Genomic DNA, 50646 nt, shown 5'->3' with positions numbered 1-50646 from the left:
AAGATGCTCCCTGGCCAAGGTCTCTCCAAGGAGAGGAGGAGGTGGGGGAGAGGTCACAGGACTCAGACCAAAAGAGTCAGAGCACCTACTAAGTGCTGGGCTTCAGACCCTCAGTGCCTGACCTCAAACATCCAGAGACTCCCTACCTGGAGTTCAGGCCCACTTCCTATCCTGCCTGCACATCCAGCTCTGGCTAAAAGGAGCTGCAATGACTGAAGGGGGGGGGGGGGGGCTTAGTCCATGAAAACAACCACCAAGGGAGGGTTTCCAGCTGTAAAACCAAGGGGAAGATTCTAGACCAGTGGTCCAGGAACATCAGTGCCCTGGGGCTCCCCAACACCCTTTCAGGGGTTCGCAAAACCTAGCTACCTTCAAAATAATACGAGGGCACTGTCCTGTCCTCTCTTTCTTTCCCACGGGTATAGCACCATTTTCCAGCAGACACCCGACACAGGACATCACAGCTGGCCAAACATAAAGGCAGATGGGAGAATCCCGTGTCTTCTGCACAATCGGACACACAAGAGATTTGCAAAACTGCACCACGAGGACCCTCTTCTGCCCACGTTTACTCTGTTTGGGAACAATAGTTGTTTCTAATGGGAAAATACGTTGCTCATGTTACCTCGTACTGGCTTGTTCTCTTTAAAATGAACTAACAGATATTTTTTTGAGTGTTGTTTTAATTTCTAGTCTGATGAATGTTAGTAGACATAGTCCACCTAATCTAAAGTTCTTTGGTGTCCTCAATAATTGTGAAGAATACAGAGAAGTCCCAAGACCAGAACCCGTGAGAGTCACTGAACCGCCAGCCCTGTCCAGTAATGATGGAAATGGTTCTTACTGGTGCAGCACAAAATGGTAGCCACTCACCATTGTCACTGTAAGCACTTGGCATGGGCTCGTGGATCTGAGGGAATGGATATGGATTTGGATTTGGATTTCAGTTTAATTGGCTTAAGTTTAAGTACCATCCTGCAACTAGTGGCTACTATTCTGGAGAGCACCTCTAAGCCATGTCTGGTGCTTCTCTGCTACTTGGGATTCTCTATTTTTATTTTCCTGTGTTGAGTTGGTCAGAGGTATCTGTGCGTGGGGGAATGTTCCAGTATTGCACTTGGAGGAGCTGAGTTTTCCCCTGCTTGCCCTCCCAGACCTCTTCAAGCTGGGAAGGGGTCTGCCACGCTCACCAATTCGGACTTTATGCCACTTGGATAGCCTGAAATTGGCCACGGTGGAATTATTTACACCATGGAAATTGGTAATGTTAACACATCAGTGGTTTCTAAAAACTGTTATTTAATTTTTTTCCTCTCTCCCCATATTATTTAATTTTTGTAAGCTCAGCTCTCTTCCCTGGAGAAATGACTTAGGGGCAATGAATCTCCTTGGAAGAAGTAAGGGTAGGCCAAGGGCAAGATGCTTGGGCATCAGATGTTCCTGGCATTAAGAAGCTTGGGAAAGTCAGTAGACCTCTCTGTGCTTTGGCTTTATGCTTTGTAAGATCATCTAATGATCCTCCCCAACCAGGGAGACTGAGTGGATCAAGGCAGGGGGTAGCTACAGAACCACCAGCACAGACAGAAAGGAGCCCCCAGTGGACGCTCCACACAGGGAAGCCCCACCTCCACCGCTTCCTGCTCCTTCCTCTGGGTCCTGCATCGGAAGTGACTGCTGGGGTTTTCACTGGCTCTGGCCCTCAAGGATGCAGTTTCCAGAGCCAGAACGTCAGCATCAGGCTACTGCGGGCCCCACAGGGCAAATTCGACAAGTGCCCAGGGTCCAGCCCTTGGCGCTGCCCGCTCTGAGCAGCTGCGAGATGAAGATGAAGTCAGCATGGGCGCCATTAGCAGCCTGAGGAGCTCCCTCCCTCCCCTCTCAGATCAAAAGCTGGGGCTGGGCACAGCTGTGGGGAGAGGCAGACTGAGGTGAAAGACGTGGGGTTGCTAGAACCCTGAGGTTCCCGGTGTTGGCCCCGCCCTGCTCAGTGTTGGCCCCGCCCTTCTGTGCGAGGCCCTGCCCACAACCAAGGCCCCTTTGCAATTCCCAGCTCCACATCCTCCTCCCAGCTGCCAAGAACTTTCCTAGGTTTCTTTACCCCAACTGAGCCCCCGGGGGTGGACAGAAGCTGGGCCCTGTCACCCCATACCTTCAACTTCCAATCAAGCGGAAGGGCAGCTCTGCCATATTGATTGGAATCCTTCTGGGGTAGCCACAACACTCTGCTCTGGGCCTTACAGGGAAGCCCTCCCAGCCCAGCACCATTCTGGGTGGCTAGAGTTCGCCTGCTGCCCCCTCCTCCTACCTTCACCCCCCCCACCCCGCCTGCCCTGACAATGCCCACAGAGCTTGGGGACAGTCATGCAGTGCTCAGAATACCAGACAGGCCAGTCTGCTGCCCACTGCTTCCCTAGTTCCTTGGAGCATGCCAACAGTTCTGCTGTGTGGCCCTGGGACATGGTGGTCCCGACAATGGACAGGGAGTGCTACATCTGAATTCTCCGTGTGTGCTCTCTGTGCCCCGCACTTCCAGGGCACAGCCTAGGATGCTTCCGAGACAGACAGCCTTACCCACCAGAGGCGCTGGTCAAATGGAATTTCTCTGAACTGTTTGTGATGCATTGTGGGGAGATCCAGAATCTGGCTTGGGTGAAATGGAATCCTGGGAAACTCAATTTCTGAATGATGCTGGGAAGAGAAAGGGTTTATGGGAAGCACGTCCTGAACTGGAGCTAGGGGAGGAAATGTGACCAAGGCCCTTGGAATGCCCTCCAGAGTCCTCACCAGCCTGACCATAGTTGGAAATTCTACCATTAGTGATTCATTTCTTTGGCTGATGCCCGACAGTATCATCTTGTTATCATGGCTTGCCTCTCCCGTGGACAGTTAGCAGAACTAACGAGCACGCAATACTGGGCGTCCTACTTTCCTCATCCTGCCGCATCTTCTAGCAGCACTGTGAGGGGCTGACTTACTACACTCATCTTACAGCTGGGGACACTGAAACTCACAGAGGTCATGGAACTGGCCTAAGTTCTCAAATGGGAATGCCGGACTCGATCCCAAGACCCAGTTCTTCCCTCCAGGAGCAAGAACAAGTAAGTACCTAGATGACGGACAGGTCCCAGAGCGACAGTGTAGGTGAGACAGGGAGGAAGAGGAAGCAGAGTTGGGCTCAGCACTGATGCTTGGGCTGGGCTTTGAAGAATGAGTAGGAGTTGGGTGGCTATGGAGGTGAACAAAGTTCCCTGCAGAGGGACTGGCACCTCAAGAGGGACACACAGGGACAGCTGTTTTGGCAAAATGCACCATCAAGTGCCCAGGAGGCGGAGCACAAAGAGATGCAAGCCCCAGACTGAGTCCACTAGAGAAGCTCCAAGTCCACATCCCAAGGCCCAGCACTACTCCTGGGACCCTGCCTGGTCCCCAGCAGCATCCTGAGGTCGGGTTTTTTTGCTAGCCTGGCATGGTGCCACACTTCAGAAGATTTCCTGCACAGCATCTCAGGATCCGCAGGACCCTTTCCCCAGCCTCGGGCCCAGGCAGAAGTCAGGTCCCAGTGACTCTGACCCCAGGCGGGAGCCAGCCTTGCCCCAGCTGCCCTCCCCTCTGACCGCCAGCCCTGGCCCCAGCTGGTTGGAAACACCTAGTGAGCTCACAGGGACATTCATACCCAGGACACCTGCCAGGGGTCGGAGGGCCTGGGCAGATATGCACTCGCGCACACACGCACACACGGAGCAGACCCAAGCATCCCGGCTCCGAAGCCATCTGTCTGAGGACTGCGTCAGGATTATTTAATACTGGCTTGGACAAATGGGATTCCAGGCCCTGGGGCCCAGAAATGCCCTGGAATGTTCTAGAATGAAGCATAAGGCACCCTGTGTCAGTCCACCTTCATCCACCCCAGTCTGGCTGGGAGCCATAGAATAAGAACCTTCACACTTGAGACAGATGCTTTATCCAGAGGTTCTGCGATGCCAGCTCACTCTTCTCCCATCCCCAGCCAGAGTCAGGTGGCACTGCAGGGAGACTGGCCCAGCCCTGCAGGGTGTGAGGTCAGGCCTGGGGAGGCTGTGGTGTTGGCTGACTGGGCCCTTCAGAGGTTGAGGACCCAGATGCTCTGCACAGTCCATGTCCAGGTGAGGCCGAGGGGCCCAGCCGAGTAGCCTCTAGGAGCCGTTACTTGGCACCAGGAGAAACTCCCAATGTTGGCACCACAAGCCCTAAACACAGGCAAAGGAGCAAGTTTCCGGGGAGCTGCTTGTCCCCTCTGATGAATGAGTGACTCATCATCTCTCTGGACTTTTTGGAATGCGAAGAAATGGCCAAAAAACAGCGTCCACGCCCCAGCCCCTCGGTGCCAGGACCAACTCTGGTTCTTGGAGGCACCAGAGGCTGCCCAGGTGGGGTGCCTCAGACTCCCTCCACTCCCAAAGCTGCCCATTTCAAGAGCTTCCCCACAAGGGGAAAGGAAGAGGGAGTCGAAGGCATTCGTGCCAGGAGACTGTCCCACGCGGTGACTTTCATCTGCTCTGCTCGTGATCCTGGCGGGGAGGTTCCATCAGCGGTGCCGAGTCGATTGGTAGTGGCTGCCCAGGGCACTGAGTGGAAAAGCATTCTGACCCCAGGCACATGCTGTGATTGACTGGTGCTGTCCTCCGAGGTCAAGGTATTCCCCATCCCTCATCTACAAGCTGAGCAACTGCTCCTGAACAGGGGACAAGTTCCCAGCCAGGACTTTGGCAGCAGGGAAGGAGGCCCTGGCAAGTGGGTTCTAAGCCACCCACCAGACGCCTCAGGACCCACAGAGGCCCGCTGTGCCCCTCACTCCCCCTTTGCCCTTTCTGAAGACGTTAATGGTGGTTGTATTAGGAAACACTTGTCTACGGTAGAAACACAGGACAGGATTAGTTTCTCCTTCGTGGAAATGACTAAAAGCTTGCTTTCTTACCAGGGTCTTTGGGGATGGTCTGGCTGTCACCAGAAGGAACCTCAGACCCTGCAAAAACTCAACCCAGGGAAGGGCAGACTGGCCTCAGCGCTGTGATTTAGGTGAGCGTTCACAGATCTCTCCCAGTGATGCTCTGATCCCAAAGCCCAAATGACCGATGGAGGCTGGGCCACCTCATTTGGACACCTTGGTTTGCAGGGTGCTGGGCAGGTAGAGGTACCTCCAGATGGCGTAGTAGTGAGTGCCAGCACCGAATGCCACAAAGAGATGCCAGATGGCGTGGGCAAAGGGGATCCTGCCGTCGCTCTTGAAGAACACCATGCCCAAGCAGTAGAAGACCCCTCCGGTCATCAGCTCCCAGATGCCCTCGGTGTTGGGCTGTCAGCAAGGACAGGGTGGCACAGGTCAGAGGAGCCGCCAGCAGCCCTTACCACCCAAACCAAAAGACAAGTAGGTGTTGAGCCAACCAAGAGTCCCCATGGGAATCTTGATATCACTTAGTGAACAATCCAGTTGCAGAGTGATCCTTTGGGGATCACTCCCCAGGTTGCATAGAGATCCTGCCCACCTGCCCACCAGGGTACTCACCAGTCCTCAAGTGCGTCAGGACTGTTAGGGACACAGTCCGAGTAATTCCCAGCATTTCCCAGCACTTTCTAGGGGCCAAGCAACGTCTTAAGTGCCCATGTGAGCTGTCTAATGTCACCTTCCAGGGGGTCTTATGAGGTGGGTTTTAGGCTGTGAACAGGCACAGGAAATGCCCAGGACATGGTGCAAAGAGAAATGCATGTTTCTGCATCATCCAAGGGATGGTTTCGTTCTTGCACAAGAAAAATGGATACCAGGCATGGGGGTGCAGCCCTGGGATCTCAGCAGCTCGGGAGGCTGGGCGCGTGGGACTTACCATGGAGAGAATGACCAGGGCAGGGAAAAAGCCCATCACCACATAGCACAGCAGCTCCACAAGCTTGTACCTGGCAGAAGGGAAGCCATGTTGGCCTCAGGACAAGCCTCCCCATGGGGAAAGAGCTTCCTGATGCTGGGGAGAGGGGAGGCCCCGCCCAGGAGAGGAAGGAGGAGGGACTCTCTGCAGCACTTCTTGGTTCAGATTCTACCAACTGATCCTCCAAGCAGTTGTGTGGCTTTGGGGAAATCTTCTTCCCCCTCGAGACTCAGTTTCCACACCTATAAAATGACACACTGGAGCTGGACCGGGGACTGCAAACAGTAGGCGCAGCAGGCACACCAGCACTCCCAATGCTCAGTCCATGGCAGACGTGACTATTCGATCCCAGCATCTTTTCCCCAGGGCACACACAGCCACTCTCAATCGAGCTAAGTTTCTGGATCGACTGAAACCTGTCTGTCATCCTGGACTCAGTGACCCCCACAGTTCCCCTCCTTGCTAACACAGTCCAGGCAATGCGGGTTACAGTGACCCAGTTGAAGAGGCCTAGCAACCGATGATGTCTTTTTGAAAAATGATTCAAATCAAACCTGTGGGCTCTGGGGCTCGGCCCAGTCATGAGCCTGAACATTGGGGGTACCAGGCAGAGCTTTGCTCTCATTTTCTGGGGTTATCCTGGGGTCTCACCTGCCCAGGGCACTGAGGAGGCCTCCAGCAGCACCCACCCTGAGACTCCCACCCCTGGCTTACCGCTCATGGAAGAAGAAGACATAGATGGTACCAATAGAGGCCATAATCCAGACCAGCCACCGCATGTGGGAAGCCCAGGGGCCCAGCTCCCGAAGGTTCAGCCTGGGAGAGAGAAGCCAAGGGATGCACATTGAGACCTAGGTCTCCACGGCCAGCCAGCTGCAGGAGGCTGACCCCAGAGAAGCCCTACCCCTGCAGCTGCACAGGTGGGGCAGGGACTCTCTGTGGAGGGGAAGGAGGGGCACCAACTAAACTGAAGTTGCAAACAATCACAGGCTGAGGATCCCTCATCCAAAATGCTTGGGACCCCAAGTGCTTCAGATCTGGGAATGTTTGCATAATGTGACCTCTTGGGGAGATGGGACGCCAGGCTAAACATAGAATTAATTTGTGCCCCAGAAACCCCCATGCACACAGCCTGAAGGCGAGTTTGCAGTGTTTTTAGTGCTCCTGTGTCTGGTGAGGTCACGGCAGTACTCACTGAATTTGGATTTCAGATTTCCAGTTTTCAGATAAGGGGATGCTCAACTTTCATTAGAAGGAAGTTGGCGAAACAAATCATGTCCAAGAGAGAAGGGGAGGAGCACCTCAAAAGAGTGGGTGCATAAGCGGGTGAAGCATGTTCGGGGGCAATTTGGTAGAATCCATCAAACTTTGCAGTTTGCATCCCCAGTATTTCCAGTTCCAGCCAAAAGCCAAGGAAAGAGGTGTGTGTGCACATGAAGACACACGTAGGCCCCAACAGAAGCCTGAAAAACATTCAAGTGGCTACTGAAAGGGGAAGAGAATATAAAGACAGCATCCACCTGTGCTGGTTATCAACCTACTGCCTTGCTGCTCCGCATCTGCTGTTTGCCTGCTCTGGGATAATGCCGCTGGGCCTTGTGAAAATCCTTCCTTCGTAGAGGGCGCAATATCATATTTTGACAGTAGAGGGCGCTTGTGAGACCTTCCTCTGCAGAAGGCTCTTCTGGCTCCCGTAATTCTCCAGCCTGGCTGGGAGAGTGAGCTTATTTTTCTGCATTGCACAGCCCAGTCGTTTCTCCAGTGCGAGATGCATATGAGGCACAGCTTCTTCTAGCACTTGGCTTCAGTGTGACTTAAGTAACCACAGCATAGCCAGGGGCCCCAGACAGAGCAGGCCTGGGCCTCACCCCAAAGAGACTCTCACTTCAGGTCTTCTCAGCCCTGCACACATGCTTGGGGCTCCCACAGCACCTCCCATGCAGCAAGCTGACCGTCTAGCTGCCCAGAGGTGTCTTGCCTGAAGTGCACAGAAATGCTGGAGGTCCCAGCAGCACACAGTGAGCCCCCAGCAGGGAGCAGGCGCTGAGTCAGCACCTCCCTGTGGATGGCCTCCTCTGGCACCATGAGAGCAAAGTGCCAGCAAGTCACATCAATGGGATCTTCACCGCTGTGCCACCTGAGGTATTTAAGCTGAGCCCTCTCAGGAGAGGTGAGGTCTTACCCCTGGGAAGAGGGCTCTTCCTTGGGCAGAGCTCAGCTTAGGTTCCAGAGATAGTTGTTATCTCTTATTACTTCTACTACTGCTGTGCCTTACAATTGTCTTTTTCTGTTGGGGGGGGTCCCAGGGATTGAACTCAGGGGCACCAACCACTGAGCAACATCCCCAGCCCTATTTTGTATTTTGTTTAAAGGCAGGGTCTCACTGAATTGCTTAGTGCCTTGCTGTTGCTGAGGCTGGCTTTGAACTTGCAATCCTCCTGCTTCAGCCTCCAGAGCCACTGGGATTACAGGCATGTGCCACTGCGCCTGGCTTAGAATTGTCTTTAATTGTCATTAGCCAATCCCCTGACACTTCAATCTTCTATTAATGATGCTTAATATTGGAGCTGAGGGTGTGGCTCAGTGGTAGGATTCATGTCAAGCATGCATGAGGCCCTGTGTTCCAGCCCCAACACTCAATTTTTAAAAATCCTGATACTAAGTTTTCCTGGCTGAAGACCTTGACTAATACAACATTCTGTGGAATATTCACTGGGGTTTACAAAACATGAGGACAGTCCATTTGAACCAAGATGCATGGAGGTTGGATCTTCAAAATCCATTGCTAGGTGTCAGGGGAGAGGTTTGGAGTCAAAAATAACATGACTTTGTTATTGTGCATATGAAGAAATATGTGTAGACACACAGAAAATGACCTGAGCCCCTCACATGGTTTTGTCTGGAGAGGGACAGTTTGACGGTGATGGTGGTTGGGGAAGGGGATCCTTTAGCATTTTTTCTGGACTGAATTCCTTGAATGGGAAAGTCTTGTGTCTAACTTCCACAGGGAAAACAGCAGTCTCCCGCTCAGAATCGAATCGCCATTAAAATGGAGTTACGTAGCTGCGGGTGACGCACACCTGTGGTTCTAGTGACACAGGAGCCTGAGGCAGGAGGATCCCAAGTTCAAGGACAGCCTGGGCAACTTAGTAAGACCCCATCTCAATTAAAAAAAAATAGGGCTGGGGATATAGCTCAGTTGGTTGAGTACTTGCCTCAGAAGCACAAGGCCCTGGGTTCAAATCCCCAGTACCGCACAAAAAAAAAAAAGAAAAAAGAAAGAAAGGGCTGGGGAGGTAGCTCAGTGGTAGAGTGTTGTGTGGCAAGGGTGAGGCTCTGGGTGTGATCCCAGCACAGCAAAAAATAAAAAGAAGCTAACAAATCAAAAGGGTTAAAGGTAGAAAAATAATAACCCATCTCATGACGCAAAATAACCAGCATCGTTCTAGATAGCTTTCCAAGCAGAAAAGTGGGCCGGTGGATACCAGGATGGGTATAAAATGGGATGGAGGGAGGGGTAGAGAAACAGATCAAAGGATAGGAAGGGACGAAGAAAAGGAAAACAGTGAAGTCAAATTATACTTGTCATTTTTAATTAAAAGTATGACATTTAGGGCTGAGAGTGTGGCTCAGGGGTAAAGTGCTTGCCTAGCCTGTGTGAGGCACTGGGTTCCATCCTTAGCACCACATAAAAATAAATAAATTAAATAAAGGTATTGTGTCCGTCTACAACTCAAAAAATTTTTTTTAAAGAATCAGATTTATTTATTAATTTATGTTGTATCAGGAATTGGACCCAGGAGCACTTAACCTGGCAGTTAAACAAGAGCCCAAATATGAGATAATAAAACCACTGAGCCACAACCTCAGCCCCTTTTTATATTTTATTTAGAGACAGGGTCTCACTGAGTTGCTTAGGGCCTCGCTAAGTTTCTGAGGCTGGCTTTGAACTCGGATCCTCCTGCCTCAGCCTCCCACGTGCGCCTCCGCGCCCAGTGTCTCACATTTACCTCTAACTTGACTTTGTGTGTGGTGCTGGGGAAGGAGCCCAGCGTCTCCATGGGCTAGGCGAGTGCTCTACCCTGGAACTGCTTCCCAGCCTCTAAACTTGACTTTAACAAAAGAAATTGAAACAGAAAATATTTGAATAAACTTCAAACAAGTGTTTCTCTAACACAAATTTTACTTTGACTCTAAAAACAAGAAGGAAAGTTAGATAAAGCGTGAGGGATTGGGTTCTGAACTGGATGGTCCCACTGTCAATGCTATGGATTGACTCCCTGATGGGAAGATGAGACCCATCAACCTTCCCTGACCCTATTTCCTTAGTAGGAGTTTTACAGTCTCGAGGTTTGTAATGATCACATTTTGTTCTATAACCACAATTCATGCAACTGTGAAATGTCAGTTCTTTTCTTTTTAATGGAGTCAATATTCACCATTCATACTTAAGGTCTTTAAATTTTTTTTTCTCTTAACCAGTCACAGTGGCACATGCCTGTAATCCCAGCAGCTCAGGAGGCCGAGGCAGGAGGATGGCGAGTTCAAATCCAGCCTCAACAACTTAGAGAGGCTCTAAGCAATTCAGTGAGACCCTGTCTCTAAATAAAATACAAAAAAGGGCTGGGGAAGTGGCTCAGTGGTTGAACAACACTGGATTCAATCCCCAGTACCAAAAAAAAAAAAAAAAAAAAAAAAAATTCTCTTAATTGGTTAAATGTTGTTGCAAAGTAGTTTTTCCAAAAACTGGTCCCGAGTGCTGTGGTCCCTGGCTTCTCTCTTATATCAGAATGGCTGCCTATTGCTTCCATGTCCATGTGGCAGCTTCACTAGGTAGGGTTCCCTGAAGTCTACCTTTGGGAAACTGCAGAAGTCTCTCCATTGTGTTTCAGAATTGAATGGTGCTGTGGTCATATTCTGGGCCTGTCCTGATTTTTTTATATGTTGTCATTGATTTATAATTATTTTCAGTCTCTGCCTGAAGAATGGACCTGCCTTTCATTTCTATTACTTTCTCTCTGATTGCTTTACCTCTTGGCTTTTTAAAATTTTGTGTATTCTCCCTGATACCCTCATGCCTTTTCTCTGTGTCCACATGTGATTTTTTGGTAGTTGCTTTACTGGTGTTTTTCTTTGGAATTGAATTTATTATCTCATTCAATGTACAATCCTATCATGATGCGGCTTTGTTCTCCAATTTGTTTCTGTGGGCCTGACGTCACTATTTTCATTTCCAGCGGTTGCCTTATTATCTCGTATTTGGACTCTATTAACTGCGTTCACTTCCTCATTCAGGGCTTGAAGCTGCTGCAGCTCAGAGCAGCAGTCAGAAGTGAGCAGGAACTGACAAGGACAGTCAGTCCTGCGACCTGCGTCTGCCTGCCACCACCTCTAACCTCCAAGACCAAGGAGCATGAAGCAGGGACCAGCAGCAGAAGTTGGGAGACCAGCACCGAGCTGCATATGTGCTTCTCCCAAGACCAAAGAAACCGAAGAGATCGTAGACCGGCAATTAAGGACGATGGGAGCGACCAGCAGTCCTGATACCACACACCAGAGGGCGCTGCTTCCCTTCCACCTTCCAGGAACAATGTGCGTGAGCTGCAGCCCCGGTACCGCACACCAGAGGGCGCTGCTTCCCTTCCACCTTCCAGGAACAATGTGCGTGAGCTGCAGTCCCAGTCCCAAACACCAGAGGGCGCTGCTTCCCCGGAATCAACTCCTCTCACACTTTTCTAAACCTTGTCGTGTCCCCCATCAGTGAAGAGGAAAGAGCCAGATGCCATCTGCAGGTGTGGGCTACTAACCCGGCTTCTCTAAATGGGTGCTGGGGAGTAAAGTGACGCAGCCTGCTGCTGCTGTGCTCTGCCCCTGAACTTTCTTTTTCTGAAATCTCAGTACTGGGCTCTGTTCTTGTCCAGCAGGTGATGGGGGGGACCGTCTTTGCCCTCCAAAATATTTATAACTGTAATTTGGTTTGGTTTGGTGAAAGCACCAGGAAAGATTGCATCACCCATGATTTTTCCACACTTTTCTTTCATCCCAGACATGGTCCTGCTTCCCTAATCCCATGACTGGCTTGGGTGATGGACAGGGTGATCTCATCTCATTTCCCCTCGCTGCCAACAGGGGCGAGGGGGCAGATCATCTGATCTCCACTTTACAGGACAGGAAACTGAGCGTCAGGTTCAGTAAGATGCTGAAGACAAGCAGAGCTAGGACCAGGACTCTCCGGACAGCCTATTCTCTTTGGATTACAACAGAAGTTTTCCACATTCTTTTATTTAAAACAGTCTATGCAGGAATCTTTTTTTTTTTTTTTTTTTTTTTTTTGCGGTACTGGGGATCGAACTCAGGGCCTTGTGCTTGCAAGGCAAGCACTCTACCAGCTGAGCTATCTCCCCAGCCCAGGAATCTTATATGTAAACTCATAATGTGAAAAAGAAAAACAATTTTTTTTTTTTTTCCTGAGGAGGTGGGAATGGGAAATCCAGAATCATTCACGTCTCGTCTCCCCTCCCCTCCGGGTTCCTCTGACGAACCTCCTGGCTCTGCAGAGAAAACCAGAGCCATGCACAGAAAGTCACCCCACCTGGTAATCCCAGGCCACCTCACCCCAGCTTACCCGTGGCCACCTCCTCTGTCTCTCTTGGCCCCACACCAACCCCCACAGTCCTGCTTCTCCCCTAAGAAGCTCTCAGGGGGCACATCTCCCACCTCGGCCCTCAGTGTGCATGGACGGGGTGAGCATCGGCCCACCGTGGCCTGCTGCTGCGGAGGACAGGCAGCCGGTGCTTCTGCGCAGAGCGATCCCTCCCTCGGGCCCCAGCAGAGCCGCACGCAGTCAGTCCTGGCCGGGGACAGAGAACGGAACCCCCGCGCTCCTCCAGCCGGAGACCCCCGAGAGGCGGCGCTGGAGACCCACTCAAGGAGCGGCTGCCGCTGAGCGCAAACGTAGCTCCGCGTTCCCGGAGCCGGGGAGGCTGTCAGCTCCTGATGACGGCAGGTGGCACCCAGAGCCGCTGGGCCCGAGGAGCAGCCTCCAGGAACGCGCTCCCAGAGCCTCTGACCGCTCTGACCTGCTCCCGGAGGCTGCAGCCCTCATCCAGGACCTAGGCCTCCGTCTGACCTCTCGGCAGGCCTGGCGTCAGAAGCGCCCCGGCTTTCAGACCCCCTTCTGTCGCTAAGCCAGCTCCACACAGGGCTGGAAGCCCACCATGCACCAGTCTGACGGCCTCAGACCTGCTCTGCTCCCAACAGACGCTGCCCTCCCCGGGAAACCAGCGTGGACGCCCCACTTGGCTCCTGGGCCCCCCTTCAGGCAGGCACAGTCCCTCAGAGGTTCCTGCTAGACATCTTCTCAGCCCCTCCTCTAGGCCTCCCTGGCCACTGTCCGGCCCAGGCGAGCACGGTCTCCCCCCAGGCAGCTGTGCCAGCCTCCTGAGCCCTGGGCAGCCACCATCACGCAGAAGACAAAACCCCGGAGCCCACTTCAGACTCCCGTCACTGCTAAGCGCAGACCCAGCAGGACCCCATGCTCCTGACCCACGTGCAGGGACCAGAGTGTCCACAGGGCTGTCATCCACGACCCCCCACCTTGCAACCATGCAAACCCCTATCACAGGGAAAGGACCTGTTCACCCTGAATGAATGACAGCCGCCATCTGCCCCAAGCTATGGTGCGATCTGAGCCCTGCGCCCCTCCTGCAGAGGGGACCCTAGGGGTTCCGCCGGACCAGGTGCTGCTGGGGGGAGCAAGTGCTCAGAACAGGGATTCCAGCCGTGGGTCACAGCATGAGGCCCTGCTACCCTGGGACAGCAGGAGTCAGAACTGCAGCTGACTTCAGGACATAGGGCCAGGGGCCCCGTCACATTCTGGGTCTTCCTCCAAGTGCTGGCTACGGTTGGTGGCAATTCAGCAAGGTGTGCATGTGACGGCATGTTCTTGCATGTGTTACACTTTTTTTTTTTTTTTTAAACCGGTGCTGGGGATTGAACCCAGGGACTTGTGCTTGCAAGACAGGCACTCTACCAACTGAGCTACCTCCCCAGCCCAATGCAATGTTTTTAAAAAGCAGTAGCCTGCTGGGCATGGTGGTGCATGCTCATAATCCCAGCAGCTCAGGAGGCTGAGGCAGGAGGATCATGAGTTCAAAGCCAGCCTCAGCAACTTAGCAAGACCCCAAGCAACTCAGTGAGACCCTGTCTCTAAATAAAAAAACAGAAAGGACTGGAGGTGTGGCTCAGTGGTTAAGTGCCCCTGGGTTCAATCCCTAGTACCAAAAAATAATTAAAAATAAAAAGCGATAGTCTTCACGTGCACAGACAACACCTGCGTATTAGGCCATATAAGGAAAGAGAATATTGCACTTGTTAGAAACAAAAGAAGAAATGACCAAAGCAAAAACGTAGGCCTCCTGCTCCTTGGAGGCCCTGGGCAGCTCTCCTGTGGTTCCCACACCAGGTCAGGACCCTGCTGAGCACTATGGCTGCTGTGTGTCACTGACCGTCACAGGCCCCCCTCTACCCACCAGAGCCTCAGCAGCTTAACCCCAGCACAGATGGTCATGGGACACTCATTCCACAATGGTGAGCAAAATCACCGTCCCCCTCTGCAGCCCTGGCTACAGGGCCCACTGGGTCCTTAGGATACAGGTGTTTGTTCAATCCAGAACTGTCTGGATTTGTTCCTAAACCAAGTTCAAAGCCTCCGAGACACTTGCTGAAGGAATTCAAACTCTGTGATTTTTTTTTTCTTTCTGTACCAGGGATTAAACCCAGAGGCGATTTACCACTGAGCCACACCCCCAGTCCTTTATTTTCATTGTTTTTTTGAGATATGGTCCCAATAAGTTGCTGAGGCTGGCCTTGAACTTGCTGTCCTCCTGCCTCAGCCTCCCGAGCCGCTGGGATTACAGGAGTGTGCCACTACACCCAGCTTAAACTGGACAATCTTAGTGGAGGGTAATTTGTACCCAACCCTCTGAGCACCTACCCTCTGAGGCCCAGGAAGAACAATTCTAGAAGTACCCTCAGCAATGAGGCTTAACCACACGAAGTCATTGATTCTGAGGGCCGCAGGTCAGCTATCAGCAACTTCACGTGACTGTAGCCAATACATCCAAGCACATTTGCTAAGTGATCCGCGCAGATACGCACCAACAGGCACTGTCTGTAACCACCAAGGAATGGACACCTCACCAGGGCAGTATCCGCAGATATTTATGGGGTGGCAAGGGAACTCTATGAATCTATTTTAAAAAGGGCTATAATTTTTTTTAAATTTTACATAGAATGGAAATCTTCAATGTGCTAACATGGAAAGATACCCCCAGCTTCATTCCTAAGAGAACCAAAGCAAATTGCAGAAGGGTTTGTATAGCCTTCTTCCTTTTGTCTTAAAATTAGGCAGAGGGGCTGGGGTCGTGGCTCAGTGGTAGAGCGCTCGCCTAGCATGTGTGAGGCACTGGGTTCGATTCTCGGCACCCCATATAAATAAATAAAAATAAAGGTCCATCAACAACCAAAAAAAAAATTTTTTTTTTAAATAGGTGGAAAGTAAGGCCCTGGGTTCCATCCCCAGCACCACAAAAAAAAAAAAAAAAAAAAATTGGGTGGAAAGTAGAACTCTAAATACACACTTTATAAATATCAAATGCATGTATAGGGCTGGGGGTGTAGCAAAGGTACAGCCTTTGCTGAACATGCATGAGACCCTGGGTTTGAGCCTCAACTCTGCAAGCAAGTAAATAACTTTAAAATACATGCATGTGTATACATATGTATATTTCCATAAATATTTATTTATATGTATATATATATTGAAGCATATACATATATGTACCTGTTTGCTCTTCTATGCATGAAATAACTCTAGGCTGTGCAAGAAATGTAATAAATGGCAGATCCTGATGGGAGAAGAGAGCAGAGGGATCTTCTCACCCACACTTTTCTGCGCCAGGTCAACATATTACCCCACTACATATAATCACAGATTTGAAGAGCAGGGAGCCAGCTGTTATGGCGTGGATGTGAGGTGTCCCCCAAAGCTCACGCGTGAGATAATGCAGGAGAGTGGTAAGAGTCTTAACCCCGTCAGCAAATTAATCCCCTAATGGGATTAACGGAGGAAACTGAAGGTGTGGCTGGAGGAGGAGGGATTTGGGTGTGTATTTGTATCTGGCGAGTGGAGTCTCCCTCTGTTTCCTGATCACCACCATGTGAGCTGCTTCCCGCCGCCACCTTCTTCCGCCGTGATGTTCAGCCTCACCCTGAGCCCCGAGGAATGGAGCCGGCCTTCTCTGGACTAAGGCCTCTGAAACCGTGAGCCCTCAAAGAAACTCCTCTTCCTCTATAGTTGTGCTGCTTGGGTCCTTTAGTCACAGCAGCAGAAAAGGTGACTGAAACACCAGCCCACCCAGGGTGGCCCCACACGGTACTCACCAGGGCGCGTAGGAGGCCGCTATGAAGAAATAGATGACCATCCGGTCGATCATGTGCAGACAGTGCTCCACCATCCTAGGGCAGGCAGAGAAGGTGCTGGTCATGACCCTGGGCTCAGTGCTGCCCCAGGACACCAGTGCTTCCCCACCAGGAGGGACTGGGCTGGGGCAGACTGGCCTCCATCCAGCTGGGCCTCCTCAGGCCTCAGTCTCCCTGCCCATAAATGACCAGAGCAACAGTTTTCAAACCCAGCTTCCTGCTGAGGTCAGGGTGTACGAGTCGCCCCGGCGTCCCCTGAGGTGACTCCTGACATGCTCCCTACTTTAATCAGCAGCTCTGCATGTTGGGTTTATACACTGGGATTTTCAAAAGAGGTCAAATAGCGAATCCTGTAACTCGAAAACATGCAACTGCAAACAAACAGAAACCTACAAAACTCTGCACCCCTGGGTTCCAGCAGCCTGCTCGGAAGAGCTCAGAGGCTGGATGCCTGATCTTACCACCCAGGGACCTGGCAGGAGTCAACGACCCTTGCCGTTTCCTCCTCTGTAAAATAGGGAGGCGCCTGCATCCCAACCACAGGTCGCCGTAAGCACTAAGTGAGTTAATACTTGACACAGTGCATAACAAGAAGTGCTCGATTAAAGCTAAATCCTGCCATGACCTCCCCTTGAACACGCTGGTGCTCAGCCTCCAAAATGGCACCATGAGCCTTGCATCCTGGTCGTCTCACCCTGTACGGTCCCACCGACAAAAATCAGGGCAAACTCATGGAACCAACAGGTTCTCACAGAAATGATGGTGTGTGATTTCCTAGGCAAGATCATAAAATATATTACAGCATCTGCCTTGTTTTCTTGGGCCACTAACTTTGGGGGAAAAGAGCCAACAGGTGGTGTGGGGAGGTTCATCTGGGGAGGAAATGAGCATCCCCCAAACACCCAGCACCAACTTGTTAGCCATGGAATTGGGTCCTCCAGCCCCAGTCGGGCCTTCAGATGACACAGCACCAGCCAACAACGGACTACAGGAGGGACCCCAAACCACAGCTGGGAGCCCCTGTTCCTCTGAGGCTTTGAGAGATAATACACATCTCTTATTTTAAGCCACCACATTTGGGGGCGTTTTTGTTATGCAGCAATCAATAACTAATACACACTGTGATTCTGTCCAGTGAACTGTAGCCCTGAACAAATTTGACCAGTGACTCTGCGTGTGGCTCGGCCACACCTGTTCCTAGACATGAAGACAATAACAGTGGCTGCCAGGTGGGGAGCCCCTGCCGCCATCGGCATGCTGTCATAAGCCCCCTACTGGTGCTGACCGGCCATCTTACCCATAAGGCGGGTCCCTCGTTTGTACCTGCCACGTCACAGACGAGGACAGAACAATCATGCCACCGGCTAGTGGGCCCTAAAACCCACTTGCATCTTTAGAGGAGGAAAGAGAGGGAGATGTGGGCACAGAGACACACAGCAGGAAGCAGAGGCAGAGGAAGGGGGAGGCTGAGTCGGGAGTGTTGTGGTCATGTGACAAGGGGCTCCAGGAGCCCCCAGGAGCTGGCAGGGGCAGGGGGCATCCTCCCCTGGGGCCTTGCCCACACCTTGATCGCAGACTCTGGCCTCCAGGACCGTAAGGAAATTGATTTAGGATGCTTAAGCCACCGAGTCTGTGGTCATTTGTCATGGTAGGAAGGGGACAGGGAGGAGGGAGGGACAGGCTTCATCAGGAGCCTGGAGTCCTGGAAACAGCTCTGCTTAGACGGGACCAGTTATGTGACCTTGAGCAAGGCCCTGTCTGTGACGCCAGCATCTATGCCACACGCCACCACCGAGCAGCCTTGAGGACGGACGAGAAGGGAAACAAGCCAGGCCCCCGGGACGAACCCTGCAGGAGTCCACTAGGTGCCGTTCCCAGTGCCCTCGAATTTCCCGAGACTGGAAATGGAAGGCTGGTACCAGAGACCAGGCAGGGTGAGAGGGGAGGGAGCGTCCAGCAGGCGCCGAGCTCCGGTGTGGGAAGACGGAAGGTTCTGGAGGCAAATGGTGGGATGTCCCCAAACAGGGCCAGTGTGCTCAATGCCACTGGACGGTCCACTCATTAAGGACCAAGATGGTGAATTCATATGGAAGTCGTGTTCATTTTATCACAGTTTAAAAAATTAAAAGCAAAGCACATCGAAATCTGAGAACTCAGGGACGCTTGTGCCTGCATTGCAGGGTTGCTGAAAAGATGACAGGCGGCACCCAGGAGGGAAGCACGTGCGTGGGGCTCGTGTGGGTGAGGGGTCTGTCCGGGTGGGCTCAACCCCAGCTGCCCAAGGCCAAGCTTGACCCCCACCCCAAAGACAGCTTAGGGGTCCCCACCCTCAGTGGCTCCTGGCCCAGCTAAGCAGGTCCCTGGCAAATTCGGTTCCCCGCCCCGTCCCTTGGTCCAGGGCCACCCTGTCCTGCTGGCGTCCCCTCCCATGGGCTGGACAGATGCTACCTGAGGTGGCTCTTCTTCCAGGAGACAGTGTGGAATATGGTGGACACCACAAAGAGGCCACAGAGGCCAAGGCCATAGATCCAGGCGGAAATGGTCTCCCAGCTGTCATCGGACAGGAAGTAGAGGTTGGAGCTCCCGAGGATGCTGGGGATGATCCAGAGCTGCAGAGGGGTGACAGGTGCTGCAGGTCAGGGGAACGCGAGCCCAAGGTCCCCACGGCCTCCCTCCCCTTCCTCCAGACCACGCCGTCAGGCGAGGGGTGTCCGGTGCCCCTGGAGAACTGAGTCCTGTTCTTTTATTGCACGTGAACAGATTCAGATGTACATTTCAGTAGCCACACGGGGCAGCAGCTTCCAAGGCGAACCACGGAGATCCAGGTTGTCCATCGGGCTCTCCAGGGGCCTAAGGACCGCTGTCCAGAGAACAGCAGCTCTGCAGCCCTGGTCCGCTCTGAGCCACCGCCAGGGCACCCAGACGGGCCGCATGTCACATCATCACCCCCTTGCAGTTCTCTGAAGGCCGAGCTCAGCCCAGAAGAGCCCAGGTGCCCAGATGCCACTCAGCTTATAAAGGGTTCAAACAGCGGATAATCCATCAGGGATAGACCTTGAAAGCCTCTGCCTTGACAGGTGCATCCGCTGCCCCCTCCGTCCCTGGACTGCACCTCCCTGCTCTTCCTTCTCCTCTGCCCAGGTCAGCTCTCTGACCTGACTCTCCCTTCTTCCAGGGTGACCATCTTTCCTGCCTCAGAGCCTTTCGGCAATGCTGTTCCCTCTTCCTGAACATGCTGTTCCCTCCTCTCCCCAGGTGGCTGGCTACTTGTCACCCTTCAGTGTCCATAAAGATGTCACCCTCACAGAAGCACCTGCTCTGGCCTCCCTGTCTGCCAGGGCCCCTCCTGTCTGCTCTCACAGCCCCCTTTCCCCGGGGGGGGGTCCCACAGTGCCTGTTCCTTCCTGTCCCGCCGCCCTGAGCTCCAGTGTTACTGGAGACCATGAAGAGGAGGCGCCCGGGGCGTGAGGGGCACATGAGGGATGGGTGGATGGATGAGCACTGTAAATGCCTAAAGGGGGTCGGGTAGGAGCATGGAGAACCCAGCTGAAACCAGCGCGCCTTTGGGGATTCGCTTAAGGCAATCAACATGCAAAACCGACCCAAGTAAGTTGCAAAGGGCAGCAGTCCCTGCCGGCCCAGTTGTCAGGACCAGAGAGAGTGATGGACCGGGAAGGATGCACAGCAACATACGATGGGCAGGGGTGGTCCACCCGCACCGCTGCACATGGCACACTGAATATCGGGCAAGACAGGAGCGCAGTGGAGAAGGGATCAGAGTTATAGACATATTAAGGTCATTTTCCTTAATCTTCTTATGTCGCCTTAAAAAATGAACAGCCACCATCTCGTGCTCCTGCGTGAGGCTCTCATCCTCTTGGTGACCCACCCTCCCCTCCCCGAGCTCCAGGGCTTAGTTCCCAGGGCTGGCTAAGCATGAGTCCAGTACGTGCTCACTTAACAGAGGCTGGGACGGTGCCGCTCCACCTCCAGAGGCTGCTGCGCACAGCCAAGTCCACCTGCCGCTTGGGGCGGAGATCAGAGCAGAGGCTGGTCCTCCCCTCACGCCCCGCCCACGCCCCGCCCACACCAGCAGGACCCGCTCAGCACCTCTGCCCCGCACAGGCACATGCACCGTGACTCCGGTGACACTCAAGCCGCCCTTGGGAGCGACTCTCAGGACACCCCCTTCTGCAGATGAAGAAACCGAACTCTATGATGGAGCTGGGATCCAGAGACGGGTCTTCCCTTGCTGGAGGCTGGCTCCTGTGACCTTAGCTTGTGACCTGGGGCAAGTCCAGCTTCAGCTTCCTCCTCTGCAAAGCCCAGATCTCCTGTTCTAAGGGGGGTGACTACGCAGCCCACGCAGGATGGGGCTTCCGTGTGGCGCCAGGCACTCAGCCCGACCACCTGTTCCCTGTTCTCGCACCCGCACCAGCTGTGGGAGCCTGGGTTCAGCTGAACCCCCACAGTCCTGGGCCCTGAGAGAGGCGGGGACGGGACGAGAAGCCATTCAAGTCCCTCCTCTGCCCCAGACGCCAAGGAGCCCCTGCAAGGACTCAGATTACACTGCCATCAAGAGCAGAGCTGGCACCCCCGGGGCACCAGGGACCCCCGGGCACCAGGAGCCGCTTGCAGAGTGGCTGAGCAATGGACCGGCCAGTCCAGCTGGGGACGCTGCGGGGCAGCCAGTGCGCACCTGCTCAGGGCTCCCCAGCAGCGGGGCAGCGGGGAAGGACTTGGGGAGCATTTCAGCAAGGCCACGGAGGACGGGAAGGACTCCTGGGGCGGGGGTGGCAGGTGTTGGTGGCAGTGGGAACAGCATGGGCAAAGTCACGCTGCCCCCTGGCCCCGCCCAGAAGGGCCCCTGGCAGCCCTCAGCCCCCCAGGGCAGACTCACAGCGTGGGTGGCACAGTTGGCAGCGTGCTCGTACTCCGTGGGTTGGTACCTCTTGTGGGCGGGGACCCGGTGGTTCATGAACCTGGAACGAGAGGCAGAATTCCAGGGGGCTCAGCTGGGGAGGCCAGGAGTCCTGACGGCCTCACCCCTACAGCGGGGAAGCGCGCCCTCTCCTCCCTCTGCCATCTGCCCCTCCAGTTCAGATGGGGCTGCGTCCCAGTAAACCCCGCAGAAGTCGAACGTGCGCTTCATACGCGGACAACGCCCATCGTGATGATGGCATCCGGAGCGGAACCCCCGTCAGGGGCTGTCAGCTACAGGATGCGGTGTTCTATTGATTTTTGTTTTTGTTTTTTTTTTTTTTTTTTTTTTTTTTTTTTGTTGTTGTTGTTGTTGTTTGTTTTGTTTTGTTTTGTTTTGTTTTGTTTTTTGTCTTTCTGGTACTGGGGATTGAACTCAGGGGCGCTTAACCACTGAGCCATATCCCCAGCTCGTTTTATTTTTTTTATTTTGAGACAGTATCCTGCTAAATTTCTTAGGGCCTCACTAAATTGTTGAGGCTGGCTTCAAACTTCTGATCCTCCTGCTGCAGCCTCCCAAGCTGCTGAGATTACAGGTGTGCGCCGCCGCACCTGGTTTCTAATTTTTTAAAGTGTAACTTACACACAGCGTAGTTCCCCAGGGGTAGAGAGACCCATGAATCTTTTTTTTTTTTTTTTTTTTTTTTTTGTCAGCAATATTTTTTAAATGGACACAATAGCTTTATTTTGTTTATTTTTTATGTGCTGCTGAGTATCGAACCCAGAGCCTCACACGTGCTAGGCAAGTGCTCTTACCACTGAGCCACAATGCCAGCCCATAAAGCCCACTTAGGACGTGGCCAAATGCCCTTCTGCCCCTCCCCAGTGTGTATCTTTCCCCAAGGAAATCACCTTTAGACATTGTCATTATAGATCACTTTTTCCTGCTCTACAACTTGCTATTGCACACACCCTCTTATTTCTGACTTCTTTCACTCCAGTGATTTTTGTGAGATTCATCCATGTTATTAGACACAGCAACTGGTTGTTTTCATGGCTGTAGAGTATTCCACTGGGTAAATAAGCCATACATGATTCATCCAAACGGCTGCAGGTGGACATTCCAGTTTAGGGCAATAAGGGATAACTGTTCAGGAACATTTTTGTGCACATCTTTTGGTGAACATGTGCATTTGTTCCTGCTGGGTTTGACTCTACCTGCAGAATTGCTAAGTGACTTCATTTTAAAAATAATCATTCCTGATGTTTTGGTGATTGGAAACTTTGAAGTGTTACCACCTCTGGTCCTCCCGGGAGCAACACATGGAGCTGTTATTGGGTTTATGGATGGGGAGACTGCTGTGCAAAGGGGTGAGGAGGTGAGGTCAGCAGGTGACTTGGGACTCTACCTGTCCTGGCTGTCTTCCAAACCTGCCTCCGCCATGATATGGCTGTGCGGGGGCAGAGGTCAGCCTGAGATGGCATGCAAGTGAGGGCCAGGGGTACTTGGCTCTCAGGACAGAGGACAGGATCAGGTGTGGGCAGCATTCAGGTCTGGAGCGCACAGGCTGGGATCAGGTAGGCAACCGGTTCTCCTTGAGTCTCACCAGCATCTTGCTCCAGAGGGGACAGATGCCACCCCGACCCTCCAAAAGCTCTCCCCAAGGTCTCCACCGTTGCTGTAGGGATTCCCACCCCACCCCACACACACACACAAATAAATAAAATAAACTGGAATGAGTTGAGAGCACAGGGCTGCAAGCAGCCTGGTTCACCGAGCATTGACTGAGCACCTTCTGTATGCTGGGACCATGAGGTAAAATCCCCGAGCATGTTGAGGGCCCTCTGTGCCCTGGCTTTGTGTCAGCCTAATTCGCTGGACGTTCGTGGGCACCGTCTGCCCGCTGGCCTTGCGTACACTAGTGTGGCCAGGGCGGGAGCAAAGGCCAGAGGGGGCTCTTCCAGGCGCGGACCTCCCCAGGGGTCCCCAGGGTCTGGTTTCCCTATGCATCAGGCCAGGGGTTCAAGTCTGTCCACCCCCATCTTCTCTGATCGCTGTCCCCTGCCTGCACGGGCACGCAACTCCATGGTCAGCGTCAGGCTGAGCCTATTAGACACGTGGGAAAATAAAACCCCAGTCAGAGTCCCAGGGCTTCTGGGCCGAGCCGCCCAACCCCAAGGTCTGAGGGAGAAGACTAACACCTGGGCCCCGGACCTCAGAGGAGACGGCAGGGACCCCACAGACGGGAGCCCCCAGAGCAGAGCCGCCCTACAGGCCCAGGACAACTGGCCCAGGTGGCCCAGGATGTCAGCAGCAGCCGAGACCAGCTTTTTTTATTTTTAGGTTATTTTTTAGAACTTCATTTTATTTATTTATGTTTACGCGGTGCTGAGGATCCAGCCCGGGTCCTCACACGTGCCGGGCAGGCGCTGCACCACGACCCCAGCCCGAGGGACCAGCTGCTTGGAGAATGGCAGGACCAGGGTCCTGGTTTGAACCTCGTCCTCTCAAAACGCTCGCGCTGAGGTCCCGACCCCCAGGCCCGACAGGTGACCTGATCTGGGAGCAGGATCTTTGCAAATGGCATCTCTTCAGATGAGGCCGGGATTCGACATGGAGAGAAGGCCGTCAGTGAGGACTGGGCCACCAGGGAGAGACGGCCACGCGGCCACACAGGCAGAGAGGAGCCTCCTCCAACTACCGAGCATCCTGGGCGCTGGCAGCCGCCAGGAGCCAGAGAGGGACCCGCAGCCGCCCAGCCTGCCCCCACCTTGATCCTGGACTTCTGTGCCTGGAACCAAGTGAATGCCAATCTGTCCCTGCAGCCCGAGGACACGGTCCCAGGTACACACTGCGGTCACGGCGACCGGCTCTGCCTGAAAGCCCCCGGGGAGGCTGTGCCAATGGCCAATCCACACTGCCACCACCCAGTCGGGGACCACAGCAGTCACCTGTGGAGGGACCACAGGTGGGCACCTGCCCCAGGCGCGGCCTGGCCACCTCTCCTCCCCTGCACTTAAACAAACGCCCGCGCCACCCACAGCGCCAGCCACGCGGGTTCGAGGGTGATGTCACGGTTGCCGTGGCGACCTGGGACAGCCAGTTATTTATTTATTTCTGGGCTCCACAAGACTTCCCTTGTCTCTCACTTACGCTGCAGCTATTGAAGGCCAGCGAGGGAGGGGACGAGAAGCCAGGAGACGGGGCCAGGCCGGGCAGAGGCCCAAGAAACAGTTCCCACCACCCCAAAGACCCGGGGACGTTCCCTTTAACCCTTTGGGGCCCCCTTCCTTCCTAAGCCCCACTCTAAGAAGACAGAGGTTTGTTTTCTTTTTTTCAATTTTACATTATGATTTGCAGCCATAAAGTTTTCTCGACTATCGTTTTATGAACTTGGATCCATGTCTCCATCACAGAAACGTCACGGCTGTCAAGATGAACAACAGTCCCATCAGGTCCCCATGCCCCACCTCCTCTGTCCCCAGTGCCTCTCCAGCCTCAGCCCCCGCTGCCACCGCTCTGAACTCTAAGTTTTGCCTTTCCCAGAATGTCATACACACAGAGTCGTCCCACAGCCGTACAGCCTTAAAAAATGTTCAAAAAGTTGTCATGGTATCAAGTCAAAGGACATTTTTATTTATATTTATTTATTTAGTGCTAGGGACTGAACTCAGGGACACTTAACCACTGAGCCACATCCCCAGCCCTTTTTTGTATTTTATTTAGAGACAGGGTCTCGCTACGTTGCAGAGGGCCTCTAAGTTACTGAGGCTGGCTTTGAACTCCCCATCCTCCTGCCTCGGCCTCCCCAGTTGCTGGGATTACAGGCAGACACCACTGTGTCCAACCAAAGTGCATTTTTAAATGAAAAGGAACTATGTTTTAGATGCCAAGCAGGATTTACTTATTTTCTATTAGGATGAATCGAAGACAGACTTATTTACACTAAAAGCAAACAGACTCTCCTGAAGATAGTCTCACCTTTCTGAGCAATGATCCCCACATCTTCCATCCTATTTCCCTTGTAGAGGCTTCTGAGCCTGGCTTTTCTCATCTAGCATAATACATTTGTGAATCATCCTTGATGTTATATGCTCCTTCATTTTATCTATTTTTATTTCATTTAATTATTTTATTTTATGGGTGCTGGGGATTGAACCCCTGGGCATGTTAAGTACCCACTTCACCTATGGGCTACACCCCCAGGCCTCCTTCCTTTACAGGGCTGAGTAGTATTCCATTGCATGAATGTACCAGAATTTATTCATCCCCAGTAGAGGGAAAAGGGCTTCATTTTTGGGGGGTGGGTACCAGGGATTGAACTCAGGGACACTCAACCACTGAGCCACATTCCCAACCCTATTTTGTATTTTGTTTAAAGACAGGGTCTCACTGGGTTGCTTAGCGCCTCATGTTGCTGAGGCTGGTTTTGAACTGGTGGTCCTCCTACCTCAGCCTCCTGAGCCGCTGGGCTTACAGATGTGCGCCACAATAAGGGCTTCATGTTTAACAGATGAAATCATAATGGAGATGCTTCAGAACAGAGCTGGTAGAGAGGCAACCTCAAGACCACAGCAAGTTTCTCTTGAAAGAGCCGATACTTCTAGCGACATATTGCTGGTTAGACTAAAGAGGGAAACTAGGTTTTCTCCCTCCCCTCTGGAGAACAGAACCCCATTCTGTGGCCAGCCTTTGCAGCTCTGATGACCATGTGGTCACAACCACTTGGAGGGTTCCCAAACTGAGCCAGGATCCAGACCAGAAGCTGGCAGGAGAAGAACACAGAATACTGAATCCTGAACTGCAGGAGCATGGACTTTGGAGCTAGGCACAGCAAGGAGGAGCCCTCTGCAGGGTCACGTAGCTGCTGTGCCAGCTGGTGGCATTTACTTAACATCTCTGGGCTGCTGATTCCTGGTGTGTGAAAGGGGAGCATACTACCTAGCCTGCAGGACGCACGGAGAATATGGCTCAGGACTCACATGGGACCAGACACGGCAGGTGCCCAAATTCTCCTTTTACCTCCCCCAGAAGGTTCCCCCAAGAGCCCAGCACCTTTCCCTTACTGAAGCCTAACCCATCCAGGTACCTCACACTGGGTGGCAGGGGGTCTCACTTAAAGTCCACAGCCTTGGAATAAAGGTTAGGCCACTGGTACTCAATCTTGGTTGCACATAAGAATCACCTGGGTGCCAGGTACAGTGGCAAACACCTGTGGTCCCAGCTACTCAGGAGGCAGAGGCAGGAGGATCGCTCAAGCCCAGGAGTTCAAGGCTGGCCTGGGCAACATAGTGAAACCGCATCTCAGTTTACATGTATTGCCTGGGAAAGGCTGGGTAGAGAAACAAAATGTGGTCTACCTGAACAGTGGAATATTACTGAGTCATAGAAAAGGATGAGGTACTGATAGATGGTACAGTTTGGAGGAACCTCCAAAATACTAGGCTGAGTGAAAGAAGTCAGACATAAAAGATCATATGTTGTATAATTTCATTTATATGAAATATACACAATTAGCAGGCATGCACCACTGCACCTGGCCAAGAATCTTTGTTAGCACCTGTAATCTCAGCAACTAGGGAGGCTGAGGCAGGAGGATCATAGGTTCAAAGCCAGCCTCAGGAACTTAGTGAGATCCTGTCTCAAAATAAAACAGAAAAAGGGCTGGGGATGTGACTCAGCGGTAAAGTACCCCTGGGTTCAATCCCAGTATCCCTCCCCGCAAAAAAGAATTCACTTAAGGACCCTTAGGGAAGTTGATGGGAGACTGCTTGTTAGATCACAGTATTGACTCTGATGTGGAAGGTTCTGGGAGCTGGGTGTCGCGGTTCCGAAGGAGAATGTATGCTGATGTATTCCAGGAGGAAATGTCAAGGCACCTGCAGAGAGAGCCACCAATAGGGCAAGGGCCGTGAAACGTCAGCAGCTGGTGAATCTAAGTCTGTTCATTGAATTTTTCTTGCAATTCTCCCTTAAGCAGGAGAAATTCTAGGCTACTCGAGATGCGCCTAGCAGGTTGGACGAGCAGGCCAGAGTGAATGTTGCCATCCAAATCAGTCACTGGGGGAGATCTTAAAAATCCCAATGCCAGCCAGGCATGGTGGTGTACATCTGTAATCCTAGCAGCTCAGGAGGCTGAGGTGGGAGGATCACAAGTTCAAAGCCAGCCTCAGCAATTTAGTGAGGCCCTAAGCAACTCAGTGAGACCCTGTCTCTAAATAAAATCTTACAAAGTGCTGGGGATGTGGCCAGTGGTCAAGCCCCCTCTGAGTTCAATTCCTGCTGTCAAAGGAAAAAAAAATTCCAATGCTCAGGTCGCAGCCCAATCAGAACAGACTCACCGGGGTGAGGCTGGGATTTTTAAAAAATCTTCCAGATGATTTCAATGTGCAGCCAATGCGGGGAACCAGGGCCTGGAGGAAGAGCCCTGCAGAAGGATGGTGGTGCCACGTGCCACACGGCAGGGGACTCACGGTTGGTTCCCAAGGCCACCATTGGAGCACCGGGCCCAGCATGGGTAGCAAGCAGGCTCCAGCCCAGAGCCTGAGTCTAGCGGTTGAAACGAAAGCTGTGGAAAATGAGCAACGCCTGCACAGGCCCAGGGCAGGCTGGGGGCAGACAGGCCGGCTCAACCAGGGACCCAAGTGCTTCCTCCAACGCTGCGGGCAGGGCAGGGCCGAACCTCCTCGCTGTATCTGGGGATTCAGAGACATTATCTTCAGGCTCCGGGTTCACATTCTCCAGCGCATCCCCTTGTCCTTTCCGCCCCATCTGCGCTTCTGATGGCAAAGATCATATCAGCCTTTCACGCTATAGTATAATACACCTGGCCATCCACTCCCAGAAGGGAGGTGGCTGTGGCCCAGGAGGCCAAGGAAGGGAAGAGGCAGAGCTACCTCTGCCGGGTCTGGGCACCTGAGCCACAAGCTGTGCACCATCCTGCTCTCTCTGCACCTGGCCGCCCCCGCCACTGTTTGAGTGTGAGGTGTCCCCCAACGCTCCTGTGTGCACTCAGGATTATTCGGAGGTGAGATGATTCGATTCTGAGAGCGGCGACCTGATCCCAGTTCAATGGACTGACAGGGTGGGAGGCGGGGCGTGGCTGGAAGAGGCGGGTCACTAGGGGCGTGGCCCTCAAGGGTGCGTCTTTCCTGTGGCCTCTTCCCCTCCCCTCTGCTTCCCGGCTGGCCCATGAGGCCAGAGGCCTCCCTCCATCACCCCTTCTGCGGTGACGTCTGCCTCACCCCGGGCCAGAGCCATGGCCTCAGCCGACCGTGCACTAACCCTCTGAAACCATGAGCCAAAATAAACGTTTCCTCCCCTAAATTGTCCTTCTCCGGTATTTTGATCACAGCGACACAAAGCTGAGAACAACAATCCCTCCACCTTAGAAAGTCACACCCCATCCAAGCTGGGCCGTTACTGCCTTCTCCTGCCTCTTAGGCCAAAGCTATTTCTTGCCTGGAATTCCTCTTCCTCTTTCCTCTTCCTGGAGAACTCATGGTCAGAGAGACCCCACAGCTGCCCGCGTATGACCTCACACGGCACCCTAGGATGCAGCCTTGATTTTGCATGTTTCTGGGTCTGCATCTGCCCACCCCCCCACTCCCCCTGATTCCAAACTGGGGATGGTCCTGATTCATTACCAGGTGAGCAACAGGTAACTCCTGGTGAATAAACCAACAATCCATCATCTCAGAGCATTTATTAAGACTTTGCAGATTGGAGATTATGAATTAGGAACAATTCCAGCCTAAAACCTATAGAAACTTTGGGGCCACCAGGCCTGGTGGGTCACACCTGTAATCCCAGCAGCTCGGGAGGCTGAGGTGGGAGGATCGAAAGTCCAAAGTCAGCCTCAGCAACCTAGTGAGGCCCTAAGCAAAGAGACCCTGTCTCAAAATAAAAAATATAAAAAGGGCTGGGGATGTGGCTCAGTAGTTAAGACTCCAAGCAGTTTCACAGGGTCACACAGTCTTTATGGGCCAAGGTTAGTTTGCTGACCTGGAAAAGCAGAAAATGTAAAGGGAAGCAAACGGGACCTTATCGTGAGCTGTACCAGCTGTACGGAGGCGAGCCAGATATGATTTTCTTGACGTTCCCGTGTTACTGGACAGCTACAGTGTTCCTTGGCTACTTTAGCGTCTTTGTCTTTTGGCAACACTGACGCTTTGCCCCTGCTAGGCATGGAGCTACATCCCCAGCTCTTTAGTGATGGTTTTAAAAATCTAATAAAAAACAGAAATATTTTAGGACTTGTGAGGCCCTGGCTTCGATCCATAGCAGCAAAAGAAGAAGAAACTTCAAGCAAAACAAATGTTTTAAGTATCGAAATCTGGGTTTGAAATCAACATTCAAGACCAGAGGTTCTCTCCTGCATCAGAATTCAGGAGGGAAGGTGCTGGCTGGAGAGACCTGGCAGCCACCCAGACACCCGTCCACCGCAGAAGGAATAAAGGGGGCACAACTACACCGCGGCGTCCCAGAAGCATCCAGAACGAATTTCTGCACACACAGAGACGCATGCAGTCCAATGCTGAATGCATATGTGCTTCGACCCTATTTCCACCACCTTCAAGAGCAACTGGAGCCTGATGATAAAAAACAGAAGCGATTGCTCCCTGGGCAGGGCAGGGGCAGGGGCAGGTGGCGATGAGGGGCTGGAGGGCATTCTGCGCCTGCGTGTTGGGCCCCGCCCACTCCAGCTCCCTCCTCTGCAGTGTGGCGGGAGCCAGGCCCAACCTCAGAGTCCAGCTTCTGCAGTTCCTCCTTCTGCTGGCCTGTCCCCAGTGGGGGTCTGCCCCTCGCCAGAGGGGAGGCCCAGGGAGAAGGGAAACTGCTACATACACCCCTCCCCAGCTGGGCTGGTGCCTGTCGGCAGCGACCCTGAGTCCCGTGGACAATGGACTAAAGAGGTTTGCCCAGGATCCTGGACAAAGAGGGATCTGTCTGTCTGTCCCTCAGAGGCCAAGGACAGCCCAGGGCCAAGCGGCCCCGGGAAGCTTCTCCCCCACCTCTCCAGCAGGGCCCCAGGCTGCTTCTTTGTGTCCATTCATGAATTCAAGGCTCCTCCTGAAAGGCCCAAGCGTCCTGGCTCGGTCTTTGGGAAAGAGCCCTTGGACTGGTGCCAGTGGGCATGGCCAGGAGATCAAGCCCTCGGGGAGAGCTGGGAACGGGAAGGGAAACTGAGCAAGAGGGAGAGGGGCTGAGGGGGACATTTGCCAGGTCAAGGGATTCTGGCATTCTCCGCAGCACAGCACACAGGCCAGGCCAGCCTGAGACAGCGGCGCCACACACAGCATCCATGTGAAGGGCCCCCGTACCTGGTGGCACTGACCAGCCAGGTCTGGGACCAGCCCCCAGTCCAGCCACAGGCTCTGAGAAATCTCTTCCCTTCCTCAAGGATGCAGGTATCTCCATAACAAAAAGCAAGTCCCACGGTGGCAGTGGTGCAGGCCTGTAATCCCAGCGTCTCAGGAGGCTGGGGCAGGAGGATAGCGAGTTCAAAGGCAGCCTCAGCAATTTAGGGAGGCCCTAAGCAACTCAGCGAGATCCTGTCTCTAAATAAAAAATAAAAGGGGCAGGGGATGTGGCTCAGTGGTTAAGTGCCCCTGGTACCAAAAGGGGGGGGGGGGTGGGGAAGCGGGGTGGGGGTGGGGGAGGGCAGGGCAGAGGGGAAACCCGTGCTCAGCCTCCCTGCCTCCTGGAAGATGATGGGGGAGGAACCGCGGCAATGCCGGCTACTCTGACTGGGGTTAGGATGGGGCCTTGCCCCACAAAAATCAGGCCTTTTTCACTACCCTGCCTCTCCCCAGGTGCCTAGGCCACTCCAGTGTCAGGGCCCACAGACACCAGCCATGGCCAGTGAGCGCTGCTCACACCTGACCTGGAGTTCTCACCCACCAATCACAACCCGGCTAATCCTATGACGTCATCGGCAGCCAATCCCTGATCGGCCAGTCCCAGACTGACAGGTGCCGGTGTTACTTTGTTACTTTTATCTTGGTGTGTGTGGTGTGGGGTTGGAACCCAAGGTTTCACCCGTGCCGGGCAAACACCCCACCACTGAACAATCCCCCACCCCTAGTGTTACTTTTTAAAGTTAATAAATCTTCAGCCAAAAGGATATTTTGTAAGTACCACTGTGGAAGGGATTTCTGTTTCCCGTATGTTTTCTGTCCTGTCTCGGACTCCACGCAGGTCAAGATGACCCTTGGATATCGAGGACCCCATTTCAAGGAGACCTGCCTGGGCCAACTCCTTCCTCCCACTCCTCAGAGCGACTGGGGCCCTGCACTCTCCCCTGACACCACCGCCAAGCCAGGGGCAAAGGGCCTGGGGGATTCGGCGGCCTGCACACCCAACTTGAGGAAAGCTCTGGCTGTGTGACCCAGGGCACAGCCTTTAGCCTCTCTGAGTTAGAGATCCTTCTGGAAACTTCACAAGCTACCTGTGAGAATGAACCAAAACAGGGCGGCTGGAAGGCAGGTCTTAGCTCAGCTCCTGGTGCTCACCAAGCTCCAGGCGCTTTACACTAGTGCTTTGAAGTCCCCCCTCCCCCACACACTCCCTTAAGGACAAATGACAGCATGCACGCATTTTGCAGTTGGGTACGACATAGTTCAGGCACCACTGTAGGGATGTCAGACCCCGAGCCCCAGAGCCCCAGGCCTGGAGGCAACAGGAAGGGTTGCTTCTGCTGTAGAGACCATGGGCCTCAGGGGCTGCCTGGTGGCTTTGGGGCTGTTTTCTGGACAGGGCCCTAGGGAGGAACTGTTGGCCAGAATAGGAGGAAGCAGCATCCAGAGTCTGAAGCCAGGGCCAGTGCATGTGACATCCACAGGGGTCCTGGCATGACTGCTCGTGCCCACCCCTCTGCCCCTTGACAGGGTCACCACTGTCCCCATGCAGCCATGGGGGAGTGGGGAGGCAGCCAGAACTCACCTCCGTCGACTCACGCCTGCCAGGGCAGAGCTGACAGCAGAGTGTGACAGGGTGGCCTCCTGCAGCTGAGAGCCAGGACCCAGCACACCTGAGAGAGATTGGGGAGGAGGAGTCTGGCCAGGCCACTCAGGGAGCCACCAGGGAAGCGCTGTCCCTGGACTCCCAGCCCCTCACTCTGGGTTTCTCATCTTCCCTCAGGGAATTGCCAGGGTCCACTGGTCCACAGAAGCCCACCCTGTGCTGTGGGGACAAGCCCCTCACCTCTGCAGTCCCCTCTTCCCAGGGACACTCAGGGAAGCGTTGCCTAGAGGACAGTAACCAGTGTGGCAGAAGGGATGACAAAGAGCCAAATGCTGGCTCCCCAAGGTCACTTCCCGGGCAGCCCCCTCACCTGCCCATAACACCGGGACGATCAGTGCTCCCATCTCACAGATGAGAACACCGAGGCCACACAGGAGAGCGGATCCAAGTCTAACCGGCGAGTGGCAGCATGGCCCCTGCCATGGGGTAGTTGTGGAGGTTCAATGGGACGCCAAGGGTGGGGAGAGCAAGTGCCAGCCCGGGTTTCCAGTCAGCCCTGCTTCCCGCCTCACAGGGCAGCAGTCTCGTCCCCAGCGGGACTCCGCACTCTGTTTGATACCCCAAAGTTCCAGCTCCCTGCAGAGTTGAGTCCAGCGAAGGCGAACCCCAACACCATATGATAGGATGGTGCTAATCAAAGTGCAGTCTGGACCAGCAGCTCCAGCACCCCGGAGAGCACACGCTCCACCCCACCCAGACCTCCTGGGCCAGAGTCCCGGGGTGACCCCCACCACCACACTCTTCCCTCCAAGGATTTGACGCCCGCCAACACTGCTGCCCTCCATTCGTATAATGCCAAGGCACCTTCTGCGCTCTCTCTGAAGGGTCCCAACAGACCAAGACAGACCTCTGAGGACCAGCAGCACGCACCCCAGGCAAGCAAGCCCTGCTGCAGCATCCGTCTGTGGACAGGCCGGCTTGCGTGCACCGCACTTCACAGTGTGCAAGCTCACTCACGCTGCCAGGTTCCAACAGGCAGGAGCCCCCTGAGGCAGGGCCATGCCTGCCTTGCTGGCCCACCTCTCCCTGGCCAGGCACTGGAGTGCGGCTGTGGCAGCTCACGAGTTCCCCTCCAAAGCCCCTGAAGCTTGCAGAGCAAGGGTTGCTGAGCCATTTTTCAAACAAGAAGGAAGTTCCACCTCCTGACGGGGCAGACTCCAAACCAAGGGTGTCAGGATGCAGGGGCTCCTGGGAGCTGCCATTCTTAGACTCTGGTCACCAAAACACATGGGCTGTAACACCATTGCCCACCATCACCCTGCCGATGCAGCCCAGGGCACTTGGTGTCTGCCCCCCTCCTGCTGGCTCTAGAAGGGACAGGCCATTGCCCTGTCTGCCCTCTCCCTCATAAACCCAGTGAGCTGTGGCAAACACACTCCAGGATCCGCCCCCTGCCACGTACGGGTCTCTGCAGTTTCCCTCTCCCTGATACCAGAGGGAATTTTGACCAAGCAGAATTTCCTGTGAGCTCAGGGAAGGACCACCCTCCTCACAATGGTAGCGCCCGGGACGCTCTTCTAAGACAATCCCAGACTGGGTCCCCTGGGAAAAACTCTAGAGAGATTGAGCAAATCCCTTCCTCTTCTCCCAGGGGATCTTCAGTCCCGAGGTGGGGCGCCTGGAGAGACCCCCTCCTGCCGGGACCATGGCATCCCAGGGAGTAGCCTTCCACCCTCGGGAGCCCCGAAGCAGATCTCCCCATGGCTGCACTCCGTGCTGCTGCTCTAGCCAGTGAGAGGAAGAGCAGAATATGCTGGAGGCCCGGCACGTGCCCTTGCCCCACCACAGCCCAACCCTGCCAGTAGCCAAGAGTCCAAGAGGCCATCCCAGGAAGAATGGCAAGGTGAAAATTCCAGAGCAGAAGGCTGTGGGGTGTGCTGAGCCAGTTCCTAGTCCCCTGTGAGCCGATGCATCCCTGAGCAATTCAGCTGCATGCATGGAGAAACAGATGCCCCCAGAGACCCACAGAGCTCTGGGGCAAAATGTACACACACGTCCTGCATGCCACCCCAGAAGCTTCACTGATCCGAAACTCCATCCACACATCCAAGAATAACCGTGCTCCAAAAATAGACTAATAGATGTTCCCCACCTTTGAGGCCTTTCTTGGAAAGAAATGATATCTTGGCTTTACCTTGAAGCCAACCCACTTTGGAATACTGAGTGAAGATTGTGTGTGTGTGTGTGTGTGTGTGTGTACGCGCGTGCATGCGCGCATGAGCAGGGGTCCTTCTTGACTAAGAGATGAGCTTGAAAAATCACAAAACTGCAAACCCTAATGAAACAACTGATTCAGACAATGATAACCAATGGCCACTGAGACCACAGAAGGAGAGGTTGCCTAGCAACAGGGTACTCCAGGGTTGCCGAGCATCACCCCAGGGTTATCTTGCAGGACTTGCTGATCAATCCAGCATCACCAGAAGCAGGTTGACCAGATGTCTTGTGCTTCCTGGTAAGAAATGTACTACGTGGTCTATGAAGGTTCCTAGCCATTCCTGCCAAAAATGTCAATCCTGAATCTAATCAAGCCCATGTAGTGCAGATGCACTAATATGGGAGCCACCAGTCCCAGGAGCTAATTGCACATAAATTCATTAAAAATAAATTAAAGCATGCCTGTAGTCACAGCGACTTGGAAGTCTGAGACAGGAAAAATCATCTGAGCTCATGAATTTTGAGCAACATAGCTAGATCCTGTCTCAAAACAAATAAATAAATTTAAAATTGAAGTTCCTGAGTCACACTAGCCACATTTCAAATGCTCAGTAGGAATTGCTGCTGGAGTGACAGTAGCAGAGTATTAGGGAAGACAGTGTCCTTACCCCCAAGACAGGTGTGTGCGCCCAGAAGTACCATCTGGGATCTGTCGACAAACACAAAGCAAAAGCAGAGAGATGGAGCAAATATGCAAGATACTGGTAGGTCATTGGTCATTTAAGGCTACGGGCATCAGGGGTGTATTACACCATCCTCTGTATTTTTACGAATGAAGGTTTTCATGTTAAGAGTAGTGTAGTACTTGTGTAATCTCAAAATACCCCCTCCTCCCCCACACACAGTGCTACCAAATGAAATGGTGACTTTACAGGGGAGAAACTGCCCAGGCTGGGTATTTTAGAAATGTGAATATCCTGAAAGACAGGGAGGCTGGGGAGGAGCTCTGGAGTCCAGGAAGTCAAAAGATGTAATGTGCGGTCCCCAGCCGGATCCTGGATCTGGATCGAGGAAGCTGCCTAGAAGAAACAACTGGGATAATCATGGGGGTAATCAATAAAATCCAAATATGGAGTCTGCGTTAGGGTATGGACTGCATCTTGGGCCCCCAGGAATGCATGTGTTGCTGGCCTGACTGTAATGGTGTTGGGTGAGGGCTTTGGGAGTGATTAGGTCGGAGGGGGAGGCCCTCATGAGTGGTATTTGTGCCCTTATAAGAAAACACCAGAAGCCGTTTGTGATGGCACATGCCTAAAATCCCAGCAACTCAGGAAGGAGCTGAGACAGGAGGATCAAGAGTTCAAAGGAGGCTGAGACAGGAGGATCAAGAGTTCAAAGCCAGCCTCAGCAACCTAGTGAGGCCCTAAGTAACTTAGCAAGACCCTTGCCTCAGAATTTAAAGTAAAAAGGGCCAGGGATGTGGCTCAGTGGTTAAGTACCCCTGGATGCAATCCCCTATACAGAAAAAGAAGAAAGAAAGGGAGGGGAAGGGGAGAGGGAGGGAGAGAGGATACCAGAAAGCTCTCCCCTCCCCTTCTGCCCTCTGAGAACACAATGAGAAGCTGGCCTCTACAACCCGCAAGAGAATCTGCCCATGGTAGGACCCTGATCTGAGACTTGCAGCCTCCAGAACTTGGAAAAATAATTTTTGTCATGTGGAAGCTGATGGGTCTGTGGCATTTTGCAAGAGCAGCAGAAATAGGCTAAGACAATTTGAGAAAAGTGTTGCGTCAATATAAATATTCCTTTTTTTCTATTTCCTTCCACAGTTAAGAAGTCACCTGCTAATGATACCATTCCAGCTAAGTTTTTAAAACAGTTTTAATTGTAGTAAAATACACCTCATATGTGCCACCATCTTAACCACTTTTAAGCATCCCATCCAGGGGCATTAAGCACATTTACATTGTGCAGGGTCACTACCATCCACTCCAAACCTCTTCCTCTTTCCAAATTCAAACTCTCTCCATTTGACACTAACTCCCCTCCCCGAGTCCCTGGCACCCATGATTCCACTTTCCATCTCTGGATTTGCCTCTTCCAGGGACCTCACATGGGGGATCACAAGCTGTTCATCTTCCTGTGACCAGCTCATTTCACTGAAGAGACTATCTCATGGCTTGTCCCTGCTAAAGCATGACAGATATTTTCCCTTTTTAAGGCTAAGTTTCCTGATTTTGACCTCATTTCTTTTTTTTTTTTTTTTTCCTTTGTCTTTTGGTACCAGGGATTGAAGTCAGGGGTACTTAGCCACTGAGCCACATCCCCAGCCCTATTTTATATTATATTTAGAGACAGGGTCTCATCGAGTTGCTCAGGGCCTCACTAAGTTGCTGAGGCTGGCTTTGAACTCATGATCCTCCTGCCTCAGCCTCCCAAGGCTCTGGGATTACAGGCATGCGCCACCACGCCCAGCTTGACATCCTTTCATAAGAAAGCACCCTGGCGTCCACCTTGGCAGTCCCTGAGGGTGCGCCCCTGCCTTAGTTCCTCTTTCTAAAGCCCAAAACATGCCACCCGCAGCTTTAAAGCCCTCAGTGGCTCCATGGGGCCCACAGAACAACCAACTGATGGGCGTGAACCCCACCCCTGAATCCTCCCAGCACCCTGTCTGTGCCGTGGCCTCCCCAGCCTCCCTGGGCCTCCCAGAACTTCACTCTCGGTGCCCACACTCCTGGCCCCACGCCGTCAGCCGCGCTGAAAACTCACACTCACTCTGAAGGACCCACCCACCGCCTTGGCCTCACTGTGGCTCCTCCTCTGCTATGGCGACCACTGTGCTTTTTGTCCACCTGGCATCTGTCGCTTCTTATTTGTATGACTTCTCCCACTTCGTTTTGGCCTCCTCGCATTCCATGGGGTTCAGGCAGAGCTGCACCCCACTCCACCCCAAGCCATGCCCAACTCCCCCTCTCCAAACTCTAAGGACGGAGAGGTGAGGCAAACCAAGCACAGCCCTTCCCCTGCCCCCAGTGACAGATTGAGGGATGGACTGCAGACCAGGACGAGGAACTGCATCCGGGACTGGGGTGGACCTGCAGAGAAAAAGAACCTCTTTTCCCAAGAGCAGCAGAGCCCAGAGGGGGAGACAGACAGTACTTCTGGGTCCTCTTGGAGTCCCTGGATCCAGCAGTACCTGAACCCAGTAATTTGGTCCTTTTAGTTCTAGACACCAATCCTTTATTTTTGTTTCTTCTCCTCCTCCTTCACTTCTTTCCATCTCCTTCTTTCATTTCTTCTCTTTCTTTTCTCTCCTTTGTTGGAAGACTGTTTGAATTGGATTTCTTTTATTTATAACTGAAAGGTCGAAACCCACTCCCAAGCCTCTCCTCATTAGGGCACAAAAACAAAGATGGTGCCCATATTCCCTGTGCATTTATCCATATCTCAGTTGTGGCCTTTGCCCCCATGGTGTCGTTAGCTTCTGGAGGGGAGGAAGCAGGCTCCGCATCTGATTCTCCCCAAGTCCCTGGCTCTCGACAAGCCTTTTCGATGAACCAGTGAACCAACCAACCAGCTTGGGCAGTGGAGAAGCCTGGGATGACCACCACTCCTCAGGGGACTGAGGGGGTCTGAACAGCCCCAGCCAGCCCCTGGCAGGTTATGGTCTGCCTGCGGGAGGTGAGCAAAGGTACAGGACCCGCAGCACCATCCTCCGCTCAGCAAGGAAAGCTCCAGCTGATGTGCCAGAGACGCTGGGGCTCGGGACAAACCGGAAGGGCAGGCTGTGCCTCGATGTGTCTGAAGGTGCGTTTTTGCACAGCTGAGGCAGAGGAGTTTCCAGACGGATCTCACTTCCTGTTCCCCACTCCTCACCTTCCAGTTCAGCCCTTCAGTCTGGGAGGATCATGTTGGCACTGCCTGTGATTCCCACATTCTTGGGAGGCTGAGGCAGGAGGATCGCTTGAGTCCAGGAGTTTGAGGCCAGCCTGGGCAACACAGCCAGGCAAGCTGCAACCGGCAGGTACTAAAAGGACAGCTCCCTGGCACAGGCACAGCTCCCCTGCATCGGCCCACCATTTAATTGGCACTTACTGAATGCCACTTTACGTCATCCTGCAGACAGTCCTGTGAAGGCATCATGACCTTTGATGGCCCGTCCCCAGGCTTCTGGCCCTCACCTGGCCACCTGCCCACTGGAAGTGCTTTCATGAACTCTTCCAGGTCATCTGCTTCCCCCACACACCATGTGAGGGGCAGCCAGGCAGAGGATTACGCAGGGCAGTCCCTCCCCAGGACAGTGCCCACACGTCTCAGGCTCTCTTACTGACACAGGAGTGAATGGATGCAGACTTAGTGGGTGCACCCCAAGTGTCTGGGCGAGGGCAGTAAAGGTGCTCCTGCTTGTCCTCCCTAAGATCAAACATAATCAGAACATGACCCGGCCTCCCTCCCCTCCCTCTCCTGCCCCACCTCCAGCGACAGACTTGAACTGAAGGGGTAATTATTAACATCAGAGCAACAGAGTCCTCAGGGCGCATCACCGCCCTGGCTGCCCCCTTGCCCTCTCGTGCTCCTGCTATTTGTTTGGTGAGAGCTGCAAACATGACAGAGCCCCGGGGGCTGCAGAGGCCTGACTTTAGCCTAGGAGCTCTGGCAGTTGGCTGAGGGTAGGTCTGGAACAGGGTGGATGAGGAACAGCTGGGTGCCTGAAGGGAAGAGCTGGCAAGATCCGGACCGGAGAGCAGAGGGACCTCAGTTTGTACCAGCGGCTCTGCCTCCCACAGGCTGTCCAATCAACCTTGATCTCAACTTCAGCATCCTCACTTGTAAGATGGGGCTGTTAACACCTCTCTGGCAGGGTCTGGAATGCATTAGAATCAATGCACATAATGCCCAGAGCAGAGTTCAGCATATACTAGACATTCAATAAATGGTAGATGTCATTACTGTGATGTAATTAATAAGAACAAAACTAGTGGCAATCTGGGAAATTGGGAATCAGTATAAACAAACCTCAGCCCACACTTACTGCTCTGACCTCACCATGGTATCGATCTGCTCCTCTGTCCACTGGGAGCACCAGACTGACATAGCTGGCTCTTTCTGAGCTCAATGGGAAGAATGGTTAATAATGCCACAATGGATTAGTGATGTCTGTCCTGGCCACAGTAAAAGATGGTGGCAGGTGTATTGTTTACCAGATAATTCTATTAAAGAGATGTTGGGGGCAAACCTTCCTTAAAGAAGAGGGACTCTGTCCCCAGGCCTGTCCTTTGGATTATTACATTTCAAACTTTCATGAGTGCTGGCCATATAGCCCGTCTCCTAGAGTGCCTGACTCTCATGCTGGAGGCCCAGGTTCGAGTCCCCAGCCCTCTGGGATTGTGCAAATACCAAACAAACGAGCGAACTCAAACTTTCATGAGCACAAGTCACCAAGGGATCTTCTGAAAACAAAAACTCCTGATTTGATAGGTCTAGGGGTGGAGCCCAAGAGTCTGTATTTCTAACGAACAAGTTACTAGAAGGTGCCTGTGATGGTGGGATAGTATAAGAAATATCTATTTGGCTTTCATCCCTGGTTCCTGGAATAACAGCTTCTAAAACCCTTGGGATTTCCAAAGTCAGGGGAAGAGGAGTGTCATTTGTTATTCCTAAAAAGCCCCTTCCAACACCTGAGTCCACGCTCATGAGGTGCCTCCTGGTGCCCCAGGTTAGCTTCAGGTGGTCACAACCGTAAGACTAGAGGCAGGAACTCCCAGCACCTCTGGACCTTGCCACAGCTCAGGAGGAGGAGGAAGAGAGCGGACTGGGACATGAGGGCTGGTGACTTCGTCAACTTAACGGAGGAGGCCGTGTAAAAGCTCTAAACAGGTGCGAGCTTCCAGGGTAGTGAATATGTACACCTGCAGGGAAGGTGGCCCACTCCAACTCAGCGGGGACAGAGGCTCTAGCATTCGGGGACTTGCCCTGAGCTCCCCTCATCTGGCTGTTCATCTGCATCCTTTACAGTAAGCAGGGCAACGTGAGTGACTGTTTCCTCGTCAAGGGAATCCCGGGTTTGTACCACGTGGGACAGAGCATGAGTAGCCTGGGGACCCACTACTTGGGACTGGCGACAGTCTGTAGGACTGAGTCCTTGATTTGTGATAACTCTGGGTAGTTAAGGTCAGAAATGAATTAACTTATAAGACAGTGGTGTCTACGGAGAACTGAACACTTGTGATGTTTGGAGTCAGTGTTCTGAGCAGAGGAACTTCCCTTGAACTCCAATGCTGCTGATCCATGCAGCACATGGCGGATCAGGGTACAGAGGACCCGGCTGTCACTGACACGGATTGATTTATTCAAGAGCCCTGGAGCACCATAGTCACGGGGGATCCTGAGCTCATCACTGGCTCAGCCTGACATGTAATCCTAAATGTCCACTTCCTGACCAACGCCAGGGCAGGCCCTGATCCACAGTTCTTCCTGAGTCCTCTGAACAAAAGATAACTGCATAGATAAGCAGTACGTGGACTATTACGCAGTCTTTAAAAGGCAGGACGTTCTGACACCCACTACAACTTGGAGGAGCCTTGAGGACCTGATACAAAGTGAAATGTCATTCACAAAAGGACACATAGTGTAGGACTCCACTCATACAAGGCTCCCAGAGGAGGCAAAATCCTAGAGACAGAGAGAACGGTGGGAGCCAGGGGCTGGGGACAAGGGAAGTCACTTTGAGAAGGTGAAGAGTTCTGTGGATGGACGATGTGCATGTGCTTAATGCCACTGAACTGTGCACTTAAAAATGGTTTCAATAAGCCGGGCACGGTGGCGCACGCCTATGGTCCCAGCAACTGGGGAGGCTGAGGCAGGAGGATTGCAAGTTCAAAGCCAGCCTCCGCAACTTGGCAAGGCCCTAAGCCACTTAGCGAGACTCTGTCTCAAAATAAAACATAAAAAGGGCTGGGGATGTGGCTCAGTGGTAGAGCACCACCCCTGGGTTCATCCCTGGTACCCAAAAAAAAAAAAAAGTTAAACAATAGTAAATTTTACATTATGCATATTTCACCTTAACAACAACAACAAAGACGATTGCGTCTTGGTTTTCAGGAGGCATCACGACCTTCTATGGAGACTGGAAGATTTGAGCCCAGACAGGCTTAGGTCAGAGGATGGACAGGCTGATGGCTGTCAAACCCCCTCAGGGAGCATGCGCACCACAGGTTCCTGCCCAAGAAAGCGCCAGAGTCCCAGTGATCTCACTCCTCTCCTGGTGGGTCCCGGGTGTCAGCTGAGCTCATGAAGAGCCGGGGACTTTCCAGGGGGAGCACGCGGCAGCTCAGGACACTGTACGATGTTGATAGGTTCATGATGTCCCCAGCACGTGCATAGGGCGGGGCTCAACCTGCAGAAAACACCGGCGACCTGGTGTGTGTGGAACTCCTGTCAACTGGTTTCATTTCATAAGATTCAATTGCACTTCCCAAGAAACCCAAAGGAACATTTTATTTCAACTTTCCTTAAATTCTCTGGACTGTAAATTTTTTTTTTTTTTTTTTCCAGTGCTGGGGATTGAACCTGGGGCTTTGTGCATGTTAGGAAAGTGCTCCACCACCAAGTCACACCCCCAGCCCTCAGACTCTTAAGTTTTATACTTGTGACTCTTAATTGACATGTTGCCTTTTAAATATAATCAAGAACTTTGGATATTTCAGAATAAAAGCCATTGAAATGTCTCCATGTTTTCATCTACACATGTAGGTTTTCTTTAATTATAGTGTACATTTCAATCTTTTAGACCATTGCTCACCAAAAGAACTTTCTTGCAATTATGGAAATGGTTTCATCTAGTTTTTTTCCACTGCTGTGATTAAAAAGACCTGACAAGAACAATTTCAGAGGAGGAAAAGTTTATTTGACACTCATGGTTTCAAAGATCTCAGTCCATAGACAGCTGGCTCCATTGCACTGGGCCCAAGATAAGGCAGAACATCATGGCGGAAGGGCATGGAGGAGGAGAGCAGCTCAGGACATAGGAATCAGGAAGCAGAGAGAGCGCCAATCACCAGGGATAAAATATAAACCGGAAAAGCATGCACCTGTGACCCACCTCCTCCCCCCACATCCTACCTGCCTACAGTTACTGTGCAGTTAATTCATATCAGTGTACTAATACATTGATTAGGTTAAAGCTCTCATAACCCAGTCATCTCACCTCTAAACTTTCCTGCATTGTCTTACACACGAGCATTTGGGGGCTCATATTTAAACCATAACAGAAATGTTCTGCATCTCTGCATGTTCAACACGGTACCAACTAGCCACAGGAGGCCACCAAACACTTGAAATGCAACCAGTGAAAATGAACTGACTTGTTCATTTAATTTAACATAATGAATTTCAATTTCAATAGCCACAGGTGGTACTGTATCTGACAGCACAGATTTAGACAATTACTATTAACAGAACCTAAATTTAAGTGGAAATTGTATATACAAATAATGATTTTGCTGCAATGAAGTCAAGAAAAAAATAATTGCATAAAATATATAACAATTAATAAATGACGTAGGGCATGAAGTTATTGCTTATGCCACTATTGCTGGCCCAGCAGCAAACTCCAAAACATACATCTAAATAACCAAACTCGATAATCTCTGATCTTGGCCAGACTTCAATCATATAATGGCCACCATTTATAGAGTGTTCAGTACTATCTCTGTAGACACATAATTGTCACAAAAGCAGGACAGAATCTCTTCGGCAAAAGCTTGTTAGCTTGGATTTTAACTTTGAATATTCAGGCATATGGAATGTGGGCTTCCACTTGGACATTTGCTCCAGCCCCACAGATGTTTGGGCAGCTGGTCAGTGAATGAAGAGAGGAAGTTGGCTTGCTGATAGTGTATTCTGAGAGCCCAGCTAGGCCCTGCCCAAGCGTGGGCAGGCAGAGGGCTCCAAATCTGAATCTGAAGCCATGTGGTTCAGGCAGGGAGACAAATGTCAGGGATGGCAGTCGGGGAGGAGGCTTCTCTGCAACTGTTGTTATTAGGATTATCATTATCCCCATGGCTGGTGCTGTCATTGGCATTGGTTGGCACTGGCATGATTCACATGGGAGGAAAAAGAGTAAAGAAGAAGCAAATATATCAAGATGTGATCCCACCACTTGGTCTGAGACCTTGTGCAAACCAAACAGGGATTTAAAAAAATACCTGCTCACTGGATTGCTGGGAAGATTAGATGAGATGGTGTTGGAAAGTGCCTGGCACAGTCAGGACCCATCTCCCCCTACCTCAGGAAGCCCTGCACAGGGCTATCAGCAATAACCCAGCAAGACAGGAGTGATGAACTTCACCTCCCCATCACCTGCTCTCTACACACACAGAAACTGGATGGAGCCGGGCATGGTGGTGCACGCCTGTAATCCCAGCAGCTTGGGAGGCTGAAACAGGAGGTTCACGAGTTCTAAGCCAGCCTCAGCAACTTAGTGAGGCCCTAAGCAACTCAGCGAGAGCCTGTCTCAAAATAAAATATAAAAAAAAAGGGTTGGGATGTGGCTCGTGGTAAAGCACCCCTGGATTCAATCAGAGAGAGAGAGAGAGACACACACACACAAAGGAAGAAAGAAACCAACCCAATGGAGTCAGAGGCCCTGCAGAGAAGACTAGATTTCTTGCACAGCCCCAAAGACCTTGAGAAGCTTGGTTTTATACAAACTGTCCCAAAGCATCTCTGGGAAAAGGCAGATTCTAAGACTATAAATAATAATGCTGATATAAACAGCCAGCACTTGTGAGAACCCAATTGTATACCGGGTGCTGTGCCTCGCAGACATTATCTTAATCATCTTTACAACAAAAACTGTTGGTAGAACCCATGGGCTTCCAGAATGCCAGAGTCCGGGCTGGAATGTGAGTTTGAAGGCACATTTAGGCAGTAAGATGGGAACCAAGTCTGCAGATGGCCAAAGGGCCTCTCTGGGCCTTCCCGCCCCTCCTCACAGCCCAGAGACAAGCAAGGCAACACAGCAGGAGCTCCCAGCCCCCACCAAGGGCCCCTCCATGCAAACAGCTGGGACCCTGACCTTTGCCTCTGTGGCCTTGGGAGACACTCCAAGCCCCATGGTGAGAATTCCCCCACAGGGGGCCATTCACATTAGGGCCCATTTGGCCCGGTCATTGTACACTGGGCAGCAAGTGAACCTGGGAACCACAAGTCTTGGCTAATAATGCCTGAAACTAACAATGGATCGAGTATGTCTCCACACAAGTCCTCCTGAACACGGCTCCAGAGTCGTCTCAGGCAGCATCACTTACAGAAGTGGAATCCAGGGAAACAACTCAAATGTTCAAAAGTGGGAAATAATAAAGAGATGGACTAGTAGGCATACATTAAACTGAGATTGCAAATAATTATTAAAGGCAAAGAGAACAGGATTATGGCAGGTCAGACATTTTAAATTAGAGCTGGAAGTCGTGGCCTGCGCCTGTAATTCTAGCAGCTCAGGAGGCTGAGGCAGGAGGATCACAAGTTTGAGGTCAGCCTCAGCAACTCAGAAAATTCTTAAACAAAGTTATTGAGACCCTGTTTCTAAATACAATTTCAAAAAAATAAAAAAGGGTTGTGGGGGCTGGGGTTGTAGCTCAGTGGCAGAGCACTTGCCTGGCAGGTGTGAGGCACTGGGTTTGATCTTCATGCACCACATAAAAATAAATGAATAAAGTAAAGGTATTGTGTCCATCTACATCGAAAAAAAATTTTTTTAAAGGACTGGGGTGGGGCTCAGTGGCTAAGCGCCCCTGGATTCAATCCTCAGTACCAAAAATAAAAATAAAAACCTTTTAAATTAGGATAGAATGCATTTTATAGAGTATCAACTATTTTTTTCAATGGATAGAAAAAAAATGCCAAAACATTCAGAGAAACAATCTAATGATGGTGGAATTAAGGGTGACCATTGCTTTCATGTTGTAGACCTATTTTGAATTATTTAAAATTTTTTCTCCAAGGAGCACATGCTGCTATCATAGTAGGACCGTGAAGTGGTTTAAACAACTGCCCTATTTAAAGTCACTCGGCATGTGCAGTAGAGGGAGCTCACATCTTCAGAGGTCAGCTCACTCGGCCAACGTCACACCGTCAGGACTCATTCAGTGACTTTTCTGGTTCCTACTCAGATGCACGCCTGGTGCTGTTGTAGGCATGGGGTTGGGGAAAGGGAGGGGGACCACAAGTGGACAGATAGCTGGACTCTGCCCCCAGCCTCCCTTGAGGCTGGGCAAGACCTCTTGAATAACTCCCACCCAGGGAATGTGAGCAGTGTGCTACTTTATAGAGCTCAAGAAAATCCAGTTTGGTTTTCCTCCCAAGTCAACAAATAAAACATTGCCAGGACCCAGAAGCACACCCTGTGCCCTCCCTAATGTCAACCTTGTCTTCAGCCATTTTCTATTGCTGTAATGGAACACTAGAGACCAGGTGACTTAGACAGAATAAAGGTTCACTTTGACTCGTGGATCTGGAGTCTGGGAAGTCCAAGAACCAGCATCTGGTCGGCTTCAGTTCAAAGCAGAAAGTGCCAGGCCAAGCAGGTGCATGTAGAAGAGGCAAATCAGGAGGGGCAGGCTCACTCAGGAACAACCTCTTTGCATGACAAATCCAGTCCATCCGTTCCCCCACACACACAACCCCTGCCTCACCCCTGGTGAGAACTTACTCACCAGGGAAAGAAAGGTATTAATGCAAGTGCACTGTAAAGTGTGTTTTTTTGTTTTGTTTTGTTTTGTTTCGTTTCGTTTTTCGTGTTACTGGGGATCGAACCCAGGACCTCACACATGCTAGGCAAGAGGTCGCATCTCCAACCCCACCAAAATGGAAATCAAGTCTCAGCATGAGTTTTGGTGGAGACAAACCACCTCCAAGGCATAGCAGACCCCTTCTCTCCTTCCCGGCAGGGAACCATAGACTAGCCCTTCAGACCCTTTCCTAGGCACTCCTAAAAATATAACGAGTTTGCCTGTTTTCAAGTGGTCTCTGATTGCATTCTTCCATGTTTTGCTCTTGCTTGGCATGTTTCTAGCCACATAGTTGCCTAGAACTGGAGTTTGTTTTTACTGCTGGATTCTCCTCCGGTGCATGAATACACACCATGTCCTTTGTCAGTGATGGACGTTGGGGACGTATCCAGGTCTCTCTATGAACAATGCTACTGAGGTGATTCCTGTCCATTTCCCCGGGTGTGCATGCATGGGGAGAAGTGCGGAAGAGGACCACTGAGCCTTTGGATACGTACATGCCACCTATACGAGACAGTTTCTGATTTCCAAAGTAGTTATAATAGAAATTTCAAATTATATACTTAATATCAAAGTGATATCACAGTTAACATTCCTTTGATTGCAAGAGTAAGCAGATTTCATACACTTACCAATTGTATTCTTTTTTTTTTTTTTTTTTGGCGGTGCTGGGGATCAAACCCAGGGCCTCGTGCTTGCAAGGCAAGCACTCTACCAACTGAGCTAACTCCCCAGCCCCAATTGTATTCTTTCTTCCAAGAAATGCCTGTTCATGTCTTTTTACATCAATCATTTATGATTTGTACTTTATTGGCCTTCAGAAACCTTAACTTATCCTGAAATCCAAAAGTTATTCTTTCCTATATTCTAAAAGCTTTCAAAAAAAATTTTTTTTAATTTCACTTTTAAGTCTTTACTCCATTTAGCAATGCCCTTTCCGTGTGGTGTGAGGTAGGGCTCCAACTTCATCGTTCCCATCTGGATAACCAGTGGTCTCCACACCATTTATTCAATTCACCATCCCTGCCTAGGTGGATCAGCAATGCCACCTTTGTCAAAGAACAAATGAGTTTACATGCATGGACTGCATAGGGAATAGACTTCTCTATTCTGCTCCCTTGGTCAATTTGTCTAGCTCTGCACCATGACTACACTGTCTTCATTCCAATAGCTTTATGGTAAGCATGATTCTTGAAATAGAAAAACCATTCTCTCCATGGAGGATATTACTGTGCTATTCAATATGGTGGACACTAGCCATGGGTGGTTGTTGAGCACTTGGAATATGTTAGTCCAAATTCAGATGAGCCATACGTATAAAATACACACCAGATATTAAAGACCTGTGATGAAAAAATGCAAAATTTCTCATGAATAATATGTTGAAATCATAATGCTCTGTATATGATGAGTTAGCTAAAATACAGTCTCAAAATTAGTTTCAACTGTCTCTTCTGAAAACAATAAGATATAATACTAGGCCAGCAGTAAGCCAAATGGCTACCAGAAAATTTAAAATTACATCTGTGGCTTGTATATCCCTAATGGGCAGCACTGGGTTCAACCGTTAAACCCATCCAACTGAGGAGCCTTCAGTAAAGCTGTAGAGAGGGCTACACAAGGAGGAGAGGACAGAACAGTTCTCATCAATGCAATCCATTTCCTCAGGGACCCACTGTAGAAGTTACATCAGCCCAAGAATAAAAGGACCCCCTGATCCAGCCCCTGCCCAAGCTGGCATGCCCTATTCCAGTTACAGAGACACTAGCACTGGGAGCCCAAATCTAGAGATTATTTGGACCAGCTCTCCTGTCTTTACAGATGAACCAGCTAAGGTCCAGAAAGGTTGATATGCCTACCTGAGATCACACAGCAGGTGAGAGCCCACTGCATGGGATTCAGAGCTCCTTCCCTGCATATCTGCATCTTTGACCTTGACCCTGGGCTTCTTCCTTCTCAACCAACTTTTGCCTCAAGACCAGCACTCAGAACTCTTGAGAAAAAGCCTTTGGAAATCCACGTGCCCACTCAAGAGAAGATAGACACCAGTCAGCCTCTCCCACTCTCTGGTCAAGAGAAAATCCCTGGAAATCACTGTCAAGTCCTTCTCAGGCACATCACTGCCTGGGAGGGGCTCCCACTCCAGGAGGAGATGGAGACTGAAGTGGAGGGGGAAGGGCTTGGTCCTGTCCCTCAGCCTGCCCTATCCTTAACAGGCCCTGTGTCTGTGAGCTCAAGTTATGCTATTTGACTGAAACTTGGAGAGACTTCATGCGCACCAGGAGCGCTGGGCAGCCACCTGGAGGTAAGAGCCACAGTGACGATATGAATGTGGAAAATGATGCCAATCCATCTCAAACCTACCACTGCCTGGGGCTCACACCTGCCCCTCTGCCCATGAAGACCCAGACCCAAGCCCAGGGAGGGTGAAAGGTGACCAGGCAGGGCAGGCAGGGTGCCCCCAGCCCCAGAGGCCCAAGGGCTGCTCCACCAGATCAGCCAGTGTCCCTGAAAGACCGCTGGAGCCTGCTGGGGACTTCAGGAGAGTTTTTTCCATGCCAGCTTTCAGGCAAGCACGACCCCAACAAAATCATTGATAAATTTAATAATTTTTACCCTTTTGCCTTAACTGAGAGTCAGGACAGCAGGAGCTTGACTACCACTCAGCAGTCTGTGGCAGTATCTGTCATTGCCATTTTACAAAAGAAACCAAGGCTCAGAGGGGACCCCAAGAACCACACCGTGAAAAGACCAAGACGTACAACCAGCTCCTCCTGGGTCCTGAGCCTCAGTTTCTCCCATTGGGAAAGATCACTTAGCCATTCCTCCACCTTGCTGTGCGGGTGGCCAGAGGTGACGCGCACAAGCACCCTTTATCATCAGCAACAGCGCGGGGTAGAGATGGAGCAATTCCTCGGGCCCCAGGCGCCGCGCAGCGCTGAGTGCTTTCCAAGGATCATCTCACTTAATCCTCACGGGGCCCCTGGCGATGGGGACTCTCATGATCCCCGTTTTGCAAATGTGGAAACTGGGGTTCAGAGAGATGAAGCCACTCGCCAAAGGGTCCCCAGTTAAGAGAGAAGGAGCCGGGAATCCGAGCTGTTGCCGGGTCCAGAGCTCAAAAGCGGGATGCAAAAACCATTCATTTGCGAAGTCGATGCTGTACGGTTTCTGGGGGTGGGGGGGTTGTTTGTTTTTTGGATTTTTTTCCTCCTGGCCGGGCCAGGGGTTCATCCATCAACTCCGATTCTGCGGGCGGCGGGCGACAGGAGCGGCCGCCCCCGCCCGCGCCCCGCTCACCTGGCATATTTGGTCTTTTGGAAATCCAGCAGCCTGGGAGCGAACATCGCGGCCGTTCCATCAGCGCCCAGCCGGGGCTCCGACCGCGGGAACTTGGCGAGCCGCGGGGGAGGCTCAGGGCGCGGGTGCAGCAGGTGGGAGCGCGCGGGCCTGGGGCGCACGGGGCCGAGCAGACGCGGTCGGTGCCCGGAGCCCGAGCCGGAGCAGGAGGCGCCGGGAGCCGCCGCCGCCGCCGCCAAATCCCGAGCAGATGGTGGCGGGGGCGGGGCGGGGCGGGGGGGCTCCAGGCGCGCGCCGCCAATCGCTTGGCCCGGGCGGTCCCCTCGCTCCCTCCCTCGCCGGGAGCTGGGGGTGGCGTGGGTCCCGGACCCTAATCCAGCCCCTTTTCCCGAGTCCCCTCCGCCGGTAGTTTATCAAGAGAAGAGAAGACCGCCTGGACTAGACGAAGCCGCCCTATCCCAGCTGGCGGGGGCTGGGCTGGAAGCAAGAGGGGACACTGCCCGCGCGTCCGCCATTCGTCCCCCGGGTGGCAGCCCGGTCTACTAGTGGCTCGCGATCCTCTCGCCGGCGCCTTCCCTTTTGCATCTCTGAGAGGCGCGACAGCCCCACAGGATCCGCCCAGGAATGGCCACGATCTCCAGGAGCCTTCTTCACCCGGGACAGTGTGACTCTGGGGACCTTCGTTACTCTGAGGCAGGGACATTGGTCTTTGGTTTCAGGATGCCAGCATGCCCAGGATCTGCCCCACTCGCAGATCTTCAACAAATCCAAATTTCTCCTTTAAGGGCCCTTGTGGGGGCTGTGGGCTATGGGAGAACAGTCATCTGATGGTAGGTTTGACACCCTTGAAGGCTGCTGGAGGCAAGATGGCCTTCCATGTGGAAGAAATGTCAGTACCACCTGGGGGACCAAGGACTAGTTCCCAAATTGAAGGAAAGGCCTCTCCTTCCCCCACACACACACTTAGCTTCCTCCCCTCCTTCCCAAGCTCCAGCTCCCTGTTCTTTTTATATCAACGCTTTGTTTGAGATTCTACACCTGGGAGGATAATCCCACCTGCATCCTCTTCCCTTAA

At 52.3% G+C, this 50646-nt stretch overlaps 1 protein-coding gene across 3 annotated transcripts; it reads right to left on the bottom strand.

The window, feature by feature from the left end:
* Positions 1 to 2326: 2326 nt before the first annotated feature.
* MMD2 (monocyte to macrophage differentiation associated 2) lies at positions 2327 to 49915 on the bottom strand. Of its 3 annotated transcripts, XM_079121086.1 has the most exons (9): positions 49572 to 49647; positions 48131 to 48298; positions 21280 to 21361; positions 18828 to 18988; positions 16341 to 16415; positions 6612 to 6713; positions 5859 to 5928; positions 5175 to 5332; positions 2327 to 4604 (listed from the first exon to the last, which is right to left on the bottom strand). In XM_079121086.1, exons 2-9 carry the CDS (start codon positions 48187 to 48189, stop codon positions 4565 to 4567), a joined length of 747 nt encoding a protein of 248 aa, XP_078977212.1. In that variant the 5' UTR covers positions 48190 to 48298; positions 49572 to 49647; the 3' UTR covers positions 2327 to 4564. The 3 variants fall into 3 exon arrangements, with proteins under 3 accessions (XP_078977212.1, XP_078977211.1, XP_078977213.1); XM_079121085.1 differs by having other exon boundaries at positions 2327 to 5332; XM_079121087.1 differs by lacking the exon at positions 48131 to 48298 and having other exon boundaries at positions 2327 to 5332; positions 49572 to 49915.
* Positions 49916 to 50646: the final 731 nt, after the last annotated feature.

The sequence above is a fragment of the Sciurus vulgaris genome, assembly GCF_902686455.1.
Source record: "Sciurus vulgaris genome assembly, chromosome: 18".
NCBI classification, from domain to species: Eukaryota; Metazoa; Chordata; class Mammalia; order Rodentia; family Sciuridae; genus Sciurus; species Sciurus vulgaris.
The sequence above is the reverse complement of the archived record's forward strand: the minus strand, read 5'-3'. Positions and strand labels throughout refer to the sequence as shown.

What these genes read in the sequence shown, in the direction of transcription:
- MMD2 (XM_079121085.1), bottom strand. Translation starts at nt 48,189, where the DNA reads ATGCAGGGAAGGAGCTCTGAATCCCATGCAGTGGGCTCTCACCTGCTG. An exon ending in GCGGCCTCCTACGCGCCCTG is followed by an intron (nt 6,714 to 16,340) that starts GTGAGTACCGTG and finishes TCTCTCTCCCAG; the next exon opens with GCTGAACCTTCGGGAGCTGG. An exon ending in CCCTGGTCATTCTCTCCATG is followed by an intron (nt 5,333 to 5,858) that starts GTAAGTCCCACG and finishes CCTTGCTGACAG; the next exon opens with CCCAACACCGAGGGCATCTG.